The sequence below is a fragment of the Nicotiana tomentosiformis genome, chromosome 10 (genome assembly GCF_000390325.3).
Source record: "Nicotiana tomentosiformis chromosome 10, ASM39032v3, whole genome shotgun sequence".
Classification (NCBI taxonomy): Eukaryota; Viridiplantae; Streptophyta; class Magnoliopsida; order Solanales; family Solanaceae; genus Nicotiana; species Nicotiana tomentosiformis.
In genome coordinates, this window is record NC_090821.1 from 14,557,822 (window position 1) to 14,618,937 (window position 61,116).

General features: G+C 37.0%; 2 protein-coding genes, 1 long non-coding RNA gene and 1 other non-coding gene across 5 annotated transcripts; 3 read left to right on the top strand and 1 right to left on the bottom strand.

The window, feature by feature from the left end:
• The first annotated feature begins 2,911 nt into the window (after positions 1-2,911).
• On the top strand, positions 2,912-8,561 carry LOC104120947 (AAA-ATPase ASD, mitochondrial-like). The gene is made up of 2 exons (XM_009632826.4): positions 2,912-3,162; positions 6,763-8,561. Exon 2 carries the CDS (start codon positions 6,921-6,923, stop codon positions 8,409-8,411), a length of 1,491 nt encoding a protein of 496 aa, XP_009631121.1. The 5' UTR covers positions 2,912-3,162; positions 6,763-6,920; the 3' UTR covers positions 8,412-8,561.
• A 5,833-nt stretch (positions 8,562-14,394) lies between these two features.
• On the top strand, positions 14,395-31,587 carry LOC138900486 (uncharacterized). Of its 2 annotated transcripts, none has more exons than XR_011411538.1 (3): positions 14,395-14,718; positions 15,401-15,474; positions 31,342-31,587. It is a non-coding gene; the product is annotated as an uncharacterized lncRNA (long non-coding RNA). The 2 variants fall into 2 exon arrangements; XR_011411537.1 differs by lacking the exon at positions 31,342-31,587 and adding an exon at positions 16,481-16,898.
• A 4,816-nt stretch (positions 31,588-36,403) lies between these two features.
• On the bottom strand, positions 36,404-36,510 carry LOC117280383 (small nucleolar RNA R71). The gene has a single exon (XR_004510924.1). It is a non-coding gene; the product is annotated as a small nucleolar RNA R71 (small nucleolar RNA).
• Positions 36,511-42,937: 6,427 nt separating this feature from the next.
• LOC138899794 (uncharacterized) lies at positions 42,938-43,756 on the top strand. Its single transcript, XM_070186487.1, has 3 exons — positions 42,938-43,087; positions 43,199-43,353; positions 43,444-43,756. Exons 1-3 carry the CDS (start codon positions 42,938-42,940, stop codon positions 43,754-43,756), a joined length of 618 nt encoding a protein of 205 aa, XP_070042588.1.
• Positions 43,757-61,116: the final 17,360 nt, after the last annotated feature.

Below are 61,116 nucleotides of genomic sequence, written 5' to 3' on the forward strand. Positions count from 1 at the left end.
TTTTGCTATGATGAACTAGATAACCAGTCGCTGGATACTTTTGCTAAACCCTGCATGCCTATATTTTACAAATATTTGACTATGATGTGTCTGTTTCTACTTAATTTCAATTGTATATGTGCATATCCCCTCTTTGCTGATGTCAAAAAGGGGGAGAAAGACGTTGTACTTTGCAGGACATATAGCAACTCTTGTTGAGGGGGAGTTGACTGAAGTATATGCAGCTCTTGTTGAAGGAGAGTCAACTGAAGTATATGCAGCACCTATTGAGGGGGAGTCGACTACAGGGAAGTAAACTATTGTTTATATGTATATTATTTTTGTCATCATAAAAAAAGGAGAGATTATTAATTATGAGTTTCAATGATGAAAAATAATATATCACATGTGGTGCAGGATCACAAGGATCACATGTGAAATACCATTCAAGAATAGATTAAGGGAACAATCTATTACTGGAGCAATGCAAAGGAAAGAATCAATAATTAGAGATGAAAAAGGAATAAGCAACGGAGATACGGAAGAAGAATCAATCAATGATTCAATAAATGATTGACGGAAGTTATTATAGGAAGGTCCCAAATCAAAGGGAAACAAGATCGCAAAGGACTGTACTGGAGATTGTTGAAGCCAGAAATCAAGGGATCTATCGCAAATCACTCAAGTTACGAAAAGATATGCCTAGCGAATGAAAAGCTTGTCAAGACCACAAATCAAGGAAGATCAACGGAAACTTGACTTTATTCTTGGAACGAATCAATCTATGATTCCGTTCAAGGATCAACTCCCTTGGGTTTGCAATCTCTCAAGATTCATATCATTCAAAAGTCAAGAAGGACTCACGAATTATATATATATACATATGTCCCAGACTTGAAGCGAACATACTTTGATCAAACCAACTTCAATCTCTCTATTCTACTTCAAACAAAACATTGTAGTCTGCTCTAGATTTCTAGTGTAACAAAGAAGAGAAGAGAGAGAGATAAGAACACTGGTGAGGCATTGTATCAATTATAGAGAGAAGAATGACTGACAAAAGTTGTTGGTGTATAACAACATCAACTCATATGTACTAAGCCACTTCATACTTGAAAGATATCACCCTTGAAACCCAAGGAGAATGGACGTAGGATTCACTCTGAATTCAAACTAGTATAAAAACATACTGTGTCATTTACTTTCTGCAATTTATCTTTCTCATTTGATTCCTGAAAAGCCCAGTTGACTAGAACTTAAATTAGTTGACTGCTGCGAAGAAGAAAAGAAAAATCACAATTCATCCCTCCCCCCTTCTTGCACTTTCAGAAGTCCGAGTCCAAAATCAACAAAGAAAAAGAACGTAGCTCGGAAAAAGTCGTTGTCGCCCCACGTCAAAAATTGGCTGCCCCGGCCTCTACCTAGCGCCATGTGAGGTGTTGACTTTGGTGTCGTGGACTCCGCTATGCGTCGTGTAAGGCGCAATTTTCTTCGCATGGCTCTCTCTAAGGTGCAACATGTTCGCGGCCTTTCTTCGTGATTCCTCCCATGCTCTACTTCGTCATTTTTTATATCTCTTTGTTCAAGTTTCTTTCCACTTCATTCTCAAATGATCCTATACACAAAATGCACTCAATCAGACACAAACATAGCATGAATCATCAATATTACAACAAAATATAGGGTAAATGATGATATAAAGTATAGCATTTTAGCTTCACATGCCGATTAGCTACATTCATCGCTTGGGCAGCTTAAACCTAATTTCACCCCAAAATAACGTAGATGGCGAAAGAGTTTCACCTAATTGATCCCTCTACACATGAATATAAATTTAGGGATCCGTTAATTGTATTCTATTCTAACCAATTGTTAATACTTATTTCTCACTTGAAACTATAAGGGGTTATCGCTCATATTCAAAAGATGACCGGAATATTGTTTTCAAACTCTTAAAGGTTAAGGAGTAAAGAGAAATTTGTTCTAGATTCTATCTATTAATTATTCAGCACACTGTCGGGCATATGATTACAATTAATTTTCTAACCTGAAAATACATTCCATATTCAATAAAATAGTAATTATAATAAATTGTTAAATTTGATATTTGCAATAATTTGTTTGAAGAATGGACACATATTTTAGGATTTGAAGTATGTATGTTTTGCCACTTCAACTTTCCTACAATTTATGACCTTTCCAATTAATAAGTTTTTTACGTTTTCTTACATAATGATGTCAGGAATCAAGTAAATCTAAATCCTTTCCAAATTTTTAAGCTTTTATTTCAATTTTCAAGTTTTAAACAAGTTAGGGAAGTTCTTATCTATAAAATTCAAGTTTTAAACACATCAGGAAAGTTCTTATTTCCTAAAACTTTTCTATTTATCTTTTATTTAAGTTATGAAAGGTTGTATTCCAGCTTTTGTCTATTCTTCTTTTTATTTTGTTAAATTAATTTAATTATTTTTAGACTAATTTTTTAGTAATAAAATAAATAAACGAGATATGTATATATATGACAAGTGAGGCTTGCTCAGTTGGTAAAAGCATTTCCACCCATAACCGTTCGAATCAACTCTGGAGGATAAATGTGAAAATACTCTAGATTCTCCAAACCTGGGAGGGTTTAAAAAAAATATGTATATACTCCCTCCGTTCCAATTTATGTGAACTCATTTGACTGGGCACGAAGTTTAAGAAAAGAGAGAAGACTTTTAAACTTGTGGTGTAAAATAAGGCACATATATTTTCTGTGGCTATAAATTATTGTATAAAAGTAAATTGTTTCCAAATAGAAAAAGATAGTTATTTTTTTTCACGGACTAAAAAGAAAATAAGTTACGTAATTAGTTAACTCGGTGTCGCAGTACTTTTTTGTTTCTTTTTCCTTTGTCCTTGGGAGCACATGCTTTGGTCTTCTGCCAAAAGCAATTCAGTCGGTGCTTTCATTTGACCACTTCACACTCACATTACTTAGAAAAGAAAACTTTTAAGAGTCCTCAATTGCATAATTGAGCTTCATATGTTTCAAAAATTTTACTTTCTTCTCCAACAAAGTAATCAAGTAAAAGACAGAAGGGAAGGTGATTGTCTCTTTCATGATCCATCTCTCAAATCACTAGCTCACAATTCTTCTTTGCTCCAACACCAATCATACATAAGCTTCAGAGCCACTGTAAGGTTAGAACTCTCTTCCTTTTTCATTTTCCATTTTTTGATTACTCAGAAATCTCCTAGGACTAGCTGTTGGAAATTTAGGGCTCGTTGGTACGAGGGATTAGGAATAATTAAGTTCGAAATTAAATTTAAGAAGAGTTTATCCCATATTTGGTTGGGAAAAAGTTACGGTATAATTAATCTCGAGATTAGTTATACCGAGATTGTAGTGTTTTTTTATCCCCATAAAAATATAGAATAACTAATTCCAAAATAATTAATCATGAGATAACTTTTTCATAACCAAACGACCCCTTAGTGGATTATGAGTACCCCACCACTCTCTCCCTTCTCCATTAAGCTAAAGTTAATCTTTTTCTACATTTGTTTCTTGAAACTCATTTGCTTTAGAAGTGCCTTTACTGCCCACTAATCTTTGAATTCATCCTTTGTTTGTTCTCTGTGTCTGTACCAGATTATAGAAACTAGAAAGCAGTACTCTTATATGAATCACAATTAATGTTTCAGTTTACAACAACAACAACCCAGTGTAATCTTACAAGTGGGATCTGGGGAAGGTAGGATATACGCAGCCTTATTCTTATCCTGGAAGGGCAAAAAAATTATTTCTGATAGACTCTCGGCTGAAGAAAGAATTGAAGAAGCACTTATAGCAAGTAACATCAATATAAGGTATTTAGAAAACAAAACCCAAGCAAGCAAAAGAGAGTACGAAAGAAGCACTAATAGTCAGTAATAAACAAGATATGAAATGATAACAAACTAAGGGCGTACGGAAGGAAGTAACAACAGTGTAAAATATGTGGTAATAACAAATTAAGAATAAAAGGGATACCAAACTACACTAATACTATTGAACTAAGGAAGACATAGGGAAACGCTCGACTACCTACTAACCTTCTACCCTAATTCTCAACTTTCACACCCTTCTGTCAAGGATCATGTCCTCGGTTAGCTCCAGCTATGCCATGTCCCGCCTGATCACCTCTCCCCAAGACTTCTTTGGCTTACCTCTACCCTTCCTCTTACCCCCAAGGCCAATCTCTCACACCTCCTGATTGGGCATCCGTGCTTCTCTTTTTAACATGCTCGAACTATTTAAGTCTCGATTTATGCATCTTTTCCTCCACAGGAGTCACTCACACCTTGTCCCGGATAACTTCATTGCTAATTCTATCTAACCTTGTATGCTCACACATTCATCTCAACATCCTCATTTCAACTGCTTTCATCTGCTGGATATGGGGGTTTTTGACTGGCCAGCATTCTGCCTCATACAACATAGTCGGTTTAACCACTACCTTGTAGAACTTACCTTTAAGTCTCAAAGGCACATTCTTATTACACAAGACACCGGAATTGAGCCTCCACTTCATCCACCCTGCTCTGATACAATGTGTCACATCCTCATCTATCTCCCCATCATTCTGAATTATAGACCTAAGGTACTTGAAACTTTCTCTCTTAGGAATAACTTGTGTATCAAGCCTCGCATCTCCGTCTGCTTCCTGGATAACACCGCTGAACTTGCACTCCAAGTATTCTGTCTTGGTCCTGCTCAGCCTAAAACCTTTAGACTCAAGGGTATGTCTCCAAACCTCCAACCTCTCATTAACACCACCTCGCGTATGATCGATCAGAATTAATGTTTCAGTTTGTTTACTTAAATTAATACTACTACATATGCTAAGTGGTCATTTGATCACCTTGGAAGTAAGTCTGACGTTAAACTTGTTGTATAGAGATGCACTGTTAGGTCAGTAATTCTATACTCCCTTCGTTTTAATTTATGTGAACTTGTTTGACTGAGCACGGAGTTTAAGAAAAAATAAAGATTTTTGAAATTTGTGGTCCTAAACAAGTCAAAAAGGGGCCCAGAGTATTTGTGTGGTTATAAAAGCTTATCGTTAAGGGTAAAATAGTAAGTTTAAGCTAAATTATTACCAAATTTAGAAAATGGTCATTCTTTTTCGAACGGACCAAAAAGGAAATAGGTTCACATAAATTGAAACGGAGGGAGTACTATTTTATGCGGAATTCAATGAGAAATTATAGTGCATGACCTATCTATCAGTAAACTATGCATAAAGAAAGCTTAAATGACAAAATACCCTCTCTAACACTACTTTGGGAAACCACGCGTGGTACCTCTTAGTAGTTTCTAGGTAATGTTTGTAATGTTGGATTTTAAATTAAAGGAAATGCTTAAATAAATTTTAATGCTTAGAAGAGGATTGAAATATTTAATTATTCATTTACCCATATTTAGGATACTTCGTTTTAAATCAAGTGTGTTGAAATTTCTATTTTTTTGTTCATTGACCCATATTTAGGATGCTTCGTTTTAAATCAAAATGGATTGAAATTTCTATTATTCATTTACCCATATTTAGGATGCTTCGTTTTAAATCAGATTTCCTCTTTAAATTATTCTTTTGAGAATGTTATTTCAACCAGGGGCAGTTTGAGGGGGCGGAAGGGGGAACCCCCTTCGTCGAAAAATTACACTGTATATATAAGGCAAAATCTGTTTTTTACCTCTATATATAAAGTTTTGAACCCTGTTGACACAACCCAAAAGTATAGCTTAGTGGTCAAGGGATTTAAAATCTTTGAAAGAATATAGGTTCAATTCCCACTAGTTATAATTTATTTTTTTGAACCCCATTCGCGAAGATCCTGCCTTCTTACTATGTATGATGATGATATGAGTTGAACTTAAATAATAAATAAGGAAATGTGGATTCACCAAGCCGGTCTCAACATTGTCTTGACTAAGATGTTGAATATTCTGATTTATAAATTCATATATTAGTACAAGTTGGGAAACATCCAAGAATTATACAAATAGACCTTTGATCACTAGTCAATGTATGATAATGATACAAATAGAACTTTGACTAGTCAATATATGATAATGATACAAATAGAACTTTGATTACTATTCAATGTATCACAATCACTGATAGTGTATAAGGTAGCCGCAAACCACACGACCGTTTATACTAATTCATGAATTCTAAGCTAAAAATTTCGGCTATCAAATATAAATAGTTTGTGTCGCGGATTAAAAGTGATAATACCCCTAAAAAGATTATAGTAAAAGGAAAGTCACATTATTACTTCGCGGCAAGCTTTTTGATTTTTTACTTTAGTGACCAGAATGACTTTCTATCTTTAATATCTCTTATAAAAAGGACATAGGAAAAAACAAAAGAAGAACAAAAAAAAGGAAACGAGCCAGTAGCCTATTTGGTAATGTCATATTTGGTGATGTAAGATTAATACGTAAACATGAAAACAATATATTCAATGATGTCCAGCTCTTCCACCATCCTAGTTACACTTTCTCATTTGTCTTTTCTCTAATCATTCTATTATAATAACATAAAGGAGAAAAAACACCTCACGAAACCGTCCACTAGTTTGTCATTTTCTTGATTATTGATCTTTTTCAACTCCCAAGCGTCATTCCTTAATGAGTAATCCACGTACTCCCATGCCTTTAATTTTGTAAAGTCATACACTATGTATTCAAAAGCTTTACCTACTCTTTTTCTTCCTTTGCACTCATTATATATATATTTTATATATTGTGAACAGAATTAATAGAAGTTACCAACCAATTGCCTTGAAGAGAAGCAGAATTTGCTTCTTTTAAGTAAGTAAAAGTGAGCTTCTCATTACCTGTTATATAAGTGGATAGAGTTTAAGAGAAGTTATCACCTTGCCTTGGGAGAAAAGGGGAAATATCTTTAGCAATGATCAGCACAATGGGATTGCTGCAGAGTTGGGGTGGTTTAGGGACCAGCATTGCTAGTTTCATATTCATGTGGGATATGATCCGTCGATATTGTCCCCCTGAGCTTATTCGAGCTTCAGATAAGTGGACAAGAAGAATCAGGAGCTTTTTCTACCCTTTCATTCAGATTTCCATCAGTGAATTCATGAGCAACAATCTCAAGCCACATGATGCCTATGCAGCAGTCGAGGCGTATCTCAGTGTCCATTTAGCAAAAGAGGCAAAAAAGCTCAGAGCTGAAACTGTGCATGGTGGGGGCAAGCTGGTGCTAAGCATGGATGAGCATGAGAGAGTTACTGATGAGTTTGGCGGAGCAAAAATACAATGGATATCTGGGAAAATTGTGCAACGGGAAAGCAAGTACTTGCCAGAAGTAGAAAGAAAATATTACAAGGTGACATTCCACAAGAAATATCGTGATATGGTAACTGATACTTACTTGGAGCATGTGATCAAGACAGGGAAAGAGATCCAGATGAGAAATAGGAAGAGAAAGCTCTACACAAACGGCCACAACAAAACCACGTGGAGCCATATTGTATTTGAGCACCCTGCAACATTTGATAGCCTGGCAATGGAAGCAGAAAAGAAGAGGGAGATTGTGGATGATCTCCTGATGTTTAGGGAGAGTAAGGATTTCTATGCCAGGATTGGGAAGGCGTGGAAGCGGGGTTATCTACTATATGGTCCCCCAGGTACTGGCAAGTCAACAATGATTGCTGCAATGGCAAATTTATTGGATTATGACGTCTATGATCTTGAGCTAACATCGGTCAGGGACAACACTGAATTGAGAAGGCTTCTAGCCGAAACATCAAGTAAATCTATTATAGTGATAGAAGACATTGACTGCTCACTTGATCTAACAGGTCAAAGGAAAAAGAAACAGGAGAAACCTCCAGAAGAGAAGACTTCAAAGACCAAGAAAGAAGTTCCTCGCAAGGACACCGAAGAGAGTGGAAGTAGAGTCACTCTCTCCGGGCTTTTGAACTTCATTGACGGTCTTTGGTCAGCATGTAGTGGAGAGCGTATAATTGTCTTTACTACAAATTATGTGGATAAGTTGGATCCAGCTCTTACAAGAAGGGGAAGAATGGATAAGCATATTGAGCTCTCGTACTGTAGTTTCGAGGGATTCAAGGTGCTTGCAAAGAATTACTTGCTCTTGGACGAACATCCCCTGTTTGAACCAATTGAAATGTTAATGAAGGAGACAAAGATCATACCTGCTGATGTTGCAGAAAGCCTGATGCCTAGCTCCCCCAAAGAAGACGCAGGGAAATGCCTTCTGAAGCTGATTGATGCTCTCAAACAAGCAAAAGAAATGATGATAAAGAAAGGGAAGGAGGAATCCGCAGATAAAGAAGTGCCTGAAATGAAAGAAGATGCAGATGTGTTGCAGGATATGGAAGATTCTGCAGACAGTTTAGATGGTTTTACCCAAAATTAACTGTATTTGACACAAAAACAAAGAGTTTGAGACCATCACATTTTATAGTTGATTCTTGTAAGATTATCAAACTACTCCTGTGTAGCTAGGGTTGATGCCGGACCTAAAACTAGACGCTTTTTTAAGTGAGACATGAGTTTCAAACTGAAATTTGGATGAATAATCCCATTTACTTAGTTTCATCCTTTTTCCCACTTTCAGACACACAACATGTCCAGCCTATCCTTGTAGAACAAGAAGAAAGCAAGTGTAGCCTTGCATAATAAAATTATTCACTTTCCGTCAAAAGCTGGGGTAAAATTACTATGAAATTGGCTACTAAATTGTTCATCATTATAAATTACTATCAATCAGCAGACCCTTCGAATGGGTAAAACATCTGTTACAAATCTCTTTTAGCATTTACTTTCTTAACTTACCTAATACTGCCCCCACAATGTGAAATTAGCTACTTAATTGTTCATACTGCAACAAATAAAGGCCATTTAACAAGATACCAGATAGGGGAGACAATTATTTATTTATTTCTATTTTGATAATGGTGGTGTTAGGGATAGTTTGCACACACCTTGACTACTCTTGGGTACTTGCATCCTCCCACCGACATAGTACCGGGTATTTCTGCCACCAAGTCTTAGGTAAATGGGAAGAGATCACCTAAGTTTTTGCCCTTGTTGGAACTGAATTCTAGTCTTCCATAATCTTTCTTCCAACTTTAACGATGGTTGGGGGCGACAAATGTAAACAGAACACCACAGGATAACTTTGATCAGATAGTAAGAACTCGCCTTATTAAATAAGTATGTTCTAAGGTTCCAAAATGTTTTCAGATCATCTCAAAAGAACTTCAGCAGTGAATCCATGACCTTGATAGTAATAATATTCAGGTCATATCACATCACAACATTTATGCACAAAATATAGGAGAAATCTGACATTCATCTTTAAAAATTAAACAGGACAGGTAGAATATAAGAAAATAGACCATGAATCATGATAATAAAGAAACATCCTGGAACTTATCCAATCATATCTTACCAGTAAGACATTTCTTTCTGGAGTAGTGAATGGTAACAACTAGTTTTATATGAAACAATCATATTGGGACTTAAAAGAAAAGTTAACAGAAGGAAACTACTAAAAAGGCTAAGCTTAAGCCAGTTGAGCATCCAGGTATGGAGGGCTAATAGGACTAGTCTGCCTCACTACATCCCTCCGATCCTGATTTCTTAAAACAATAATCTTCTGCTTCTCTTATGAATGGAAGAATATAAAAAGGCGGAAGAGCTATCATTTAGAATTTCCTGTTGAATCTTTTGAAGATCAGGACTCAGGGATGACGAGTGGGGACTGGGGAAGGAACTTGAGATAAAGAGCCATGAAATCTTAACATCACTTGTAAGACAGAACATGACATTCACAGAGGTGAGTGGATGGTTCAAGGAATTTGGATGCAAAACTATGGAAATCTGGATAGTTGCTACTGCATCACAAGGCATGAATGCTTGCTTGGCCACTACTTTATGAACCGCCGGCAAGTTACAGTTGAGACTTGAGAGCAAAGTAAGAAAAATAGAATACAAGTATATCCACAATTTCCAGCTTCACCCCTTTTGGAAGTAATTGAGCAGCAAACATGTTCTCCAGGGAATAATATTCTTGAAAACAGAACAAAAAGCAGCTAAAACCCCAATTTCTTCCTTTTCTCCTTTTCACATAAACAAACATTAGAGGTCCAACTCGCAACTATCCTTCTTGTAAACTGTTTTGCATGAAATGAAACAAAGGATCTAGAACAGATAGTCAAAAATACCTCCAAACGTGAGCATATGAATGAAACTTAACAAATTAGACGATAACAATTAAGGCCAAAATTCAATTTAGATGTACAAGTACCTAAACAAGAATATCACATAATGCTTCAAAATCACCATACACACCGCAGTATCTAGAGCATTGTAAGCTTCAATTCCATCCCTACAACTTAACAGGTTTATATTTGATAATTGGCTATGAATATACATTTTTAGTGTATTACATGTCTTACATTTTGGTGTTTTAATGATAATATGTGCGACGTTTGGGCTTAATTGTGTCGTTTTTATGTGTATGATCATTGGAAGAAGAAAACGAGTGAAGGTTGCACAAAAGGGTGCCGAAAATACACAAAAAGAGCACGAAAAGGTGAAAATCGGAGATGGCCAGGAGCCACGCCTCGCGAGCTCTGGGACCTGTACAGAGGCGGAGCCAGGATTTGAATCTTATGGGTTCGGAATTGTAATCATTTTAAGTTACTGGGTTCTAAATTAATAAGTGTACATATTCAATGAATTTCGTAAGACAAATACATGGTTTGAACAAAAGTTACTGGGTTCGGCTGAACCCCTATCCCACACTCTACCTCCGCCCCTGCCAGTGCGCGTTAAACGCTCCCCACTCGGTAGACTCCGACCCTAGCCTATAAATGATAGAAAAATATAATATCTCAAAAAGAAATATTCCAAAACTATGTCTAGATTCATTTTCTTACTATTATATTAGCGAGTCTTTATTATAGTAATTATTTTAAATATATTTGTAACAGAAAATTAGTTTAATTTTGAATTCAATTGGGACAAAATAATCTGACCATTGAATGCTCATTAGTGTGGAACGTTTCAATCTGACCATTGAATTCAATTGAACGTTTCTTTCAATTTTTAAGAGCCTTAATGGCCTTAGTTTCTTACGTTTTCTTGCCAACAATCAGATGTCCTTTTTGGATTTCATATATAAGCATATGTTTGTTTATTTGGAGGGGTAACAAAAAAAAAAAGAACAAAGTTAAAAACTTTTCTTCTGTTGTGTTGGTTTGTCTTTGTTAATCTTTGTTGTTTCTGCTCCTAGTTTATACTAGAAGAGCTTGTTGTATCCTGAAAAATACGTCTAATTTTATTCATCCCGGTGTGAACGAAATATTCTTAAGGACAGTGTCCTTGACACGCCTCAAGCTAAATCTTATTCTCCATAATTCAATATTTTTCCAACAATCTTAAAAATACTTCCACGTTATTATTATAGAGAATAACGCTACTAATGTTGTTGTTAATGCTACTACACCCGCTGCTCCAACTGTTTCTGTTGGTGTTCCATCACCAATTACCTATGCCAAACCTTTTTCTAATGTTTTGAAAATTGAGGTTTTTGGTGGAGATAATTATCAAACACTAAGTGAAGGTGGGACCCAGTAGAGCATGCAAAAGCAATTGAATTGAAGCAAATTCACCAACCTTTAACACTGGTTAGTGGCATATATATATATATATATATATATATATATATAGGTTTAATCAATGAAATTCCTTGATAACTCAGCTTTATTATTCAACAAAGGTCTGAAAACCTATACCCAGAAAACACAAGCAAAGCAAGAAAGCATTATAAAGTAAATTTTCAAATGTATCCAATGGGAATTCAAGAAATGTAGCATGGGAGCTAACTGCACTATTATTACTATTACCGTTATAACAGTTTACAGAGCTCTTCTTTCTCAAGATAAGCTTAGTTTCCCGGGCTCTTGTTGTGGGTATGGATCGGGTAAGATGAAGAGGGTTGTGGGTCAGACTCGGGCATGATGGTGGATTATCTATAGAGAAATACCAAATTACTCTCCGTTTCAATCTCCGTTAATTAGGGGTGTTCATGAGAAACCGAATACCGATAATATTTTGGTTTGATTTAGTTTTGGTTTTGAATTTTAAAATCGATCAATTGATTTAGTTTAAATTTTAAACAAAAAATAATCGAAAACACTGACTATAAAAATACTTAAAATTTTATTATTATACATACATATAAAAGTTTTAAATATTTATGGTAGATATTTAACCGTTTGCACTCTTAGTTGGTAATCTAGTTCTTTATCATTATAATAATCAAATTCGTTACCTTTACATTCTAGTTCGATGGTAGTTTTATTTTGCTAAGTTCAAGAATTTATTTCATGTTAAAATTAAATTATTTTTAATTGAATCCTTAAATTACTCATCACTATTTAATTCAATTATATATTATCAATATATTTTGATAAAAGGTAATTTTTCTTAAAGATTATTTGATTTGATAATGTTGTGTTAGAATAGTCGGCGACATATGTGCTCGGCAAATGTCTCATATTTAAGAAGAAAAAAATCGAAAAAAGACCGAAATAACTGACTAAAACCAACATAAATCGAACCTATAAAAATCGAGTTAATTGGATTGGTTTAGTTCTAGTATTTGAATAACCGACTTAATTGGTTTGATTTCTTTTTAGGCGAAAACCGACCCAAACTGAACCATGAACACCCTTATCATTAATTAAAAAGAAAAGAATATTTAAAACTTGTGGTCTAAAAGCGTAAAACATAAATAATTTGTGGGACTATAAAAATTGTATAATAAAGTTTTCCATTCAGGTAAAGTAGGTAAGATAAAAAATTTAAAATTAATTTTTTTAACAATGTAAAGATATTTTTTAACAGACTAATAAATCGTATAAATTGAAATGAACGGAATAATTTAAGACGATCCAAGGAAGGAATGAAGACAGATTAGCAATTTATCTTTCCAACATGTAAAGACTGAGTATTAGTGGCCTATTTCTTTTTAACGACCGGAACAAAGGCCAAATTCGCTCTATAATTTCATAAATGGATGCGTGAAAATTACTCAACCATAAAAATGTGTCGTCATCAATTCAATTCCAATATCCAAATTGAAAAGACGTATCGAAGAATAAACTATATGCGGATTATTCTCCAAAATATAAGAGAATTTATATCGTCACTCATACAATAGCAAAGTTTTTTGAATACCTTGATAAGCAACTTAATAATTAAACCCTAAACACTAAACCTTGCACTTGACAGTGAATAGAATATACCACTAGATAGGTACACCGGTAGGTAGTTAATGTGGTGGAACCACCTTTGTTTAAGAGGTGTCAATTCGCCTAAAAAATTATACTGTATAGTTAGACAAAAAAAATGAATGTATATATATTATATGTTAAATTCTCTTAATTTTTATGTATTTTTAATTCTTTATATTTTGAGTTCCTTTAATAAAAATTCTGACTCAATATTTATTTTGTAACTTCATAGCAATATTCACATGGTAAGATTTCTAATATGTAGCATATTATACTGGAACACTATTGTGTTTAGTTGTGAGAGAGATATATACTAGGCGCATGTCTGGTCACTTCAATAACACATTTGCTGATACACGCATTATAGCTTTATTTTTTCATCATCCTTCATGCCAATACGGATAATCAGAAACGTACGAAGTTTTACAAGAAATTTATTCATCCATTGAAAGAGTTTCAATTATTTGCCTTAAGCCACAACATTTGTATGAAAGTTGGAGTTAAAATATTCTTGAAAGGCAAATTGATATTCATCTAAATCAGATGGTTTTAATTTAAGTGTCTTCTTAAATTACTAAAGAACTTGATTTTTTATCTTATTCCTTACGCAAATAGACTAAACAGTAAAATAAAGACAAAAATTTTTAAGTGAAAAATTACCCGCCTTAAAGGTGCAAAAACCATGACCTACCACTAAAGGTGGCATGTGGGCCGGTCCCGGGCTTAAGTGGGCTAAGTGGGCCGATCCCGGTCCCGGACCGGTCGCAATTTAAACGGGCTTCGCGGTCCCGGTCTCGGTGGTCCTTTTGTAGGAATCGGCCCGGGACCGGGCCCACGAACTAATGGTCACGGGCTAAGTGGGCCCAGCGAATTTTTTTAAAAAAATATTTTATAGAAGTTAGAGAAAAAAAGATGGTAATAAAAATATCTAAGACAATTCCTTGTAAATCTATATAATTATATAATCCAGGGCCATAAGCCCGGTGACGTGGCATGACTCATTGACAAGCAATTGCCTTTTCCATTTTTCTCCGTTTTATGGGATTTTCTCCAATATTTTACCCAATTACCTCATTAATTAACCAATAAAACCCAAAGAAAAGCCACCGATTAACCTTCTTAAACAAATCGTTTCTACTTCCTTCATTGATAATGGCAGCCGATCATATTCAACCAAACCGTGTCTTTTTCCTTTCATTAATTATTATGGCAATTTCGAACATTAATCTCTCTTCCCTCTCTTCGATTAAAGATCTGTAATTAGCGATGAACCTACAGAATAATGCTTAAAATTCAAGGCATACTAACGTTCATCATAATCATCATTGAATAGCAAAGGAGAACATGAAAAGGACCAGCAATAGCGAAAAGCCATAATTAGGTTGCACCATGGATCCTTCAATAGATTTCGAGAAGGTACACTCTTTTTCTATTTATTCGTTTCATGGTATATGCAATGTGCAAACGACACCCTTTTCACCAATTATTACGTTTTGGCAATTTGTGTATTGGCTTAAGTTGGATTTCTCATAACCAAAAATATATATATATTTGCTCGATTAAAGATTGATTTTTTGCTAATTAGAATTGTCTGTGGAAGAGTTAAATAATTTGATAGGAGCATAATAATTATCACTGATAATTTATTATTCAAACTCTTCGGTAGTCCCCATTTAACTTTCCTTGAAACATTTTTTGTCAGGTTTATATATTATAAACCTTGCAGTATGGTCAATCCAGAACAATGCTTGAATTAATGAGATGTTTTACTCCTTCTATAGTTAGTTTATCAGACATTTTTGTAGAATATTTAGAAATTTTGATCCAAAATATCTGCTTCAAATATAAAACCCGAGTTATTCTCGGAATCGAATATTATAATATGTTATAATATATGTCCTCTATAACAGCACATCACTATAGCAGCCAAAACAATTCGAAACGAATTAGGCTGTTATAGAGAGGTTTGGCTGTATAATATTCTTCACTTTTTGCTCTCTTCATATTTTAATAGGGAAAACGATGTTGGACTGTGTTTTCACTATATGTCGTCACCAAAATTTCAATCTTTTGGTCACTTGGCTTCACTTTCTTGCAGATTCGCTTAAAAATTGGAAGCGAATTTTTTTTGTGTAACTGGAGCAAAACATCAGCCTCTATCATCATTAATTGGTAATGTCTTCCTTCTTCACTCTTTCTTTTTTAGTAAACTTCTTGTATCGAGATCTACTTCTATTTAATTACTTTCGGTACTATTGGAGTTATGCATATGGCTCCATTAGATTTTATTCTTTCTGGCTTGCAGATAAGAACAATTTTGGCTCGCATTTTCTAACTTATATTTTTCTTTGCGGTGTCTCTATTGGATGCTTTCTGTCACTAGATCGTTCTCAGCTTCTTCTATTCGAAGGCATCAGATTGTGATGCCATATAATGCTAAGCCTAAATATAATGAGTCAATCTTCGATACTTCTTTAGCCTTTTTTTTTTCCTATGGACTTTCAAAGAATCTTTTCGTTTGTTGGCATATGAAGCAAACAACTTAATGTTTGACTTTAATTTTTCAATAAATTCATGCATCCTATTTCATAATCATGCTATATAATCCTGGTCTATACCTTCCTAAATAAAGAATTTGCACTGAAGTTCATTTCAACTGGAGTTTTCATCTTTGGTTTTCCTTTATAATTGTTTTTCATGAGTCTTGCTTTTCCTCGTAGAACTTCATTCTTCATACTGCTCAATTGCCTATTCTACAACATTCCAAAGAAAATTCGGATTACCACTATCCAGCTTATAACATAAGATATAGAATTTTTTTCTAAATATGTGGAGTAATATGGAGTTTATTCTGAAAAATATGGCTTGATAATGTCACGATGTCCTAGGGCCATGATTATTACATGTACTTGGTTTGCAATTTTTTGCTCAAAAAGATCTATCAGATGGCGCAAATAAATAAATAAATGAAGTATATTGTCTGATTTTATATGCCATTATGCAAGTGGCTAGGGAAAATAACTACTCTGTCATCCGCTGCATTGTTTATTATCCGATACCATTCTTCTATCATAAGTAGTCATAATTAAATATTTATCTTCATTTTATTTATTGATAAATATTTTGTGACTTTATGGATATAACTATTTATTCCTAATTCTGAACCTGTTCAATGTAGCTCTGAATATATTAGTAGCATATACACACGAGATGAATGAGGAGGATAAAAAAAATCTGAAATGGTTTTGAGGGTCTGCATTCTTTGTCATGAGGTTGCAGAGTGTGTGTTCTCGTAATCATTTAGTTAGAAGTTTTAGCTTCCTTTTGATGCTAAAGAATAATATATTTGTTTGAAGACTTTTTTTAGGGTACATAGCTCCAAAAATTATAGTATACCTGGAAGTTTTGATGAAAGTGTGACTGAGGTTTACCAAGCAGAATGCAGAGAATGTAAATTTAAATGGAGGAGTTTGATGAATGACCACAAAAGTCATATTTCAAATGGAAGTTGAAAGTCACGCTTAATGTAAGAATGAGATTACAAAATCAATGCTCAAAGAAAAATTGGCTTGTATTGCCGTATTGGGAAGCAATGATACATGCTTTCTTTTATCCTACTTGCGTGGATAATATAGTTATATGTTTTAAGCACACGTTATTTTGATCTTATTAATGAGGGCTACGGATTACTATAAGACTAATATCATATAGAAGGTTTAGGGATAAAACATAAGTAAATGAGGAGGAATACATGGAAGACTTATGCATTATGCTGCTGAAAAATGAGTATTTTTCTTTTCTTTCTGCCCTTGAAAACTGTAGTTTGTCTTGTGAACATCTGGAATGAGTTATAGCTGGAAAGTATTCAATTATATATCAAATTTCTAAAATCTAACTCCCAGTGTTCTTTTGCATTACATTTAGATTCCTCTAAATTTGTTTCTATTACGTTCTGCTGGTACAAATTTGTTCCTGAATATAGTGTAACTTTTCTTTTTGTCTTTCTAGACTAAAGTGTACGAAATTGTTCGTAGATTCATTTACAAACAGTATATCTTTCTATAATTTTATATGGAATCAATGCACAACCATGAGAATGCTACAATATTCAATCACTAATGTATACTATTTTCGACTTTTATAGGCTTTACTTATATAAATACTTACTGTTTTATTGATATACAATTTTGTTAATTTTTTTTGGTGATATTGCGAGTTTTGTACCTAACAAGAGAATTTATATTTGTATATAATGCATGATAATTGTATCTCTTCTATCTCGATTAAGTTTATAACACGATCATATGACATATTTACTATTTTCTGTGATGACCGCGCGAAGCGGGAGAATTTCACTAGTTATATTATAGAATTGTGAGCTAAGTTTTTTAATTCAAATTTAAAGACAAAAATATTGTAAAGAGATATTCAAAGCAATGCGTTATAATTTTATTATAGCATTAAAAAAATATGGCAATATCTTTCTTTGTCTTCCTCCCTCCTATGGAATGAGCACAACAAGGTGCTAATACCACCATTGAGAAGAAAAAGAAACTAATCAAGATGTGCCAAAATACAAGTTACATAATACATACTAATTTTTGTTCATACAAGTTACATGGTATCTCTTACAAACTTCATAAGTCCATTAATGTCCGGAGGAATTTTCGTTGGTGGTGGCGGAAAAGAAGCTTGGTCATCACCGCTTCCGGGCGAAGCAGAATCCTCCGCAAGTTCAGCTAGTATTTCTTCGTATGCTTCGTCTACCTCTGGTTGTGATTCAGCAAGTCCAAAATTTCTTCTTTCCGAACGGATCCAATCTCTGAAAAGTACTGATTTTTCCAAGCTCCCCCTCATAGACGCTCTATAATCACCGAGTTGAAGTCTTGCTTGACTGAAAGCTCTGATGCCACTATTGAAGCTTGAATAGTTAAAATGTCTCGGGCCATCCTTGAAATAATCGGAAAGTGCTTTTCTTTGTCCTTCCACCATTCCAAAATATTAAAGGAGCCGTCGGGATTTACTTCCTCAATTCCCTGTGACAAATAAATTTCAAGCTCATTTAGTTGTGAAAATTCACTAGTAGTAGAACCTTGAGAACCCCCGAACCCTGCCCAGGCACTAAGTTCTCTTACTCCCGCAGTTCTTTTAGATGATTGAGAATCAGAAGAAGAAGGAGTTGGAACATTTGGTCTAGCATGATCTAATGCAACTTGATAAGTATTATAAATAGTTTGAGCATTTATTTTAATTGAGGCTATTGCTTCCGGAAGTTTAGACAACTCCTCTTCTTCAAGTGCTAAACCATTATAAATAATTTCATACCAAAATTGAGGACTTCCTAATTTTATAGTAGGATTTAACAAGGCAGCAACACCATAAATAGGGGGAATATGAAAAAAATATTTTTTAAACTTTTTTCTCATAAAATCAATAACAAGTTGATAAATTTCCCCACCCTCTAAAAAATGAGCAAACAAATTTGCAAGTTCTGCAATATAAACTAAACAGTTAGAAATAGTAGGATAATATTGCCCGAAAAATTCGTTTGTAGCAAAATAATTTTTTTCTAAAAAATCTACAAGTATTTTAATATTAGCCCAATCCGCATTTGTAAGGTGTTCATCATCATCACTTACATGAGCATTAAACGTTGAGTTTATGAGGTTTCTATATTCATATATAATAACTAAACTTTCATACATGTAATTCCATCTAGTTGGACAAGGTTTAGGAACCTTTCTTTCTCTTAGGCCAAATTCATCGCATCTTTTAAAATATTCTCTAAGTCTACTTCTACGGTTTGAATAAAAAAGCTAGTTAAGAGCCATTTTAACTTTTTCAATTTCAATATTTAAAATTCTCATATCATCACCCACAATTAAATGGTAAATATGATAAATACATCTAACATGAAAAATGTTACTAAATGCAGGACTTAGTGTAGTGGTAAGCAAGGCTACATCATTTGTGTTACTAGTAGTATTATCCATTGAAACTAACATGATTTTATCACTAATGCAAAAATATCTACAAATATCCGTAATTGTGCTAACAATAAACTGCCATGTGTGACGTGAATTAATTATTCTATAAGCAATAATGCGCTTTTGCATTATCCAATCCTCATCAATCCAATGACTGGTAACAGTAAGGTAATCACAGTCATTACCACTTCTACCAATATCAGTTGTAATAGCAACACGACAATTTATATGAGTAAATAAATAGCGCAGATATTGTTCATATTCATGTTTATATTTATAAATAATGCTCTTTATGGTTGTGCGAACAAAACCTTTATAAGTAGGATTAAAAATATTTCTAATATAATGCACAAAGTGAGGGTTAGAAGAAAAACTATAGGGTAAACACATAACAGTAACCATTTTTGTCAATTCTTCCCGATCTTTTTTTGGATCATAATATAAAATACCACCGGTAACAGTGTTAATTTCCGGTTGAAATTGATTTGACCTGGTACTAGGGTCAGCCTGACTAGGAGTAGGTACACTTGTCCCCTCGACCAAGGCTTTCATTCGAAGATATTTGACTTTATCTTGAGGGTGTACCAATATGTGTCTAGCCAAAGTCCCTCCCCCAATTAATCAAATAATAGAAAATAAATAAAACAAACAAAACTATAATATTAAAAATTAAGAGTTGGAACGAGTTTATCGAATTGACGAATAACTTGTTAAAAATTGATTATTGTTGAAGACTTGAAGACTTCAATTCACCAATTTTATAATTGTTTCACAAATTGTAACAATAAAGTTAGCAATAGTAGCAATTATAGAAGAAAATTAGAGAGAGATTGATGATTTTGTGAGAAAAATAAAAGAATGAGAGGGTATTTATAGTTGAAAATAGGGAAAAAGTATAATTATAAAAAGTTTAGGGTTAAAACAAAGTTTGGGGGGTTAAATGGCTATTTTGCAAATAGCCAACAACTATTTTTCGCAGACCAAATGACTAGTTTTTAAATGCCCAAACGGGAAATTTTTTGTTTTTTTTAAAATCTGACCGTTGGGACCGTTTGGGACCGTTTAGGCCCGCCAAGGACCGGCACGGTCCTGGTCTTGCGGTCTTTTTGTGAAGGACTGGCCCAGAAGACCGGCCCACCTCCACGGTCCCGGTTCTAACCGGTTAAGGACCGTTTAGGCCCAGAAGCCCACATGGTCCGCGGTCCCGGGCCGGTCCCGGGCCTGGATCGGCCCACATGCCACCCTTACCTACCACATAGGATTTATACTTCAACTTCACTAGAGCCAAATGTATTAATTACAACACTTGTAACCTAATACACCTTTACACTTCTCCTACTTCTACTTATTGTATGAAGATTAAAAGTTACTCTAACTTGCAAACTTAGACAATACTCCATCTAAAATTGTTTGAATGACATTGTGATTACAACTCAATCTCCTAATATACATAAGCTAAACTAACTCAAGTGAAAAAAAATTACTTTCAGAACAAACTTGATGAGAGACTTGACGTGCGTGCTAAACTAAAATTGCTATTGCTCTTTTGTCAAGGTGTAAAAGAATAGTCTTCAATAGTCCATAGGCAAGGTATTTAACTTCCCACTACTCCAAGATCTTTGGGAGTCCTACGCGTAGTCAAACTCTCGCTTACTTACAAGTCCTGAAATCATAAGGACTCCACAAATCTTGTAACTCGTATCTGCCAGATATCCTTAGGCAACAACCCTTATCGCATCAAGTGTCCTTACCAGCAATATCGGACTGCAGTAAATTTGTATAAAACATTACTACCATGTAAGGACCTTCAGCAGATGCTGTGAGAACCTTGTTCTTAGTACATGTCTATTTCACACACTTGTTAATCATTAAAACTCAAACCTCATAAATTTCTCCTTTTTAATGATGACAAACTTTGTGCTCATAAACCCGGTGGTAATATATTTAAACAAAAACAACATCGTTTAAACAAACATCAATTGTTGAGAATAGACAACCCCCCCCCCCCCCCCGCCACTCTATCTTTCCCTTTTTGGTATCATCGGAAAAAAATTAAAACAACTTTAAGATAAACTAAGCAATCATATAATACAAGATTCATGGTCAGTGACGCTACACAACAAGCACAAGAAAAATCAAAGCAAAATGAACGATGATGATGATATTAACCATGTGAGAAATATGTAAGCAACATAATAGAATTCATTTAGTAGTGCCAAATTAAGCCACGAGCCCTGATCAGAACTAGACATAAAAGGAAAGACATGGCACCATCGACAACTAGAATTAGACACACGACATGGGGAAAAGGACCAAGGTCAAGGGTGAAAGGTAGAGGGGGTCAAGGCCTTCACAAGAGTAGCAATCTTCTACGCATGAGCCTCTCTGGCTTTTTTCAACTCTTCCCTGAGCTGCTTGGTTTCCTTTTGTAACGACTCGATAGGTCGTTTTGAGTACTAGCCTTAATCTCCATGTTTCGAGACCTATCATACCTTATTTGAAATTTATTGATTTGCGTGTGTGGTCCGTGTCACTTTTCGGAAAGCTTTTAAGTAAAATTTTGAAGAAAATGTGATTTTAGTCTTTAAAAATAACTAAAGTTGACCACGATAAATATTTCTGGTAAACGACCTCGGATCGGTATTTTGACAATTCTGGTAGATTTGTATGATATTTTTGGACTTGTACGCATGTCTGGTTGGGGTCCGGGATAACCTGAGCGCGTTTCGATGCATTATATGAAAGATCATAAAAATGAGTTTTTCAAGTTGAAATCTTGAGTTTTGAGGATCGATTCTTGTTATTTGATGTTATTTTGATGATTTGAGGTAGCGAGCAAGTTTATATGATGTTATTACACTTGTGTGAATGTTTGGATTGGATCCCAGGGAGGAGGGGCTCGGGTGAGTTTCAAATCATTTTTGGCCTTGTGTGTTTGCTGGTTTTTCTGCTGATGTCCAAGTTCTTCGCAATTGGGAAACCACTCTCGTGAAAGCGAAGGAGAATTTTAGGGCTGGGGCTGGGCTGGATAAGCTATGCGAATGCAAGAGATAGGTCGCGAACGTGAAGTTTTTTTGGGGGGAAAGGAATTGGCCTTCTTGAACGCGGCAGACCCTACGCGACCGCGTTGGGTTGGGGAGTGTCTGGGGAAGACAGGTGGTCCTTCATCGCAAATGTGACACATGGGATGGGAACGCGGAGGCTTGGCTGGGAAGTGCCTTCGCAAACGCGATGAGGACCTCGTGAACGTGAAGGCCAACAGTTTTTTGCATTTCGCGAACATGGTAGGTGCTTCACGAACGCAGCAGGTGCTTCGCGAACGTGAAGAACACCTGACGCCAGTATAAAAAAAATATCTAAGGTGGGATTTCATTATTTTTCCTCATTTTTGAAACCTAGAGCTTGGACTAGAGAGGTTTTTAAAGAGATTTTCATCTCAACTTCATTGGTAAGTGCTTTTTAACTAGTTTGATTTATTTCCATAATCACCCATTAATTTTTTAATCTTAAATTTTGTGATTTTAAAGTAGAAATTAGGGGTTTTGGGTAGAAGGTAGGAAATGGGAGAAATTGAGATTTAGACCTTGAATTGAGGTCAGATATCAAAATAAATCACATAACCGGGCTCGGGGGTGAATGGGTAATTAAAATTTGGTCTGAATCGCGTATTTTGACCAAGTGAGCCCGATGTTGACTTTTATTGACTTTTTTAATTTAGTTAAATATTGAACCTTTTTCACTCGTGGGTAGTTTCTAAAACTTATTTTGAATTATTCGAACTATATTTGGCTATATTTGATTAGTTTGGAGACTTATTCTAAAGAGAAAGTCGTGATTAAACATTGATTTTGTTGCAGAAAGATGTAAATGTCACGGTTAACTTTGACTTGAGGGAATTAGGACTTGTTAGTTTATTTATTATGTGAATTATGCGTGGGGACATGGTATGCGCAAGGTGACAAGTATATATGTGTTGTCATGGGTTAAAATATGGGGGTGGAACTTATCTTATTACCGTGTTGTTTTATTTACTATGCCTTCCATGTCTTAGTTAGATTATTACTCTTTAATTGTTTGCTTCCGTGTTTATTGCTTATTTTGAAGTAGTAGTGATATTGAAAGTTGAAATTGCTTACTTTAGCACCACGGTTGAAGTTGAAAATTTCTTCCCATCTTGCTTGATACTTTGGGTTATTATTTGATAACGACAAGGTCGGGAATCCAAACTAGAGTAAGAATTTAAAAAGTAAATGCGGAAGCAATAACAATAAGGAATTGAGCAACTAGAACTAAAGGGCAGAAAATAAAGGATATGGAAAAATTCAAGGAAAGAATTCCAAGAACTTCCAAGAACGCAAGTTCTATAGCCTTGACAAGATCAAAGCAACAACATCTTGATTTATTGAAGAAATCAAACGCCTTTACTTAAAAGCAAATCAAAATAATAGATTCGGATCTTGACTACTTTACGAGTAACTTGAGACAACAATTAATAACTAGTATTAATCGCCTTCTAATAATACCACAAAGGAATCAAAGATATCACAATAGAGAAGTAATCTTACTACCTTTAATTATGAACTAGTAAAGGTTGAAAGATAAATCTCAAAGCACAAGTAACAAAGGTTCAAAAGAACTCTCAAAGTATGATATACTTAATCAATAATGAAGTGTCTCAATGAATGAGAAGAACTCCTTATTTATAGGAGTACTAAGGCACAAAAAGTCCTTAAAATTAGGTAGGGTGGTTGCTAAGGCATAAAAAGTCATTACAATTAGGTAGGGTGATTGCTAAGGAGTAAGAAAAATCATTACAATTAGGTGGGGGGCGGCCAAATCCCTTTGGGGCAGATTTGGACCTTAAAACTACTAGTTTGGGCTATTGATTTGGACTCCAATTGGGCTCCCTTTGAAACACCCCCTTTTGGACCTCTTTTAAGCTCATTTTGAGCCCCTTTGGTGGACTTCAAGGGCTGATTTGGTGGCCCAATCTTCCTCCTCTTGGACTTCAATTTGGATCACCAAATAATTGTAAAACTTGGATTATTCATCTACTTTGGGCTTGAGCTCTTCCTCTACAATTAAAAGCTTCTTTATTTGCCATTGAAGTCCAGCAACCTTAGAGTGCAACTCTTTAGCTTGAGATCTTGTAAATGGCCTTGGATCTTCCAAAATTCTATCCTTGTCCTTGATGCTATCATTCTTGAAAAGAATTCGTCCCCGAATTCGATCCTACATCAAACAAAGACAAGTCAGCAACATTGAATGTAGCACTTACTTGGAACTTACCAGGTAGGTCCAGCTTGTAAGCATTGTCTCCAATCCTTTCAAGGACTTGAAATGGGCCATCTCCTCTAGGGTGCAACTTTGACTTCCTTTTGGATGGAAATCTCTCCTTTCTAAATTGAACCCAAACTAAATCTCCAGGTTTAAAAATTACTTGTTTTCAACCCTTATTCTTTCTCAAGGCAGTTTGATCATTTTTCTTCTCAATTGCAAGCCTTGTTTGTTCATGAATTTTTTTCATCATCTCAGCCTTTATCCTACCATCAAGATTAACAATATCATTAGTAGGTAATGGTAATAAATCAAGGGGAGTGAAGGGATTAAAACCATAAATAACCTCAAAAGGAGACATACCTGTAGAAGAACGGATTGTTCTATTGTAAGCAAATTTAATCATAGGTAAGTGAGCTTCCCAAGAAGTTAATTTACCTTTCAAAACAGCCCTAAACATGTTTCCTAAGGTTCTATTAACTACTTCAGTTTGTCCATCAGTTTGTGGGTGACAAGAAGTAGAAAACAACAATTTAGTGCCTAACTTCCCCCAAAATACACGCCAAAAGTGGCTCAAAAACTTAGCATCCCTATCACTAACAATAGTTCTAGGTATACCATGCAATTTGACAACTTCTTTTACAAAAATATCAGCAACATGTGAAGCATCATTAGTCTTTAAACAAGGAATAAAACGAGCTATTTTGGAGAACCTATCTACCACAACATATATACTATCCTAACCATACCTTGTTCTAGGCAAACCTAACACAAAATCCATAGAAATATCAATCCAAGGTGAAGTAGGAACAGGTAGTGGCGTGTAAAGACCATGTGGTAACACTTTAGATTTAGCTTGTTTACATTCCAAACACTCTGCACATATTCTTTCAATATCTTTTCTCATTCCAGGCCAAAAGAAATTTTTAGCAAGTATGTCTAGCGTCTTTGGGACTCCAAAGTGACCCATAAGCCCTCCACAATGTGCTTCCCTTACAAATACTTCACGTAAAGAGCAATTAGGGATACACAACTTATTTTCCTTAAAGAGAAACCCATCTTAGAGGTTAAACCTCTCAAAAGGACCCAACTTATAATCTGCAAAAATCTTGCCAAAATCAACATCATTAGCATAAATTCCCTTGATTTGATCAAAACCCATCAATTTAGAAGTCAGGGTAGAAACTAAGACATGCCTTCTTGAAAGTGCATCCGCAACAACATTCTCTTTCCCTTGTTTGTAAGAAATTACATAAGAAAAAGTTTCAATGAATTCAACCCACTTAGCATGCCTTCTACTAAGCTTACCTTGACTCTTCAAGTATTTCAAGGATTCATGGTCAGTTTTAATGACAAACTCTCTTGGCCACAAGTAATGTTGCCATGTGGCTAAAGCCCTTACCAAAACATATAGCTCTTTCTCATAAGTGGAATAGTTCAATGTGTCTCCACTCAATTTCTCACTAAAGTAGGCAATAGGTTTAGAATCTTGCATCAAAACAGCACCTATTCCTTTGCCAGAAGCATCGCATTCAATTTCAAAAGATTTAGAAAAATCAGGTAATTGTAACAATGGAGCAGAACATAACTTTTCTTTCAACAAGTTAAAAGAATCATCTTGTTCTTTTCCCCATGTAAAAATCTTATCCATTTTAATAACTTCAGTTAAAGGAGAAGCAATGGTGCTAAAGTCTCTCACAAACCTCCTATAAAAACTAGCAAGTCCATGAAAACTCCTAACTTCAGTTACACTCTTAAGTTTTGGCCATTCTTTTATTGCTTTAATTTTCTCTTCATCAACCTCAACTCCTTTAGAACTAACCACAAAATCCAAGAAAATCACACGATCCACACAAAAAGTACACTTTTTAAGATTAGCAAATAAGAGTTGCCTTCTAAGAACTTCAAAAACTTGTTTTAGGTGTTCTACATGCTCTTCTAAAGTGTTAGAAAAGATCAAGATATCATCGAAGTACACCACAACAAATTTTCCATGAAAATCCTTAAAGATATGATTCATTAATCTCATGAAAGTGCTAGGTGCATTAGTCAAGCCAAAAGGCATAACTAACCACTCATAAAGCCCATATTTGGTCTTAAAAGCAGTTTTCCATTCATCTCCAGGATTCATTCGAATCTGATGGTAACCACTTTTTAGATCAATTTTAGAAAAGATTTTGGATCCATGTAATTGATCCAACATGTCATCAAGACGAGGAATAGGATGGCGATACTTTACCGTTATCTTATTGATTGCTCTACAATCCACGCACATCCTCCAAGTTCGATCCTTTTTGGGTACCAATAGGACGGGAATAGAGCAAGGGCTCATGCTCTCTCTCACAAAGCCTTTCTCAAGCAGCTCCTCAACTTGCCTTTAAAGCTCTTTTGTCTCTTCTGGATTACTCCTATAAGCAGGCCTATTTGGGATTTGTGATCCAGGCACGAAATCAATTTGATGCTCAATGCCACGTAAAGGTGGCAATCCATTAGGAATATCTTCAGGAAAGACATCTTCAAAATCCTGCAAAAGAGAAGAAATACTACTTGGCAAAGAAGAAGTTAGTAACTCAGAATTAATCAAAACTTCTTTGTAAGTAAGTAGTATTATGGGCAACCCCTCTTTTCTTGTATTTAAACACTCTTTGACTTTTATATAAAAACTCTTTTTTTTATTTCCTTAGCCTCTTTCCTCTCACCAAGACTTTCTATTTTTTCATTCAAGCCCCTTTTTATCTCTTCTCTCAAATTGTTGCCCTCTCTCTCTTTCTCTCGGCCATCTCTCTTTTTTTCCAACTCTTGGCCTTCTTTCTTTTCTATTTCCTCAAGCTCACTTTTTATCCCTCCCCTTGGTTTTCCCATTGTTTTCCTTAATCTCTTTTGATCTTCAAACACTTGAGAAGGAGATAAAGGTGCAAGAGTAAATTTCCTGCCATTTAGCTCAAGATAATATCTATTCTTCCTTCCATCATGAAAAATATTCCTATCATACTGTCAAGGACGACCCAGCAAGATATGACAAGCTTGCATAGGGACTATGTCACAAAGAATATCATCCTCATATCTACCAACATTGAATGAAATCATGCATTGTTTGTTTACCTTTAGTTCATCACTATCATTTAACCATTGGAGTCTATAGGGAGTAGGGTGTTTCATGCATGCAAGTCCCAATTTTTCCACAAAGTATGAACTCACCACATTAGCACAACTATCACTATCAATGATCATAGAACAAGTTTTCCCCTTTATCTCACACCTAGTATGGAATATATTCTCCCTTTGTTCTTCACTATTGCTTCCCAAATTGATAGTCATAATCCTCCTAACTACCCCAATCATGCCATCATTAGGTAGATCTATATCATCATCATTACTCACATCTCCCTCTTCTTCTCCCTCACTTTTTTCACTCTCATATCCTCCATCTTCTCTAAGAATGATGTTTCTTCTACTTGGACATTCATGCGTCATATGTCCCCTTCCTTTACATTTATGACACTGAATAGAACTAGAAGGTGTAAAAGGTTTAGGGTTAAAGGTTTTACCTCCCTCTTTGTTCTCAAATTTACCTTTATCCTTGTCTTCTTGAGCTCTAGAAGAACTCTTCATCTCTTGATTCGACCATGGCTTCTTGGAGATGGTGTTTGACCGACCTTTCCATGAGCTAGCTTGCTTTCTTTTATTTTGATTTTCTACCTTTATAGACAAATCAACTAACTCATCTATTGTTACATATTGTTGTAATTCTACTACATCCGTTATTTCTTTATTTAAACCATTTAAAAACCTAGCCATTGTAGCCTCTTCTTCCTCCATATAATTAGCTTGGATCATAGCCATATCCATAGCCTTAAAGTACTCATCCACAGACATGGACCCTTGCTTCAATGTTTGAAGGCGTTGTTGTAGCTCTCTTTGAAAGTGTGATGGTATGAATCTCTTTCTCATCACCCTCTTCATCTCAGCCCAAGTAGCAATCGGTGCTTGTCCTTCTTGCAATCTGTCCCTAGTAAGCTTTTTCCACCAAATAGCAGTATAGTCAAAAAACTCAACAATAGCAAGTTTAACCTTCTTACCCTCAGAGTAGTTGTGACAGTCAAATATGGCTTCAACCTTTCTCTCCCAATCAAGGTACAAGTCTGGATCCCTTGAAAGATGGCATCTTCATCTTTATACTGCTTATATTATCATCTTCTACTCTACCTCTTTGTCCCCTTCTATCTCTTCCCACCCTATCAAAATCGATATCATTAAAATTATCTATTGGATTTTCTTGATTTACAATGGGAGCAAGGGGTACATTTCTCCTAGCTTGGGGCCTAACATTATTTTTCCTTCTAAGTTCAGCTATTGTATCATTTTGCTCAGCAATGGTGTCCCTCATCTCTTGGAGTTGCAAATTTCACCTTTCGAATTGTTGATGCATAGCTTGCAAGGTAGAATAATTTCTTGCTTTGATTTCGGCTTCTTGAAGAACCCTTCGTTTATCATCACTACTTGTATGTGACATCTTAAATAATTAAACTGTATCAGAAAATTGAATTTTTTCTCAATTATTCTCACACACACTTTGCCTTTTTTTCTCTCTCGAAATAACCTTTGAACGAAATACTTTGTAGATTTATAGTTAAACCCAACTCGTATAAAGTTCTTAGTAGTAAAATATAGATTTTTGGGGAACAAATGAAAGAAGAACCAAATTCTAGAACTATTAGGCTCGGTTGAAACAAGACACAAACAAAAAGGAAATGATTATATATTTAGATTAGAAAGAGTAAGAAAAATTGAATTTTTGTCTTATCTTAGAAATCTAGGATCCCCTCTTCTTATTTCCTTTGATAGTTTTTGGAAATAAATTAGATACAAAAGAAAGTTCCTAGAGAGCAAGCAATTTTTGTTTTTTAAAATTGATTTTCATTTGTTTTTTTTTGTTTTTTTTTTAACTTTTTTTTTTTTTTGCTCTTAGTATTCAAGAAATCCCCAGAATTATCAAGAATGAAACCTTGATAGAACCGCTCTGATACCACTTGATAATGACAAGGTTCGGAATCCAAACTAGAGTAAGAATTTGAAAAGTAAATGCGAAAGCAATAACAATAAGGAATTGAGCAACTAGAACAAAAGGGCAGAAAATAAAGGATATGGGAAAATTCAAGGAAAGAATTTCAAGAACTTCCAAGAACGCAAGTTCTATAGCCTTGACAAGATCAAAGCAACAACGTCTTGATTTATTGAAGAAATCAAACGCCTTTACTTAAAAGCAAATCAAAATAATAGATTCGGATCTTGACCGCTTTACGAGTAACTTGAGATAACAATTAATAACTAGTATTAACCGCCTTCTAAGAATACCACAAAGGAATCAAAGATATCACAATAGAGAAGTAATCTTACTACCTTGAACTATGAACTAGTAAAGGTTGAAAGATAAATCTCAAAGCACAAGTAACAAAGGTTCAAAAGAACTCTCAAAGTATGATATACTTAATCAATAATGAAGTGTCTCAATGAATGAGAAGAACTCCTTATTTATAGGAGTACTAAGGCACAAAAAGTCCTTAAAATTAGGTAGGGTGGTTGCTAAGGCATAAAAAGTCATTACAATTAGGTAGGGTGATTGCTAAGGAGTAAGAAAAGTCATTACAATTAGGTGGGGGCGGCCAAATCCCTTTGGGGCAGATTTGGACCTTAAAACTACTAGTTTGGGCCATTGATTTGGACTCCAATTGGGCTCCTTTTGAAACACCCCCTTTTGGACCTCTTTTAAGCTCATTTTGAGCCCCTTTGGTGGACTTCAATGGCTGATTTGGTGGCCCAATCTTCCTCCTCTTGGACTTCAATTTGGATCACCAAATAATTGTAAAACTTGGATAATTCATCTACTTTGGGCTTGAGCTCTTCCTCTACAATTAAAAGCTTCTTTATTTGCCATTGAAGTCCAGCAACCTTAGAGTGCAACTCTTTAGCTTGAGATCTTGTAAATGGCCTTGGAGCTTCCAAAATTCTATCATTGTCCTTGATGCTATCATTATTATTGCTTGGTGAGGAAGAGTGAAAAGCTTAAAGGGTGTCTCCATGACATATTTACATATTGATATCATTGCTTGAGTGAACGTGAGGCTAAAGCACCAAGGGTGATGTCGTGCACATACATACTTGCATTTATATTATATGGTGAGGATGAGAGTAAAAGCACGAAGGGTGATGATATGCACATGCATACTTGCATTTATATTATATGGTGAGGACGAGAGTAAAAGCACGAAGGGTGATGATGTGCACATGCATATTTGCATTTATATTATATGGTGAGGACGAGAGTAAAAGCACGAAGGGTGATGATGTGCACATGCATACTTGCATTTATATTATATGGTGAGGACGAGAGTAAAAGCACGAAGGGTGATGTCGTGCCATTTGATGATTTCATTGCTTTTACTTAATACTTGAGTTATGAGTTTAATTTGGCGGTTTTGTTGCTTATTTCGAAAAGAGACATACTTGGTGATTCTGTACTTATTATTCTAGTTATTACCCTTTTATATGCCCCCACCCCGTTATTTCTTTTAATGCTTTACTTGTTATTTCCGTTGCTTCATATATATATATATATATATATATATATATATATATATATATATATATATGCGCACAGATTGTTAGTAAGTGTCTTGTCATAGCCTCGTCACTACCGCGTCAGGGTTAGGCTCGATATTTACTGAGTACATTGGGTCGGTTGTACTCATACTATACTTCTGCACTTCTTTTGCAGATTGATGTTGGTACCAGTGGAGTTCTGAGAGGTACTTAGCGGATATCAGTCAGTGATTTGAGGCAGAGTTAAACCCCGTTCGCAGACCCTAGAGTCATTTTCCTATTTCTACTGTATTGTTTCCATTTGATTTCGGACAGTGTTGTATTTCATTAGAAACCTTGTATTTAGATTGATCTAGACTCTCATGTACTTATGACACCAGGTCTTGGTTGGTCTATGTTATGCTATTGATCAATTATCATATATTTATTTCTTTTCTTTATTTTACATTATCTGTTGTGTTGGCTTGCCTGGTATTCGGTATTAGGCGCTATCACGGCCCCGTAGTTGGGATTCCGGATCATGACAAGTTGGTATCCGAGCACTAGGTTGCCTAGGTCTCACGAGTCATGAGAAAGCTTAGTAGAGTCTGGAGAATCTGTACGGAGACGTTTGTACTCATCTTCTAGAGGCTATAAGGCTTTAGGAAAATTTCACATCTTTCTTTCTCTATCATGAGACTTTATTCTATTGCTGAAGTTTGAATGATTCTATTCTTGTTCTCTCACAGATAGTGAGGATAAGCATAAAATCTACTGTAGATCAGGAGCCAGAGCCCCAGGTCGCAACCACTACCAGGGGTAGGGGCCGGGGCCAAAGTAGGGCCAGAGATAGGCAGAGCTCAGCCTAGAGCACGCGCAGTAGCACCTATTGCAGATCCTCCGATCGATCATGAGGAGGAGATCCCTGTTCAGACTACGCCAATTGGATCAGCTCAGGTCCTGGAGGGGTTAATTGCTACCCCAGTACTTCAGGATGCTTTAGTCCACCTAGTGGGCCTTATGGAGAGTGTGACGCACGCCAATATGATCCCTATGGCACCAACCGTCTCTCAGGCTGGGGGAGGAGCTCAGACTCCCGCTACTCTCACTCCAGTACAGATGGCTCACAGATATCAGACTTCGACAGTTAAAGCGATTCAGTCTGTTATTGCTATATAGTCCAGGGAGGGACTCGCGATGTCGTCTAAGGGGTTGAAAATATTGGATAAGTTTGCCAAACTATTTCCTATTTGATTTGGTAGTACACCTTCTGAGGACCCATAGGATTTCTTAGACCGTTGCCATGATGTGTTACATAACATAGGCATAGTGGAGTCCAATGGAGTCGACACTTTGCAGTATTTTATATGCATGGCTCAACCAAGACGTGGTGGCAGTAGTATGTTCGGGGAAGACCAGCAGGTTCACCTCCACTCACTTGGGATCAGTTCTCACAGCTATTCTTGGAGAAGTTCACCCCCTTCACTCTGAGAGAGGACTACTGTAGCTAATTTAAGCGCCTCCAGCAGGGTAGCATGACTGTTATCCAGTACGAAACCAGATTTGTAGATTTATATTGCCATGCAGTGGTCTTTCTCCCTACTGAGAGGGAGAGGGTGAGGAGATTCATAGATAGACTTACTTATGGTATCAGGCTATATAGGGGTTCATTTGGTAGAGGCCATCCTAGCATATTCAGTCAGCACTTCAGGTATCACACGGTGTTTTGGGCAGCCGTGGTTCTTATAGGTCTCATCGTGAGCAGTTAGCATACAGTGCACCTTCAGCTTCGGTTGGTGTACCTCCAATTCAGAGTTATCAGGGTGGTTATTTTGTTCGACAGGGTCAGTTCCAGAGTCAGTAGACACATCAATCGAGGGCCTGTTGTACTTGTGAAGATCCGAGGCACGTCGCAAAATTTTGTCCGAGGTCACAGAGCAGCATGTCATAGTAGGGTACTCGTGCCATGGTTCCTGCACCGGTTGCTCTTCCACCCGCTCAGTTATTGTAGGCTATAATTGCGTATTTTAGTCACTTATTGCACTCTAATTTACTTCACTTTATTCGCATTGAGATTTAATTGATAGTGCTTTGAACTTATTATGTGTCTTATGCCTTGTAAGAGTGATTCCGAACTACGTAGATGTTATTGAATGAATTCGAGCTATTTGGACCTTTGAAGTCTTAGTAGAAGCCTAAAGGATTAAGCCGGGATCGTGTTCAGGAGTAGAGGACCAAGTCTGGATGTCAAAACGCACGAAAAATCTTTACTCTAAGAAATCCTCACTATCGTGGCGCGTGGGGTGCTGCGTCTGTACAAATATCTACTTCCTGTCAGAATTAGCTCTTTGTATTTCCCCAATAATACCCCACATGGTGCGTCGCCCCATGCGGTGCGCTTGTGCAATGTTTACAGAGTGAAAATCCAATTTCGGCTAGGAAAAGGTGATTTTGTCTGGGGACGACCCTACTTGGTATAAATACATGGAAACACTTTATTTTCTGGACTTTTGACATATATTTGACCTAAGGAGGCTAAGGAGGAGTTGGAAGAACACGAGCACACGGATTTCATCATTCCTTCCTCACTCAAGATACGAGTTTGGATTAAATTTATGTTTTCCTATACTTTAACTTTATTTGTGATGAATTTCTCCATATATATGGAGTAGTTCTCTTTAGGGTTTGATGGATTTGGTGTATTGATGATTGTTTGTGGATTATAACTCTAGTTTTATATATTGAATCATTTTAGATGATTTAATTATTGCATCTATATTCACTAGTTCATATAATCGAGAGAGTCATAACTTGTGATATGTTTGTATTATATTATTGGTTGAGTTCATTAGTTCTTCTTAGTAATGGAAGAGGCTAGTTGAATCATTGATTAATTCTAGTTAGTAGAATAATCGAAAGAGGTTTTCCTAAAGACCAATCCACTATGCATTATTGCATATCTTCACGTGCTTAATTTGGTTCATCTTGTGAGGTTAAGACTTAATCGAGAGAGAAGTTTTTGTTGAACGTTTGAACTAATAATTGAGTGAATTCGAGAGACTCACTTGAACATTAGAAGTGAATTATCTAGAGTTAGATCCTGAACAATTATCTTGCACCTATCATATCAACCCCTATTTTCTCCAACTGATAACTTCCTTGCTTATCTTTGTTTCGATTGTCATTAGTCAATAGTTTTAGACTCTTAGTTAATTTTATTTAGAAATCTCAATTGTTGATCATCTTGAATAGAAATCAAGCTAAAAAGTACAAAAATATTGTTTAAATCCAATCCCTATGGATACGATATTATACTATACTATATTTTATTAGAGAGCATAATTTAAGTGTGTGTTTCGAGCTCGTAAAATTTTGGCACCGTTTTCGGGGATTAGCAATCAATAGTGTTTGAAATAGTTTGTAGTGCTGATTTCGGGAATTTTTCTTTTTATTTTTCTCTTTTTATGTTTGGTGTTCTTTGACTGTGCGCAGGTGACAAGTTTAGAGTGGTGCATGACTCGAGCTTCTGCAAAAGAAGTGCTACCATACGAGCCAGAAATTGAAAAATAACTGTGACAGCTGATGAAGGAAAGAAATCTCACTGAGACATCAGAAAAGGTTGGGCAATCCTCAACCAAAGAACTTATGGCTGGAAACCGTGAGGATAATGTAGATTTGGCAGTGAGAGAAGCAGCCCAACAAAGAGAACAAGCTGCACGGGATGCTGAGGAAGCAGCTATTAGAGATGCACAGATTATCTATGAAGAAGAGAGGGGTCGGAGAACTACTCAAAATCAACCCTTGGGTCCAGACCAGTTCGGAAATATAGCTCCCATGCATAGGAGACCACTTGGTGATTATGCTAGACCGGTCTATAATCAAGCTTTATCAAGTGTTAGACCACCTCCAATTACAGCTAACAATTTCGAGTTGAAGCAAGGGCTGCTTCAAACCCTTCAGAATTGCTATGTCTTTAGAGGAAAACCAAAGGAAGATCCAAATACACATCTAATGGACTTCGAGGAGATTATAAACACCTTTAAATACAATAGTGTGTCACGAGATGCAGTGTACTTGAGGGCATTCCCCTTCACACTCAAAGATGATGCAAAACAGTGGCTTCGAAGCTTACCTACGGGATCAATTAGAACTTGGGAGGAGATGACCAGAAAATTCCTTAATAAATATTTCTCCTCAGCTAAAACAGGCAAGTTTTGAAGAGAAATCCATAACTTCTACCAGAAAGATACGGAAACTATTGTTGATGCTTGCTTTGATCAATGTGGTTCAGATCAAGCTTGGGATTTTGGGATGTGGGAGCAAACACACCTATGGAGCTATTATTCCACTTGTGATTTTTGTTCCCTTAGGGATCCTTATTAATGTTTGTATTGTTTTTTATGATTTCTCTCGTTAATTTCTTTTCTTTTCTTTTTTGTCCTTTAAAAGTGTCTTAATATGTATTTTGTCTCTATTCCTGAGATTACTTTTTCTTTTCCTTTCAAATCATTTGATATTTTGTCTACATTTTAATGGTTGATGGATTACTTTTAGAGTGGTGCATGACTCGAGCTTCTGTGAAAGAAGTGCTACCATACGAGCCAGAAATTGAAAAACAACTGTGACAGCGGAGGAAGGAAAGAAATCTCACCGAGACATCAGAAAAGATTGGGCAATCCTCAACCAAAGAACTTATGGCTGGAAACTGTGAGGATAATGTAGATTTGGCTATGAGAGAAGTAGCCCAACAAAGAGAACAAGCTGTACGGGATGCTGAGAAAGCAGCTATTAGAGATGCACAGATTATTTATGAAGAAGAGAGGTGTCGGAGAACTGCTCAAAATCAACCCTTGGGTCCAGACCAGTTCGTAAATATAGCTCTCATGCCTGGGAGAACACTTGGTGATTATGCTAGACCGATCTATAATCAAGGTTTATCAAGTGTTAGACCACCTTCAATTACAGCTAACAATTTCGAGTTAAAGCAAGGGTTGCTTCAAACCCTTCAGAATTGGTGTGTCTTTAGAGGGAAGCCAAACGAAGATCCAAATACACATCTTATGGACTTCGAGGAGATTATGAACACATTTAAATATAATGGTGTGTCATGAGATGCAATGTACTTGAGGGCATTCCCCTTCACACTCAAAGATGATGCAAAACAGTAGCTTCGAAGCTTACTTACAGGATCAATTAGAACTTGGGAAGAGATGACTAGAATCTTCCTTGATAAATATTTCTTCTCAGCTAAAACGGGCAAGTTTAGAAGTGAAATCCATAACTTTTTCTAGAAAGATACGGAAACTATTTTTGAAGCATGGGAGAGGTTTAAGGAGATTATTTGAAAGTGTCAACATAGTGGAATTTAACTCTGGATGCAACTCCAGGACTTTTGGGATGGATTAACACCGGCCTCACGTAGAACATTGAGCAATACAGTTGGAGGCCCTTTGATGAAGAAGACTCCAGAGGAGATAGTTACAATTCTTGATGAGTTATCTGAAGATGCAAATCAGTGGCCCTCTGAGAGTGCGGAAAGAAGAAGATCAATGGGTGTTCACCAGGTTGATGCTAACACATCTGTGCAGGCACAACTTGATGCTATGGCCAAAGAGATAAGGAATCTGACCTTAGCCTCAATACAAAGTGAGCCTCACGCAGATTGTGATATATATGGAAGAGGACACCCTACTCATGAGTGTCAAGCCTCAATTGAGGAAGTAAATGTTGTGCGAAACTAGAATTTCAATGCAATGGGTCAGAGGCACCCCGATTTTTCATGAAGTTCACCTGGATGTACTCTGAATGCATGGAAACAAAATAACTCTAGAGCCCATGGACAAGGAGCTCCAGCATACCAAAATCAACAGAGGCAGCAATTTCAGCCTCAACAACCCATTCAGCCTGGTCTAGAAGATCTAATGATGGCCTTCATTATCAAGACAGATGAGAGGTTGGACGCCCATAGAGCAGCTATCAAAGAGTTGGGCACATCTTTTCAGAACTTGGAGAGACAAATGGGACAAATTGCAACAATATTATCTGAGGGAGGTCTAGGAACTCTCCTCGCTAATACTGAGAGAAATTCCAAAGAAACAGTGAATGTTGTAACTCTGAGAAATGGGCAAGTGTTGAAAGATCCTGCCCTGATCCAAAATGAGGTGAAACTTGAAAAAGGAAGTGGGGAGCAGCTGAAAAGTGATGATGATAAAAAGAAGAAGGGCCAGATGAAAGCTGAGAAAAAGAAGAAGGGAGGAACCTAAGGAGAGCCAGTATATGCCTATTTTACCCTTACCTCAAAAGCAAAGTAGAGAAAAACTAGACAAGCAGTTTGAAAGATTCATGGATATGCTTAAACGGGTTCATGTGAACTTACCATTCATAGAAGTTCTCTCATAAATGTCTGCTTATGCCAAATTTTTGAAAGAGATCCTTACAAAGAAAAAGAAAATCGAGGAGACCTCAGTGGTCAAGCTCACATAGCATTGCAGTGCGATCTTACAAAACAAACTCCCACAAAAGTGTAGAGATCCAGGGAGTTTTACTATACCTTGCTCTATATGAACTATTCATTTTTGATAAATCATTATGTGATTTTGGTGCCTCAATAAATCTAATGCCTCTATCTATTTACAGGAAACTAGAGAAAGAGATCGGAGAGATAAGGTCTGCACCAATATCTTTGCAGCTGGCAGACCAAACGACTTTGATACCCGAGGGGTTAGTGGAAGATATGTTAGTTTGGGGTGGATAAGTTCGTATTTCCTGTGCATTTTATAGTGGTGAAAATAGAGGAAAACAAGGAGGTCCCCCATATCTTAGGAAGACCATTCTTAGCAACGGGTTGGGCTATATTAGATATACATGAGAGAAAATGCATGCTTAGAGTGGGTGAGAAAACTGTGATGTTCAAGATGGATGTAGAAAAGGGGGAACAAAAGTAGAAAAACTAGTTACGAGTGTTGAGTGGAAAGTGAAAGGCTCAAAAGAGAAGGTTGCGGCGAGTGAGAAAGATAAGTGTGGGGTGTACCCCAAGAAGGACGAGAAGAAGTTGTCGGCATGGATGTGTGCATTATTTCGAAGGCGAGGAATGAAACCCGACTTCGACTCAGACCCCGACTAAATGTTCAGGGAAGTTTTATTTACCTTATGCTTTTTAATTGTGTGTCATGGGAACATGCTACAACTAAAAGTGTGGGGTGGGGGATATGTTGTATGTATGTATATTAGTTTTAGTTTTCTTTTTGTTAGTTGTATTAGTTTTAGTTTTAGTTTTATTTTTGTTAGTTGTAGTAGTTAGAGATAGAAAAAATTGGAAAAAATCATTAAATTTTAAAATTTTCGATTTTTTCTGACGATGGATATCATCGACAGGTTTTTTGATGGATTAAAGTTGAAAGAAAAAAGACAAAAATATTTTCTCTAGTAGGTAGTGTATTAATCCCCCCTTGGTTTTATTTTGTGCCACGATTCTTTTCTAAGGGTTTTGTTTGAACCTGGTGTAGTTAGTTTTTATTTTTGTTAGGAGTAGGAAATCTTGTGTTGTGATTTGAATTGAAGGCAATGTCTCTTGACTCTATTATGCCTTGAGAATAGTGAGTGCTTTAGTGTGATGCTTAGGCTCAGTTTTTGACTCTTGTATAAGTACCTTAAATTGTATGATCTTAACTTTGCTTAACTACTTTGACTAGAGTGTCTTGATAGTCCAATATTGAGTGGGTTATATGCCATGTGGGTGTGAGGTTTTGTGTTATTCTGTACATTGCATTTGATGTCTAGAACTTGTCCCGTGTGTTTGCAAAGTGAAATAGTAGGTTTATTCAGTCTTGGAAGTGATTTAGGCGTTTCTTTGTTGAGCCAGTTACAAGCTTTTACCCACCTAAGTGTTATGTATCGTAGTTAACCCCTTTGAGCATGTATTCTTGTTTCTTTGGCAACCAAATTACAAGCCTTACCCATTTATTTGAATTGACCATCTATTTGAATCATTTACCTCTCGTGAGCTCTTGAATTTGTTATGAACTTTGTAAAAGTTGAAGTGTGGGGTGGTTGGTTTGGCTTTTGAGTGGAACTATTGAACTAAAGAGGAAGGTGCACTGTATCGAAAAAGTAAGAGCCACTTGAATTGAAAGAGAAAAGAAAAAATGTTGTATTTTTGTACAAAATATTCTTTGATAGTGGTGACTCTTGATGTAATTGTGCTTAAAGAAGTAGGGAGTTAATGTATATTGATGTGAAGGTGGAGTATGGTTTGACATAAGTGTGGGGTTTTGAACAATGAAATGTATGTATTAAAGTGCTTAGGGAGGTGTAGTCACTCTTATATCTAAATGTATCATACACATCCCGCAGCCTACATTACAACCAATTAAAGTCCTACTTGATCCTTGACTAAATGAGCTCGATTAGTTGAGTAGTACACTACAGGAAAGCCTATGGTACGCTTTTGTGGCATATGAATGTTGTTTCAGAGAGTGAGTGAATTCTTTCTATCTTGAGTTCCTCATTGTTCTTAATTTCTATTGTGTGTAAAACTACTCTCTATTGTTATGTGAGGGCACTTGATTCATGAAGGAAAGGTAATGTCTTTGACCTCTGTGTTAGAGTAAGTGAGCGGTTTATAAATAATGGGTGGTGCTTTTGAGTCAATATTTGAGGCTAGGATGTTACGGTATTGTGCTTAATCTGTTTTAAATGTTCTTGGTGTGATGAGTTACGAGAGTTGTTGAAAAAGGTCGTGTTCTATGTGAAGTGTAGTAGGATTTCTCGAGGATGAGCAATGGTTTAAGTGTAGGGTGTTGATGGTAGGCTATAATTTCGTATTTTAGTCACTTATTGCACTCTAATTCACTTCACTTTATTCGTGTTGAGCTTTAATTGATAGTGTTTTGCACTTATTGTGTAGTTTATGCCTTGTAGAAGTGATTTCGAGCGATGTGGATGTTATGGAATGAATTCGAGCTATTTGGAGCTTTGAAGTCTGAGTAGAAGACCAAAGGATTAAGTCGGAGTCGTGTTCGAGGGTCGAGGACCAAGTCTGGATGTCAAAACACATGAAAAATTCGTACTCTGCGAAATCCTCACTGTCGCGGCATGCGGGGCACCGCGGCTGTACAAATCTCTTCTACCTGTCAAAATTAGCTTTCTGGATTTCCCCACTAATGCCCTGCATGGCACCTCTCCCCAGGCGGCGCGCCTGTGCAATTTTTACAGAGTGAAAATCCAATTTCGGCTAGGAAAAGGTTATTTTGTCTGAGACCGATCCTACTTGGTATAAATACATGGAAAACGTTATTTTCTGGACTTTTGATACATATTCGACCTAAGGAGGCTAAGGAGGAGTTGGAAGAACACGAGCACAAAGATTTCATCATTCCTTCCTCACTCAAGACACGAGTTTGGATTGAATTTATGTTTTCCTATACTTTAACTTTATTTGTGATGAATTTCTCTATATCTAGGGAATAGTTCTCTTTAGGGTTTGATGGATTTGGTATATTGATGATTGTTTGTGGATTTTTATGTATTGAATCATTTTGGATGATTTAATTGTTGCATTTATATTCACTAGTTCATGTAATCGATAGAGGCATAACTTGTGATATCTTTGCATTATATTGCTGGTTGAGTTCATTAATTATTCTAAGTAATCGAAAGAGGCTAGTTGAATCATTGATTAAACCTAGTTAGGAGAATAATCGAAAGAGTTTTTCCTAAAGACCAATCGACTACGCATTCTTGCTTATCTTCACGTGCTTAACTTGGTTCATCTTGTGAGGTTAAGACTTAATCGAGAGAGGCATTTTTGCTGAACGTTTGAACTAATAATTGAGTGAATTCGAGAGACTCACTTGAACATTATACGTGAATTATCTAGAGTTAGATCCTAAACAATTATCATTCACCTATCCTATCAACACATATTTTCTCCCAGTGATAACTTCTTTGCTTATCTTTGTGTCGATTGTCATTAGTCAATAGCTTTAGACTCTTAGTTAATTTTAGTTAGAAATCATAGCAATCTCAATTGATGATCATCTTGAATAGAAATCAAGCTAGAAACTATAAGAATGATGTTTAAATCCAATCCTTATGGATTCGATATTATACTATACTATATTTGATTAACGAGCATAATTTAAGTATGTGTTTCGAGCTCATCACTCAGACACCTATAGCCGGGGGTCAGGCATCCCGAGGTGGTGGTCAGTAAGAGGTGGAGGCTAGCCAGGTAGAGGTCGTCTGATGGGTGGAGGTCATACTGGTGGGGCTCAGCTCCATTTTTATGCATTCCCAGCTAAACCTGAGATAGCCTCGCAGGTATTGTTTTTATTTGCCATAAAGATGCATCAAATCTGGGTTCCATGTATTCGTATTTGTCATCCTATTTTGCTCCATATTTAGATGTGTCTCGTGATTCTTTGAGTGCTCCTATTTATGTGTACACGCTCTGCTGGGGATTCTATTGTGGTAGACTGTGTCTATCTTTCGTGTGTGGTCTCTATCGGGAGTTATGAGATTAGGATAGACCTTCTTTTACTCAGTATGGTGGACTTTGATTTTATTTTGGGCATGGATTGATTTTCACCATATCACTCTATTCTGGATGATCACGCTAAGACCATGACGTTGTCTATGCCGGGAGGCTGGAGTGGAGAGGTTCATTGAGTCATGTTCCTAGTAGGGTGGTATCCTTTCTGAAGGCACAATGGATGGTAGAGAAGGGGTGCTTTGCATACTTAGCTTTTGTGAGGTATGTTATTGCTGATACTCCTACCGTTAAGTCAGTTCCGGTAGTGAGAGACTTTCCAGATGTGTTCCTAGCATGCCACCTAATAGGAATGTTGATTTTGGTATTGATTTGGTGTCGGGCACTCAGCCTATATCTATTCCACCATATCGCATGGCACCAGTGGATTTAAATGAATTAAAGAAACAACTTCAGGAGTTGCTTGATAAGGGTTTCATTAGACCGTGTGTCTCACCTTGGGGTGCTCTAGTTATATTTGTAAAGAAGAAAGATGGCATTATGAGGATGTGTATTGACTACAGGCAACTGAACAAGGTTACTATCAAGAACAAGTACCCACTACCGCGTATTGGTGATTTGTTTGACCAGCTTCAGGGTGCTAAGTTATTCTCAAAGATTGACTTGAGACCGGGGTACCATCAGTTAAAGATCCAGGCTTCGGGTATTCTAAAGACAACTTTCACGACCCGTTATAGTCACTATGAGTGTTTGGTGATGTCTTTCGGGCTGGCCAATGCCGAGTAGCCTTTATGCACTTGATGAACAGCGTGTTCCAGCCATATCTTGATTCCTTCATCATCATGTTCATTGATGATATCTTGGTTTACTCCCGCAGTCGAGAGGAGCATGAGCAGCATCTGCAGATCGTACTTTAGTTAGTTATATGCCATGTTTTTGAAATATGAGTTATGGTTGGACTCAGTTGTCTTTTTGGGCCATGTTGTATCTTCCGAGGGCATTAAGGTGGATCCAAAAAAGACTGAGGCAGTTCAGAACTGGCCTAGACCTACTTCAGCTACTAAGATCCGGAGCTTCCTTGGATTGGCTGGGTATTATCGTTGTTTCGTGGAGGGTTTTCATCCATTGCACCTCTTTTGACTAGATTGACCAGAAGGGTGATCCTTTCAGATGGTCCGACGAGTGTGAAACGATCTTTCAGAATCTCAAGACTGCATTGACTACAGCCCCAGTGTTGGTATTTCCTACAAGTTTGAGATCTTACTTCATGTATTGTAATGCATCGCGTATTGGGCTTGGCGCAATGTTGATCCATGACGGTAGGGTGATTGTGTATGTATCTCGTCAGTTGAAGGTTCATGAGAAGAATTACCATATGCATGAATTAGAGTTGGTTGCCAATGTTCACGCGCCGAAACTTTGGAGGCATTATCTGTATGGTGTTCCATGTGAGGTCTATACCGACTATCTAAGTCTCCAGCACATGTTCAAGCAGAAGGGACTTAATTTGAGGCAGCGAAGATAGTTAGAGTTGTTGAAAGACTATGATATCACCTTATTATAGCACCCGGGGAAGGCCAATATAGTGGCATATGCATTGAGTAGGAAGGCTGAGAGCATGGACAGTTTGGCATATTTATTGGCAGTGGAGAGGCCACTAGCCATGGATGTTCAGGCTTTGGCCAATCGGTTCGTGAGGCTGGATGTTTCAAAGCCTAGGTGGGTTCTTGCTTGTGTTGTGGCACAGTCATCATTGTTGGAGTGTATCAAGGCTTGCTAGTTTGATGATCCTCACTTGTTGGTGTTGAGGAACACGGTGAAGCGGGGTGGTGATAAGGATATTGTGATTGGAGATGATGGAGTTCTGCGGCTTCAAAGCCGGATTTGTGTTCCAAATGTTGATGGGTTGAGAGAGTTGATCCTTGAGGAAGCTCATAGTTTGCACTATTCCATTCACCCATGTGTCATGAAGATGTACTGTAACTTGAAACAACACTATTGGTGGCGGAGAATGAAGAAAGATATTGTTGCTTATATCTCTAGGTGTTTGAATTATCAACAGGTGAAGTACGAGCATCAATATCCTTGTGGGTTGACTCACAGATTGGAGATACCAGAGTAGAAGTGGGAGCGCATCACTATGAATTTTGTGGTAGGCTTACCATGGACCTTGAGAAAATATGACGTAGTCTGGGTTATTGTGGACTGGTTGACTAAATGGCACACTTCATTCCGGTGATGACTTCATATTCTTTAGAGCGGTTGGCTTATATTTACATCTAGGAGATTATCCGCCTGCACGGCATGTCCATTTCAATCATTTCAGATCGAGGCACGCAGTTTATGTCAAATTTTTGGAGAACCGTGCAGCTAGAGTTGGGCACACAGGTCAATCTGAGTATCGCATTTCATCATTAGACTCACAGACAGTCCGAACGCATTATTCATATATTGGAGGATATGTTGCGGGTATGTTCCATGGATTTTGGGGTTCATTGGGACCAGTTTCTATTTCTAGCATAGTTCGCCTATAACAACAGCTATCAGTGGAGCATCTAGATGGCTCTATACGAAGCCTTATATGGGAGTCGTTCGCTGATTGGTTGGTTTGAGCCCGGAGAGGCTAGATTGTTGGGCACTGATTTTGTTCTATGATGCTATGGAGAAGGTTAAGGTGATTCAGGAGTGACTTCGTACAGCTCAGTTCAGGTAAAAGAGTTATGCAAACCAGAAGGTTCAAGATGTAGCTTACATGGTGGGCAAGAAGGTTCATCTCCGAGTGTCACCTATAAAGGGCATGATGCGGTTTGGGAAGAAGGGCAAGTTGAGCCCGAGTTTTATTGGCTCGTTCGTGATCTTGGAGAGAGTTGGGGAGGTTGCTTACAGGCTTGCATTACCTCCTAGCCTAGAAGGGTTTTCCTTCTGTGAAGGTGCAGTGGAGAGGTCAGCCGATTGAGGAGGCTATGTGGGAGTCCGATTCCGATATGCGGAGTAGATGTCCTCACCTTTTTACCAGTCCAGGTACTTTTCTATGTCTATTCGAGGACGACCGTTTCTTTTAGTGCTGGAGAATGTGAAGATCCGCTAGGTAGTTTTGAGTACTAGACTTTCCATTTTCCAAGACCTCTCATAGACTCATTATATGTTTATTGATTTACGTGTGTGGTCCGTGTCACTTTTTGGAATATTTTATGTAAAATTTTGAAGAAAATATAATTTTTGTCTTTAAAAACAACTAGAATTGACCATGGCCAACGATTGTAGTAAACAACCTCATATCGGTGTTTTAACGATTCTAGTAGATTCGTATGATATTTTTTGACTTGTACGCACATTTGGTTAGGGTCCAGGGTGATTCGAGCGTGTTTCGGCGCATTATGTGAAATATTGTGAAAATAAGCTTTTCAAGTTGAAATCTTGAGTTTTGAGGATCGATTCTTGTTATTTGATGTTATTTTGATGATTTGAGGTAGATAGAGAGATTTTATATGATGTTATTACACTTGTGTGCATGTTCGGATTGGAGCCCGTGAGGGAGGAGGGCTCGGGTGAGTTTCGGATTGGTTTTGGACCATTTTTGACCTTGTGAGTGCTCTAGTTTTTCTGTTGGTGTCACAGTGCTTCGCGATCGCGAAGAGGAATTTTGGTATTGGAGATGGATAAGCTACGTGAACGCGAGAGGTAGGTTGTGAACATGAAGGTTTGGGGGGAATTGACCTTCGCGAACGTGGCAGACCCCCCGCGACCACGTAGGGTTGGGGAGTGTCTGGGGAGGACAAGTGGTCCTTCATCTCAAACGTGACACATGGGACGCGAACGCAAAGGCTTGGCTGGGAAGTGCCTTCGCGAATGAGATAAGTACCTCGCAAACGCAAAGGCCAACAGGCTTGTGCACTTCGCGAACGTGGTAGGTGCTTCACGAACGCAAAATATACCTGACGCCCTGTTAAATAAAAGATCTAAGTCGGGATTTCATTGTTTTTCCTCATTTTTGAAACCCAGAGCTAGGACTAGAGAGGTTTTTGAAGAGATTTGCATCCCAACTTCATTGGTAAGTGCTTTCAAACTAGTTTTGATGTATTTTCGTAATCACCCATTGATTTTTAACCTTAAATTTAGTGATTTCAAAGTATAAATTAGGGTATTGGGTAGAATTTAGGAATTGGGAGAAATTGAGATTTAGACCTCGAATTGAGATCAGATTTCGAAACAAATCACATAACTGGGCTCGAAGGTGAATGGGTAATCGGAATTTGGTTTGAATTTCGGATTTTGACCAAGTTGACCTTTGTTAACTTTTTAAATTTAGTTAAAGATTGAACCTTTTTCACTCGTTGGTAGTTTCTAAAGCTTATTTTTAATTGTTTGAACTATATTTGGCTAGCTTTGATTGATTGGGAGGCTTATTCTAAAGGGAAGGTCGTGATTGATCATATATTTAGTTGCGGAAAGAGGTAAGTATTGTGGTTAACTTTGACTTGAGGTAATTAGGACTTGTTGGTCTATTTTCTACGTGAATTATGTGTGGGGATGGTGTATATGCAAGGTGACGAGTATATATGCGTTGTCATGGGTAAAAGTATGCGGGTGAAAATTATCTTATTGTACTGTATTGTTTCATTTACTATGCCTTCTATGCCTTAGTTAGATTGTTACTTTTTAATTGTTCACTTTCGTGTTTATTGCTTTTTTGAAGTAGTAGTGATATTGTAAGTTTAAATTGCTTATTCTAGCGGTATGGTTGAAGTTGAAATTTGCTTCTAACCTTGTTGTTGCTTGGTGAGGAAGAGTGAAAAATACGAAGGGTGTCGCCGTGCCATATTTGCATATTGATATCATTGCTTGAGTGAACGTGAGGCTAAATCATGAAAGGTGATTTCGTGCACATACATACTTGCATTTATATTATATGGTGAGGACGAGAGTAAAAGCACCAAAGGTGATGTCGTGCACATACATACTTGCATTTATATTATATGGTGAGGACGGGAGTAAAATCATGAAGGGTGATGCAGTGCACATGCATATTTGCATTTATATTATATGGTGAGGATGAGAAAATCAGCACGAAGGATGATGTCGTGCCATTTGATGATTTCATTGCTATTACTTGATACTTGACTTGTGAGTTTAATTTGTTGGTTTCCTTGCTTATTTTTGAAAGAGACATACTTGGTGATTCTGTACTTATGATCCGGTTGTTCCCCCTTTATATGCCCCACCATGTTATTTCTTTTAATACTTTACTTGTAATTTCCGCTGCTTAATATATATATATATATACACACACACACACACACAGGTTGTTAGTAGATGTCTTGTGTTAGCCTCATCACTACCTCATCAGGGTTAGGCTTGCTACTTACTGAGTATATTGGATCGGTTTTACTCATACTCCACTTTTACACTTCTTGTGCATATTTTAATGTTGGTACCAGTGGAGTTCCGAGAGGCACTTAGCAGATACCTTTTAGTAATTCGAGGTAGAGTTGCACCCCATTCGCAGGCCCTAGAGTCACTTTCATATTTCTATTGCATTGTTTCCATTTCATTTTGGACAGTGTTGTATTTACTTGAACCTTGTATTTAGATAGATCTAGAGGCTCGTGTACTTGTGACACCAGGTCTTGGATGGTTTATGTTATGCTATTGACTAGTTATCAAATATTTATTGCTCATCTTTCTTTTACATTATCCATTGTGTTTGCTTGCCTCGCCTTCGGTGTTAGGTACCATCATGGCCCCACGGTTGGGATTTTGGGTTGTTACACCTTTCTCAGTTCATCATTGTCCTTCCAACCCCAACCTCTTAGAATGCTCAGCAACCCCCATGCTTCCAGGCAGAATTACAGTTCCAGTTGGACCTCTATCCTTGATCTCATCATAGCCAAACTGTCTGAGTGTGACTACATCTAGAACTTCATTGTGATTGCCAAACTTTAGCTCAGGCAGAGAGATATTGAGCTTGTCAAACAGCTCAGTCAACATGAAACCATAGGGCATAGCATACTTAGGCTTGGAGGTGTCTGCAGCCCTTGTCATGTGTTGCATCATCAAACTAGAAAGGTTGATGGCCTTACCTATGTCCAACAGCTCCATCACAGCCATGTAAAGTATAGTGGCCTCATGCCTCCTCTCAGACCTCTGTAGAATGCAGGAATTCACAAAATGGAACAATAACTTGTGAAAATGTGTTATATGAGTCTTATACACCTTTTGAGGAGCATCCAGTTCAAATTTCTGGGAAAACTTTCTGGTAACCACAATCCCTCTATCCATATCATTGTCAATTGTTGGCCCTCCCAGGGAGGGGATGTTCAGCAGCAGCTCAAGTTCTTCAGCATCAAAATCCAACTCAAAATCTCTCACAGAGCTCTTCACCACTTCGCCATCAAACTTAAATTTGGCATAGAACTCAACCACTGGAGGTACACACAGGGGAAAAAGATTTTACAAACATATGTGTCCATCCCTGCATGTCAAGCTTCTCTACCAATTGTGTCATACCCTTTTCATCAGTGTTTGACAGTATCTTCCCATTCAAGACTTTTCTATTTTTGAACTTTGTCATCCTGCCATCTATCTCTGACTCAACAATTTTCTTCTTCCCTCTGATCTTCTTCAGAGAGGTGGAGGCATTTGCTTTGATGGGTTTGCCAGCAGTCCTTTTCACTGATGGTTTCTTTATCTTGAGGGAAGAACTGGGTTAATCATCCTCATCCAACTCAACAACAGCTTCAGCAGCAGTAACTGGCTTTCTTGTCCTTTTGGCACTCCTAGCCTCCTTGATCAGTTGTGCATCAACTGTCTTTCTCTTGCTCATGGTGAGAGGAGTTCTAGGAGGAGGAGCCACTTCCTTCTTTTCCTATGAATCTATTCTTGTAGGTTTTGCATGGGATTTCTTTTTCTTCTTTTCTACCTCAAATAGTGGCATGTCATCCTCATCACTTTCAATTTTCTCATTTCCTAAGAAAGGAGTTAAGTAAGGCTTTAGTTCTTTCGATCCTTCATCTTCATTAACTTCGACCAAATGGTCCATGACTGTATTTACAATAGTCATAGAGCCTTCAGATGGAGGTGGAAGAGTGGTAGTGGGTGGTGGTGTAGTGATATCATAGGGTAGGGGTGAGAAGCAGCAGGTAATGGTGCAGAACTGACTGCCAATTTTACACTTTTCTTTGGCTTAGACTTCTCAATTTTGGATTAAGAGCCAGGTTTTGAGGATGATTTTTTGAGGGATTTTGGCTGGGCTTTGTCATGATGAATAAGAGATGAGAGTATTTGCTTTATGTCTTGCTTAGGGTTGAACAGAAACAATGAATTTAAGGGAGAGGTGCGAAGAGATGGCTTTAAAGGAAATTAGTCTTGATTTGACTCGAAGAGAGAGGGTTTGGATTTGAGTTCTAATGGGACTCTAACAATGGATATATTTGACGAACGGACTTTTAGAATTAATAGGAGTCTTAACTTAACACATTTCTCCCTTGATCCTTGACTTTAATAACGGATAGAATAGATGCCTACTTGATTAAGGTAAGTCTAAATGCAACACTAATTCCAGTTATTAAGTTTTAATGAATTTTGACAAGATGGCATGTACCTGAGTCAAAGAACCAACTTTGTTGCAATTCCTTAGCCCTTTTCGAAGTGAATCTTCGACACAATAGGTTAATATCATAAAACACAACCACCAGTTAGATTTTCAAGGCAAGTGTGTATACTTAAAACAAGTATGAGATTGAATAAAGTATTTGCTACTTCAGACATCTACAGCTATTGACATTTTTCCTAGCCAATCATTGGGGATCAACTTAGTTTGAGGACTTGATTAATCTTAGTCCCAGCTTGTTTCCTTCAAAATGGTCTCTACTTAGTGCCTTAGTGAAAATGCCAGCAATTTGATCTTCAGTTTTATAGAAATTTATTGAGATATTTTCTTTTTCAACATTATCTCTGAACCACCAGTTTTGCCTTGTTCCTTGTGATATTTCCTTGCCCGTCCAGCTTGTTCCTGAATACCCATCTGGTTCCTATAACAATTTAATTTTTGGGTCTTTGTACCAGATGGCAAACCTTGCTCCTTTCAAATTGGTTTAGCTCCTCCTGCATGGAAATTATCCAGTCTGGATTCAGTGGGGCTTCCTTTATGTTCTTTGGCTCTATTTGAGATAGAAATGCAGTGAGTGCACATAAGTTTATGAAGGATAATCTTATTTGTACTATTGCATTTGGATCAAAAATGATGTTTTCAAGAGGATGAGAGCTTTGGTATTTCCATGGCCTAAATTGTAGACCTTGAGATGGTTCAATAGAGGGGTGGCCTAAAGGACCACCGACAGTCGATACAACTTCGTATGTATGAGTATCTATCAGAGTTGTTCCCCTTTCCTCTTGTTTTTCCTGATCACTTTCATTACCTTCTTGATTATCTGATGCTCCTTCAGGCTGTTGCTCAGATTCTCCATAAGTTCTTTCCTCTGTGAGCCTTATATCATAGTCTTCATCCTGCAAACATTTCTCAACCATTTTGTTAGATTCATCAAAGATTACATGAACATTTTTTTCTACACACATAGTTCTTTTATTAAAAACTTTATATGCTTTACTATGTGGTGAATATCCCGGGAATACTCCCTCATCACTTCTATCATCAAATATACCTAGAGCTTCTTTGCCATTATTCTGCACAAAATATTTACAACCAAAAGCTCTCAGGCGGGTGATGTTGGGATTTCTTCCTCGAAGTAACTCATAGGGAGTTTTCTCAAGAATGGGTATGACCATGCACCTATTTAACAAGTAACAAGCAGTATTGACTACCTCAGCCCAGAAGCTTTTAGGCAATCCACTAGCAATCAATATAGTCTTACCCATATCTTCTAGAGATCTATTCATTTATTCCACAACACCATTTTGTTGTGGAGTTCTAGGTACAGAGAAGTTATGTTCAATGCCATGAGTGCTACAGAATTCAAGGAATTTAGAATTTTCAAACTCAGTTCCATGATTTGTTCTTATACTTGACACAAAACTTCCTAGTTTCTATTGAATCATCCTGACAAACACATAAAATATATCAAAGATTTCATCCTTAGATGCCAAAACTAAGGTCCATGTGTACCTAGAGAAGTCATCAACAATCACAAACACATACTTTTTTCCTACCTTACTCTTTACCCTCATGGGTCCACATAGGTCCATGTGAAGAAGTTCAAGGGGTTTGGAGGTACTGACAACTTTCTTAGATTTAAAGGATGACCTTACATGCTTACCTCTAACACATGCATCATAAACTTTATCATATTCAAAATCAACTTTTGGTAACCCAAGGACCATGTCCTTTGCTGCCAACTTATTGAGTGGAGACAGACTAGCATGACCCAGTCTTCTATGCTACAGTAGCGAATCATATTCCACTACACTTAAACACGTATTCTCACTCTTAGGAAGAGACATAATAGAAATCTTGTCGACATTGTTATGTCTCTTACCTATCAGAACAATTTCCTTTGTATCCATTTTTGTGACAGTACAGATTGTTAAATTAAACTTTACCTTATTACCTTTATCACACATTTGAGAGAAACTAAGGAGATTATACTTGAGTCCAACTACATAGTAAACATATTCTATAGCATGAGTGAATGATTTAACAACTTCACCAATACCAGTTATTTGTCCCTTCTTCCCATTTCCAAAAGACACACTCCCTCATTGGAAGGCTATTAGTGAGAGAAAATTCTTCTCTTCACTAGTCATATATCTTGAGTAGCCACTGTCTAGATACCAATCTTGATTTCTTCCTCTCACTTTAGCCTGCAACAAAAATCACAAGTTAGCTTTGGGAACCCAGACAAGCTTGGGTCCCTTTTTATTGGAAAAAAGATGAATCAAGCCTTTTTTTGCCCAGAAAGGCAGGACATTGGATATCTTTTTCTTATTGACCTTAATCCATTTAGTTTGAATAGAGGGAGTGACTCTTATTTTTTCTTCTACTGCTACATGCTTAGGTAGGCCAAAAGTATATTTGAACTAAGTATGTATTAAAGCAGGACAACTGTCTCTGAAATATCCCACCTTTCCACAGTGAGTGCACATCTTTCCTACATACTTAGGATCAAATCTAGGTATATGTTTTTTGTTGCCAATTCCTAATTTATTTGTACTGCAGTTTTCATTTAGCCAATTCAGGGCATCAGAAGATCTATGCCACTTGCTTAATCGAGGTAGTTCATACTTTGGCTTTTCAAGGTTCTCTTATAGTACTTTATTCCTATTGTCAGCATTGTACAGACTATCTCTAAGCTCTTCCAGTTCCCTTTCAAGGTTGTTTTGCAAATCACTTATTAATCCCTTTCCATTGGCAGAAACTTGTTGCTCATTAAGTGTAGTGAGTTCAATCTTAAGATCCTCAATCTGTCTTTCAAGATCAGTTTTGTTTGATTCAAGATTTTTGAAATCAAGTTTGACACGTGAAAGATTGCTTACCAACTGGTCATTTCCAGCACTTAGCCTATCCATTTCACTCATATGGTTACTATTATGGCCATTTGTTATTTTTTAGATATAGAATGAATGTTTTCTTTCATATTAGAGATACTTACCTGATTTGGTTCATCTCCTACCTCTGAATCACTCATGGCCATCATCCCTATCACTTCCTCTTCTATCTTTCTTTCTTCAACTGCCATCAGTGCTAACTCAATATTTTTATTTCCATAATCAGCTTCTGAGGTTCTCTATATGTCATGGGCAGAGATGTAGGAGGACACCTTGTAGAGAACATTTCTTGGCAGACTTCTATAAAGAAGGTCCTTTGCTTTAGCATTTTTCTATATTATCTAGCGATCCTCAACATTATATTCTTCCTCTCTTTTGCTGCTCTTCTTTCCATTGCTGTCCACTTCTGTAGGTATGATTGGCCCATGATTGACAATTATCCATAGGTCAAAATTAGTTGTCTGAAGGAATACTTCCATACGCATCTTCCATTCACCATAATGGTGTCCATCAAAAGGAGGGTATCTTCCAATGATCTGGGAGTTTTTCACGTAAACTATTATTGTGTTATTTACTTACCGGTGTGTATGTGTGTGTGTGTTCTATGAAAACTAATAAAGAACCAGGTTCTCTATATAGTTTGGTGGACTCTAAGTTTATATCAGGAGGTATCAGAGCAGGTTCTTTCTATAAGGCTAACACCTAGAAAGGATCTACATGGTTGCTCCACCAAATTTTGAAGAAGGTTAATCAACCTACAGACCACCAAGATTTTAGAAAATGGTTTTTAAAAATGGAGGCATTCCCAAGAAGGGCAGTTCTAGCAGAAACACTAAAGGATACGATTGTTGTCACAAGTGCAAAAAGCCGGGACATTTCATCAAAGATTGTCATCTCCACAAGTAGGACCATTACAAATACAATGCTGACAAGATGGTTAAGAGGAACCTGGTTACCCAACAGGAAGCTCAAGAGAAGAGATGTCGCTGATAATATTATGAAGAAAGCTCTGGCAGCCTGGGGAGATTCCTCTAGTAAATCTGAGGGTGATGATGAACAGGGAGACACCTCAATGATGGTTGTTGAAAGCAAAGCTGTAGAATATGATTCCATATTTACACTGATGGCAAAATCTGATAAGGATGAAGAAGATGATGAGGATGGGGTAAACTTTCTGGATGTTCAAAGAAATTTGAAGTCTTATTCTAAAAATAAGCTGGTATCTTTAGAAAATATGTTAATTGATGCTTATCACAACCTCATTAGTGATAAAAAAAATGTTTTAACTGAGTAAATCAGAGAGTTAGAACAAGAGAGAGATGATCTGGCGGTTGAAGTTGTAGATTTGAAGGAAACAGTGGAGGAAACAAAGAAAGAAAATATCCTCTTAGAAACTTCAATGGAAAAATGCATGAACTCCTATAAAGGAAAGGAAGTGGAAAGTGAGGCACTCTTTAAGCTTGAAAATGAACTCAAAAATATAAAATTGAGTCTTGGTGCTGAACTTGAAAAGAATAGACAACTTCAGGAAGATTTAGGCAGGGTTAAAAATGACCTAGATAAATCTCTGGAGTGGACCTGGTCCTCTGATACAATCACTTCCATGTATAAAAGTAATGTGGGAACAAGCAAAGAATCGGGTTCCACAAGGAAAAAGCCCCATATAACCCACATAGCAAGTATGTTACTGTGCCTGATAACTGGATTTGTACTCATTGTGGTAAGACTAGTCATTACAAAGATTCATGTAAAGCAAAGTTTCAGTCCCAACAGAAAAACAAAGTTTTTGTCGAAAAAGTTTCTAATGCTAAGGAACCTGATTCTCTAAAAAATAAAGGTGTGATGCCTGCATGGACAAAAAAAAATTGATTCGCCCCTTTCCTTCATTACAAGGGGCCCAAACTTGTTTGGGTTCCTAAGACTTATGTTTGATTCCCTTGTGCAAGCAGTAGTGAAAGGAAGCAGTCAAAAATGGTACATGGATAGTGGTTGCTCTAAAACACATGACTGGAAGTATGGATGATTTCCTTTCACTCAAATCCTTACAAAGTGGGAGTGTGTCCTTTGAAAATGGAAAAAAAAGGATACATTCTAGGAGTTGAAAAAGTTGGGAAAACACTCACTCACTCAATTGAAAGTGTATTATGTGAATGGCTTGAAATATATCATGTTGAGTGTCTCTCAAATATGCGACAAAGGAAACAAAGTGGAGTTCTTGTCAAAGTCTTGCACTGTCACCAATTTTATAATTGTCTGAGTGTCGTTGATGATGATGTTGAACTATGGCACAGAAGATTGGGGCATGCAAGCTTCATTCTATTAAACAAGCTGATCAAGAAATACCGGGTTCGTGGGTTGCTGAAGTCAAAGTTCAAAGATCACAAGGTGTGTGATGCATATGTGAAAGGGAAGCAAGTCAGGTCCTCATTCAACCTAAAGAAGTAAATGAGCACCTCAAGGACACTGGATCTTCTTCATATGGATATGTGTGGACCTATGAGGATTCCCAGCAGAGGAGGAAAGAAGTACATCTTTGTTATTGCTAATGACTATTCAAAGATTCACATGATAAGAATGATCAAGATGGAGAGTATTCAAATGTCCCTAGAGAAGTCATAGATATGAAAAATAAGAAGGCAGATCTGATGAGTCACGTCATGGAGTCTAGTGAAGAAGATGCAACAGAACCTCCAGCTGATTCGAAGAAACCTAGTCCCTCCATCACAGCAACTGAAGCGGAAAATAGAGTTGTTGATGTTGTGCAAGGCACACTTGATGTTGAGCGGAGAAGTGGTACTCACACTTCCATGGATGCCAATAATGGGTCTCACATGGCGGAATCTGGTCCTTCTTACCCTGAGACTTAGGTGTATAACTGGAAGCACAAAAGCTTGCATCCTCTCCTAAATGTCATCACTCCTCTAGATTTAGGAATTCAGACTAGATCAAAGACAAGAAACATGTTTGCTTTCTCAACTTCCTTGTCTCAAATTGAGCCGAAAAATATCAAGAAAGCATTGAAAGATGTTGACTGGATCGATGCCATGCAAGAGGAGCTCCATCAATTTGAGAGGAACAACATGTGGTACCCAGTTCCTCGACCCTCAAATAGAACTATTATTGGAACTAGGTGGGCATATCAGAAACAAGCTTGATGAATTTGGCAATACAATAAGAAATAAAGCCAGACTGGTGGTCCAAGGCCTTAATCAAGAAGAAAGAGTTGATTATGATGAAACTTTTGCTTTAGTTGCAAGAATGAAAGCCATTAGAATTCTCAATACTTTTGCATCTCATATGGAATTCAAACTGTTCAAAATGGATGTTAAGAGTGCATTTATGAATGGATATTTGAAGGAGAAAGTTTTTGTCAAACAACCACCTGATTTTGAATGCCATGAACATCAAGAACAAGTCTTCAAGCTTGACAAGGCTCTATATGGATTGAAGCTCTCCTCGTGCATGGTATGAAAGATTGTCCAGGTTCCTTCTGGAGAATGATTTCACTAGAGGGAAAATTGACAACACTCTCTTTTTGAAGAAAAGAGGGAGGAACCTACTGATTGTGCATATCTATGTTGATGACATCATTTTTGGTACAACATATGATTCCATATGTGAGGTGTTTGCAAAGATTATAGGAAGCGAGTTTGAGATGAGTATGATGGGTGAACTGAACTTCTTCCTAGGGCTACAAGTGAAGCAAACCTCTAAGGGAACGATGATAAGTGATGAGAAATACACTAAGGGGCCTTTGAAAAGGTTTGAGATGGAAAGCACAAAGATCATTGATACTCTCATTGCTACTGCCACTCGTCTAGACATGGACGAACCTGGTTTCCCTGTAAATAAAACTATGTATTGGGGTATCATTGGATCTCTCTTGTACCTAACAGCCAGCAGACCTGACATTGTGTTTAGTGTTGGGTTGTGGGCTAGATTCCAATCAAGTCCTAAAGAATCTCATTTGAAAGCTGCCAAAAAAATTTTGAGGTATCTCAAAGGAACGTAGGATCTGGTCCTCTATTATCCCTCAGGAGATAATTATGACTTGATTGGGTATGCTGATGTTCATTATGCTAGTTATCTAGTAGATAGAAAGAACACATCTGGCATTGCACACTTTTTGGGATCTTGCTTGATTTCATGGGGTACAAAGAAACAAAGTTTCGTGGCCCTCTCTACTGCAAAAGCTAAATATGTGGCAGCTTCCTCCTGTTGTGCCCAACTACTGTGTATCAAGCAACGATTGGAAGACTTTGGTGCATTTACAGCTTGAACCCGGTATAGCATAAGAGGACAAAGCACATTGATGTGCGACATTATGTTTTGAGGGATAATGTTGAAAAGGGTCTGATTTGTATGAAGTTCTGGAAGACGGAGGACCAGGTAGCAGACATCTTCACCAAGGCGCTGAGCAGGGAACACTTTGAAAGAAATCGTCTGGAGTTGGGGTTGATCAAGCTTAACTAAGGACCTAGTCCCTCGATGATTGGCTATGTTAAGCAGGAAAGGTACAATGCTAAAATGTATTTTTTGGAGACATCTAACTCAAATCTATACTGTTACAGGTATACATACATGGCCGTTTCAAGACAAAACAAGTAAGAGTGACATTGCACTGCTAGGAGTTTTTGCTCAAATTTTTAAAAACCGTCAAGGAACTTGGTTCCTGTGACTCAGGTTAGTAGTCTCTTCAATACTTATATGCCTTTTTAAACTGCTGAAGTGTCATGTCATTAATTTATTCTCGTGTCTCTCTAACTTTTTGAAGTCCAAAATGTTAAACCTTTTCTGGCCCGTTGCCCCAAAAAACCATTTCCTTCTCTCACACCCAACCAAAATCGATTCTTTTCTTCAAAACCAAAATCAACCTTGTCTAAAAAAGAATCCTTCTCTCCAAATATATCAGAAGTGAACCCAACTCTGTCATCTTCCAAAATCCTTAACTCCATCTGAATCAAAACCCCAAGAAGTCTTTGGTAGATTTTGATGGGACTTCAACTGAAAGGGAACATGGTAGATCTAATATTCTATAGAGTGAGGCTGAAATTGTTGCTGGGTTTGTAGAAACCTTGAAGGATGGAGGAATTGGTGAATGTGCTAGAAAAAGGGGAATTGAATGAGGGACATGATCCCTCTAGTCCGTCTTAGGATATTAATTCTGATGATGACTTCTTTTTGAGCTCTATGTTTAAACGAACTTCTGATCCAGTAAAAAAGATTGATGAAAAGTAGGTTGATTGATGATGAAGTGGCGTGACCTGTTGATGTGGTGAATATAGAATAGAGAATGAAGCCAAAAAATCTTCACGTGTGAGAAAGAATTCAAAAAAGATCAAAATGGAGAAAAGAAAGTCGGATGAGAAAGATGCAAGAGATGATAAGGGTGAACATATTGAGAAGAAGAAGAGGGAGACATGGCCGCTCAGGAAAAAGAAAGGGTAGTGTGAGTGAGGAACCTGGTTTCTTATAGAAGCAAAATATTGAGTTATCGGGTTTTAAGAGGTAAAAGACTCTGAAGTCTCAAAACGTGTTGTTAAGTAGAGTGTTGACTCTGATATTGCTGAAAAATGGAGGAACTTCTTGACATTGTTGAGTTCCAAAAATAGAATCACCTCTGTGTTCCTCCAAGTCCCAACATTTATGAAAAAGAAGTAAAAATTAGGACTAAGTTTGTTCTTGATAAGGAGAAGCTTGGGAAGATTCTTGGTGATCTGATTGATGGTTCAGCCTGCTCAGATAGGTAGAGAACCAGGTCCTTGTGGACCCTTGGCAGAATGGAATGCTCAATTGAAGGGTGAGAATGAAAGATTGAGGAAACAGGACAAGGACCTGAGAGATCAGATGATCATTAATCAAAAGATTGTGAATGAACGAATGGACATGCTCATCAAGGCCTTAGCCCCTTACTTTTCTTCCTGCCCAGTGATCCATGTCTTTCACTCCTTCCAAATTCCCTCGAATTCCTATCTTCTTTTGATCCCTATGTTTGATGACATTGGTAATTTAGTTGTTTAAATTGCCATATTCTGTATTGTTGAAACTACTGTGCTTTTGTTATAATTACTCTACTATGGGCAATCACTCTATTTTGTGCAATGGCATTTACTTGTTGTTCTTGTTATTGTTTATGATGTGTTGCCCAAGTGGCATGAGTTAATATTGCTGAACTTCTTTTTGGTTGTGCTTCTTCTGTTATTCTTTTCAATGATTCCAAAAGGGGGAAGTTACATAGGTGTCAACAGGAGGGAAGAACAGAATCGAATTGATATGATGTGTTGTGCATGAAAGATAGCTCTGTTTCGCAGGGGGAACGTTGATGATAACATGTTGATTATAGGTCTGATCCACAAGGAAACATATGAGGGATCTGGTTCTCAGGGGGGACATCAATTTTGGATTTGTTATCATCAAAAAGGGGAAAATTGCTCTAAGTTACGTTATTTCATGTTTTGATGATTTGCCAAACGCTCTCGAGGAACCAGGTAGGGACCAGATGTGATCAGTACATGTAAGGAATCTGATTCTCATGGGGAATATCAATTCTGGATTTGTCATCATCAAAAAGGAAAAAATTGATAAATTATGCTATTTTGTGTTTTGATGATTTGCCAAACAGTCTCATGGAACCAATTGTGATCAGTTCCTTTGGTCTGGTTCTCATGGGGAATATAGCTGATTCATATGGGGAACAATGTGGAGATCTTGTTCTCAGGGGGAATATAAATTCTAAGTTTGTCATCATCAAAAAGGGAAAAATTGATAAGTTATGCTTCTTTTGTTTTGATGATTTGACAAACTTCATGAGAGAACCAGATAAGGAACTTGATACAATTAGTTCCCTTGCGTTCAGAGTAAATAGTCATATGTTTGGTTCAATTCTCAATAAAATCAATTAAGGGAACAGCAGAGGGAACAGATAGGGATCAGTTCCCCTGGTCGTCATGTAGTCAACTCTACAGCTGTAAAACTTATTACATTGTACCGTCTGGCAGCAGTACAGTCGCACAACTGTATCTTGCTAAGGCCAAACTAAATGACACTTTATTGCATCATCCTTGATGACCTCACACACACACACATATTATCAACATGAGGCGAGGGATTTCATTTGCTCAACACTTGCAAATCCAAAATTTATATTCTCTCAAGTGCTAGCAATCACCTCTCTCAAGAACAAAGTTGTTGCAACCTCAAGGACCATATCCAAAAATTGAAGATATCTTAAGTCCTTAGGTTTGTTGAGTCTTTGTCATTTGTTCTTCATTTGTAATTATATACTACTTTCAAGAAGTGTCTTTGTACGACAGATTTAAACCACTATTTTGTTTAGCTTCTTGACTAGAGTTAGTCAAGGTTTGTTGCTTTGTAATAGAGATTACAAATAGGCTTGCAATATAGTTATTGCAAGTAGGTGAGGGAATAAGAGTTTAATTCCTAGGTTACAATAGGTTGTAATCTAAAGTTGCTCAGTTAGTAAAGTTGAAATCCTACGAGTGTAGGTCGTGGTTTTTAATCCCGTGAGTTGGGAGTTTTTCACGTAAAATATTATTGTGTTATTTACTTACCGTTGTGTGTGTTCTGTGAGAACTGTCTATATAGTTTGGTGGACTCTAAGTTTACATCAGGAGGTATGGACATCATATTTCTAAGAAACCAACTCCCTCTGTCTTCTTAGAAGCATGAAGAATTGATTTCTGATCTTCAAATTTGGGCATTGCATTCTTTAACAAAAAAAATCAAAACAATACAATAAGTCGACTTCTTGTTCAAGTAATCCCAAACTTTTATTGATTAATGAGTTCTAGATTAAAAAGACTTTCTTGTTGGTGAGGTGAAGGGTAATTTTAATACGTGAAGGTCAAGTTTGGGTTTGGGGCATGAAGCCTCTGGTGTCGTGTCTGGTTTTGAGCTAGCAACTAGCATTAGCAGCCCCAAGACTAGAACTAGGCCTTACACGAGCATGAGCAACTAGGAAGTTTATGTGGCTGATGTGGTACTGACGTGGTGCGCGTATAAAGCACCTCATATTGTGAGATTGGTATTATATATTTTGAGGTGATATTAATTTTACTTTAAACTAGAAGGGGATAACTGACTTTCCAGTGCAACTACATGGGGCAACTTATGTATTTTTTCTTTTTTTTTTGTTTTCGAAGAAAAGCATTGTTGAAAAAAAATGAATAAATGAGTATTTTTATTTAATATTTTTTTAATTAATTTTAGTATAATACTTGTCATATCGAATCTAGAATAGATTATATTATTATAAATTATATGACTCGAGATTTAAGCTATTAGTGCATTGAGTGACCGCTAACAAAGATTAAGTTGACCAAATTGATCTCGGCCTTAACTCGTTATGTATTGGTGAAAAAACTAATTGAAAATAGTGTTATAGAATCAAATAGTGCTTTGGCAAAACATTTGAGTAATTACAACAACAGAGGCTGTTTCCACTCTTGGGGTGACTCGAACTCACAACCTCTTTGTTGGAAGTGGAGGTTGCTTACCATCAGAGCAACCCCTCATGTTTTAGAAGAGCAACCCCTCTTGTTTTGAGTAATTATGACTGATAATCTGTTTGTTGGGTAGCGATATGAAGTTAATTATGAAGGTGAATGATTTTGGCCCGAAAGTGAAGAAAGTCAAATTGACCCTAGTTAAAATAATTGTGAAAGAATTCCACCCAAGTGAAAAAAGTCGAATTATCCCTTTTGATAAAAAATATTTTCTTGGCAACTCAAGACCAAAAATCTTCCATACCAACACATCAATGGTTTGTCCGTTAAATAAAGTAACAAATCTCGAAGGAAAATAACGATTTGAGAACACAGAGTTCCTCCAAGATCCATTTATTTATTTCGCTAGTTAATCTGTAAATGTAATGACCTCGTTTATTTAAACAAGACAGTTCTCATTTAGATGATACACCTTTTACAAGTACGAGTGTTTTTTCTTTATTTCTCTTTAGGATTG

What these genes read in the sequence shown, in the direction of transcription:
- LOC104120947 (XM_009632826.4), top strand. Translation starts at nt 6,921, where the DNA reads ATGATCAGCACAATGGGATTGCTGCAGAGTTGGGGTGGTTTAGGGACC.
- LOC138899794 (XM_070186487.1), top strand. Translation starts at nt 42,938, where the DNA reads ATGTTGATCCATGACGGTAGGGTGATTGTGTATGTATCTCGTCAGTTG. An exon ending in TGTATGGTGTTCCATGTGAG is followed by an intron (nt 43,088 to 43,198) that starts GTCTATACCGAC and finishes ACCTTATTATAG; the next exon opens with CACCCGGGGAAGGCCAATAT. An exon ending in CTGGATGTTTCAAAGCCTAG is followed by an intron (nt 43,354 to 43,443) that starts GTGGGTTCTTGC and finishes GTTGGTGTTGAG; the next exon opens with GAACACGGTGAAGCGGGGTG.